Raw genomic sequence first — 54,328 nt, forward strand, 5'->3', positions numbered from 1 at the left:
CAGCCTCACCTACCCCGTCTTAACTACACAGCTCACCTTCTGTTCCCCAAACACGCTGTGCTTTTTACCCACCGGGTTCCTGGGGATCCCGTGGTTGGAAGGCCTTCCCGCTCTTCCTGGCCAGTTCTGAATCCTGGGACCACGTGGGATGTGCCGTGGGCTCCATGGGCACCTCCCAGATGAGCGAAGACCCCCACCCTTGCCTCCGGCTTCCGTGAACTGTTTGAATAGGTGCATCTGAGATGACTTCTGGGAGCCCAGTGAGTCTATGAAATCAACCTCAAATCATCCCATTTCATCCCCCATATTATTATTATTTTTTTTAATTTTATTTATTTATTTTTGGCTGTGTTGGGTCTTCGTTTCTGTGCGAGGGCTTTCTCTAGTTGCGGCGAGTGGGGGCCATTCTTCATCGCGGTGCGCGGGCCTCTCACTGTCGCGGGCTCTCTTGTTGTGGAGCACAGGCTCCAGACGCGCAGGCTCAGTAATTGTGGCGCACGGGCCTAGTTGCTCCGCGGCATGTGGGATCCTCCCAGACCAGGGCTCGAACCCGTGTCCCCTGCACTGGCAGGCAGACTCTCAACCACTGCGCCACCAGGGAAGCCCCTATTATTATTATTATTATTATTATTATTGGGGTTTTTTAGGAATAGAAAAGAGTTTTATTTGAGCCAAAGTGAGGACTTTGGCCCAGAAGACAGTCTCTCGGATAACGCTGAGGAACTGCTCTGGAGAAGCAGGGTTTCCTCTCAGAATAAAGAACATCAAACGAGTCAGGGATACATTCCTTGAAGGTTTCAAAAAAAAGCAGGCCAGCACATACACAGCGAGTCATTGTGGCCTTGGCACCTGGGAAGGGAATCTTATCATGGAAGGAGTACCAGCTTTGGCTTTCCAGGAAGGAAGGCATTTAATCTTTATTTTTAATATGGATATTCTTTAATTCTGGTCAGTGTGCCCTTTTCTTTAATAATTAAAGCAGATGTACAATATATGTTTTAGGCCACAAATAGGCTATTCTAGTTAGCATAAACTTCAAGTTTACTCATGTATAAGGCTGAATGATTTCCCATACATCAATGTGTGAAAATTTCTTCTATCATTTCCCCCCTTTGGTCATAAATCTTTTGATAGAAAGCATTGATAATTAAAATATTTGTCCCTTGATGCTAGGGTGGTTGCAGCCTGCCCTGCTCCGTCATGTCCCTTGGTGCTATGACTACTTCTATCTTCTTCCTTTCTCTCTCTCTCTTTCTTTCTTCCTTTCTTTTTTTTTTTTTTTTTAATAGGAATAGATTTGCCTAGTTATCCTTGTTTGGGGTAATTAATTGAGGTAGTTGACAAACACAATGGTATACGCTGTCAGGGAAGCATTTTATAGGTGATACACATCAATCATATCCAGTTATCACACAAACATTGTACGTGTGATTTTAGCAGTAGACTGAAAGCAAGCTGTGATACATGTCATGAATAGCTTTCATCCCCCATATTATTAAACCCATGTTATGCATTAAATTGTGTCCCCCAAATAATGCTGAAGTCCTAACCCCCAGCACCTGTGTTTGTGACCTTATGTGGAGATAGGGTCTTTGCAGATGATCAAGGTAAGATGAGCTCGTTAGGGAGGGCCCTAATCCATTATGACTGTGTCCTTATACAAAGGGAACATTTGGACACAGACAAGGCACACAGGGAGAACGCCATGTAAAAACGAAGGCAGAGGGGCTTCCCAGGTGGCACAGTGGTTAAGAATCCGCCTGCCAATGCAGGGGACACGGGCTCGATCCTTGGTCTGGGAGGATCCCACATGCCGCAGAGCAACTAAGCCCGTGCACCACAACTACTGAGCCTGCGTGCTGCAACTACTGAAGCCCACGAGCCTAGAGCCCGTGCTCTGCAACAAGAGAAGCCACCACAATGACAAGCCCACGCACCGCAATGAAGAGTAGCCCCCGCTCGCCTCAACTAGAGAAAGCCTGCACGCAGCAACAAAGACCCAATGCAGCCAAAAATCAAAAATTAAATTAAAAAAAAAAGGCAGAGATCAGAGTGATGCTTCTACAAGCCAAAAAACCCCGAAGATTGCCAGCACACCACCAGAAGCTGGGGGAGAAGCCTGCAACAAATTCTCCCTCAGAGGCCTCAGAAGGAACCAGCCCTGCCCACACCTCGATCTTGGACTTCCAGCCTCCAGAACTGAGAGAGAACATATCTCTGTTGTTTCAGCCACCCAGTTTGTTATAGCAGCCCTCAAAACTATAGACCCCAGGGGCTTCCCTGGTGGTGCAGTGGTTGAGAATCTGCCTGCCAATGCGGGGGACACGGGTTCGAGCCCTGGTCTGGGAGGATCCCACATGCCGTGGAGCAACTGGGCCCGTGAGCCACAATTACTGAGCCTGCGCGTCTGGAGAGGCCGCGATAATGAGAGGCCTCACGCACCGCGATGAAGAGTGGCCCCCACTTGCCACAACTGGAGAAGGCCCTCGCACAGAAACGAAGACCCAACACAGCCATAAATAAATAAAATAGTGTTTAAATAAATAAAAATAAAAAATAAAAAGCCAGCTTGTATATCACCTGCTCTTTAAAAAAAAAAAAAAAAAAAAACTATAGACCCCATTTTAACAACTGAGGAGACTGTGGCAGAGAAAGGTCGTGTAAGTTAGTGAGTGGTGAGGCTGGTTTTGAATGCAGGCCGTGGCATAACTGCCTGTCTGCATTCCCTCTTAACGAGGATTTGCTGAAATGCATCAAAACAAATTGGCCTGCATTTGGGATGGAGCCAAATTTGGGAGGTGAGCTTCTTAGGATCCTGTGTCTGATGGGGAGGAGGTTATTCCTGAATAAAATATTTCCTCCTGTCAGACCCAAGTCCCCCTTTACAACAAAAACTGAACACCTCCATCCTGAAATGAACCCACTACATTCATATACTTTAAAAATTAATATTATGCCCTGACTATAATATAAAGGAGAAATACATTTATATCTACATCAACTGATTTCGACATGTACATGCATGGGTGAGGGCCATGCTTGCGCTGACACACAGACCCATCAAAACGAACAATTACAAAAGCCACAGACGCGGATACAGACGCACGGAATGGACCACTCAGGTCCCATCTGACGTTGCCATTGGAAACATGATTTTATGAAACGGTGAGCAACTCTAGGTAAAGGTCAAACCAAAACAAAATGTAATCTGTCAATTTGCATGGCATTTGTACTCCTGGAAAATTATGTTAAAGCCATGCAAAAATGTCTTTGTGTTTATATTTGTCAGCTCAGGCAGCCAGAACAGAACACCACACACGGGGCAGTTTAAACCACAGACATTCATTTCTCACGGTTTTGGAGGCTGGACGTCCAGGACCTGGGTGCCAGCACAGAAGGGATTCTTTGTAAGCCCCTCTTCCTGGCTTATGGATGGCCATCTTCTCACTGTGACCTTACATGGTGGAGGGAGGGGGGAGAGCTCTCCAGTGTTATAAGGACACTAATCCCATAGGATCAGGGCCCCCACCCTTATGACCTCATTTAACCTTAATTATTTCCCTGGTCCAAATACAGCACACTGGAGTTTCAGGACCTCAACATATGGCTCTGGGGGGACACAGTTCAGCCCATACAGTGTTTAGATGTAAAACACACTTAGGATCTAGATTAGGCTCATAATTTTAAAAATTTTGCACACTTGAAAATGTGCCAGGATCTTTTGTGTCTGTGAGACCACCCTGCACTTTGCTGGGTAGAAAGCACCCCAAGCTGGGTTCGCCCAGCCGAGCACCACTGTCCACAGGAAGTCACAGAAGACCCTAATGTTGGGAGGTCGTGGGGTGGGGAGGATTATTCTAGGGTGGACCTGGGGATGGTTTTCTTTTTATTTGTCCTGCTTGGGGATCACTGTGTTTCTTCAGTCAATGGGTTGGTGTCTTTTGGAAGCTTCTCAGCTACTGTTGCTTCAAATATTGTTCCCACCCCATTCTCTCTCCTGTCCATGTAGGGCTCTTTACTCATGTACTGGGCCTTCTCACTACCTTCCATGTGTTGTTTAAGCTCCTCCTATGGTTTTTTTTTTTTTTTTAAAGAAATTCACGTTCTTTTATTTATTTATCTATTTATTTATTTATTAATTTATGACTGTGTTGAGTCTTCGTTTCTGTGCGAGGGCTTTCTCCAGTTGCGGCAAGTGGGGGCCACTCCTCATCACGGTGCGCAGGCCTCTCACCATCGCGGCCTCTCTTGTTGCGGAGCACAGGCTCCAGACGCGCAGGCTCAGCAATTGTGGCTCACGGGCCCAGCCGCTCCGTGGCATGTGGGATCTTCCCAGACCAGGGCCCGAACCCGTGTCCCCTGCATTGGCAGGCAGATTCTCAACCACTGCGCCACCAGGGAAGCCCCCCTCCTATGGTTTTTATTTATTTATTTATAATTAAATATTATTGGAGTATAGTTGCTTTACAATGTTGTGTTAGTTTCTACTGTACAGCAAAGTGAATCAGCTATACGTATACACATATCCCCTCTTTTTTGGATTTCCTTCCCACTTAGGTCACCACAGAGCACTGAGTAGAGTTCCCTGTGCTATACAGTAGGTTCTCATTAGCTCCCATGGTTTTTTGTTCTTTCGTTTTTGTTTTTTAATAGTTATTTATTTATTTATTTATTTATTTAAGCTGCGCTGGGTCTTAGTTGTGGCATGCAGGATCTAGTTCCCTCACCAGGGATTGAACCCAGGCCCCTTGCATTGGGAGCACAGAGTCTTGCCCAATGGACTACCAGGGAAGTCCCCTTATGGTTTTTTTGTTTGTTTGTTTTTTTGGTTTTTATAAGTATATTTCATTTATTTATTTTTGGCTGCTTTGGGTCTTCACTGCTGCGTGCGGGCTTTCTCTAGTTGCAGTGAGCGGGGGCTACTCTTCGTTGCGGTGTGCGGGCTTCTCACTGTGGTGGCTTCTCTTGTTGCAGAGCACGGGCTCCAGGCATGCGGGCTTCAGTAGTTGTGGCTCAAGGGCTCTAGAGCGCAGGCTCAGTAGTTGTGGCACACGGGCTTAGTTGCTCTGTGGCATGTGGGATCTTCCCGGAGCTGGGCTCGAACCCGTGTCCCCTGCATTGGCAGGCGGATTCCTAACCACCACGCCACCAGGGAAGTCCCCCCCTGTGGTTTTTAAAAGCTCCATTTTCTCTGTGTGCTTGGCTTGGACATTTCCTGTTAATGTCTTCCCGTTCATTCATCATGCCCATGTCCAATCTCCCAACAAATCCCCCACTGACTTCATTTCAGATGTTGCCTTTTTCCACATGGTTCTCATACACAGCTGGTAGTCATTTCCTTGGCACACATTTATACAAGTATGGTTTGGCAATATGCATCCAGATTCTCACACATGTGCACACCTCTTACCCCCAAAATTCCACTGCTTGGAATTTGACATTAGGCAATACTTAGGAGGGTGTGCAAAGGCTGTGCAAGTTTGCACTCCCAGAGCTGTTCATAACTCAGGGGCTGAGTCTATAGTTACATCACTGGTGAAACTTGGGTGGAACCAAAATTGGCCTGGGAGTTCCACGAAGGCTGTCCCTCTAATGTTGGGACAGGGCACTGTCACTCTGGTCGATGGCCAGAAGAAATGTCTGACTTGTGTTTCCAGGCCACATTGCTCAGAAAGTCTGTCTTTGGACACGAGAGACTGGCTCAGCTGGCCTGCGCTCCCCCTGGGCAATCAGGGGAAGGGAGAGGAGCTTGGGGGTGGGGTGGGGGGAGGCGGCCCCCTTCTCACAGGGACACCAGCCCTGGCCCAGACTACCAGCCACACCCACACCCACTGCCTTTACTTTTTTTTTTTTAACTGAAGTATAGTTGATTTACAATGTTGTGATAATTTATGCTGTACAGCAAAATGATTCCATTATACATGTATATACATTCTTTTTATATATATTTTCTTTTCCATTATGGTTTATCCCAGGATATTGATTATAGTTCCCTGTGTTATACAGTAGGACCTTGTTGTTTATCCATCCTATACGTAATAGTTTGCATCTGCTAATCCCAAACTCCCACTCCATTCCTTCCCCACTGCACTCCCCCCTGGCAACCACAATTCTGTTTTCTATGTCTGTTGAGTCTGTTTCTGTTTTGTAAATAAGTTCATTTGTATTTTTTTTTTTTTTAGATTCCACACATAAGAGACATCATATGATATTTATCTTTGTCTGGCTTACTTCACTTAGTATGATAATCTCTAGGTCCTTCCATGATGCTGTAAATGGCATTATTTCATTCTTTTTTATGGCTGAGTAATATTCCATTGCATGCATGTAGCACATCTTCTTTTTATTATTATTATCATTGTTTTAATTTTGGCTATGCTGGGTCTTCGTTGTGGTGCGTGAGCTCTTCGTTGCAGGCTCCTCTCTAGTTGTGGCGAGAGCCCACAGGCTCAGTAGTAGCGGCATGCAAGCTCTCTAGTTGTAGCGTGCGGGTTTAGTTGCCCTGCGGCATGTGGGATCTTAGTTCCTGGACCAAGGATTAAGCACGCGTCCCCTGCATTGGAAGGAGGATTCTTAACCACTGGACCACTAGGGAAGTCCCTGTACCACATCTTTATCCATTCATCTGTTGATGGACATTTAGGTTGTTTCCATATCTTGCCTTTCCTTTCTTTAATAGGTGGTTTCATTCTCTTTTCTTAGGCTGAGCACTTGGAGTTGAATTCACGCAGCTTAAATGAGACTCTTCTCTTGTGAAAAAGTAACAACCTAAACATCCATTAACTGAGACAAGGATGTGCTGAAGAAAAAACTAAATATCCCTCTATTTGAGTAAAATACAGTCATGAAAAATGATGATATAAAATAATTATTGATGTGGAAAGATGCGCACAGTCATACATTAATGAAAATGGTAGGTTATAAAATAGCATGAGAGATCTGACTCTTCAACTCTTTTTTTTTTTTTTTTTTTTTAATTTTTATTTATTTATTTATTTATGGCTGTGTTGGGTCTTCGTTTCTGTGCGAGGGCTTTCTCCAGTTGCGGCAAGCGGGGGCCACTCTTCATCGCGGTGCGTGGGCCTCTCACTATCGCGGCCTCTCTTGTTGTGGAGCACAGGCTCCAGACGCGCAGGCTCAGTAATTGTGGCTCACGGGCCCAGTTGCTCCGTGGCATGTGGGATCTTCCCAGACCAGGGCTCGAACCCGTGTCGCCTGCATTGGCAGGCAGATTCTCAACCACTGCGCCACCAGGGAAGCCCTGACTCTTCAACTCTTAAAAAAAACATAAAAATTCTAGATTTAAATCAAAATGTTACCGATGGGTCATAGAATTACACACGATTTTTATTTATAAACTTGTATCATTTTAATTCATAGATCTTATTTTTTTAGAATAGTTCTAAGTTTGTAGAAAAATTGAGCAGATAGTACAGAGAATTTTGATCCACCACCTCTCACATACACAGTTTCCCCTATTATTAACCTCTGGAATTAGTGTAGTACATTTGTTACAATTAATGAACCAGCGTTATAACATTGTTATTAAGTGAAGTCCATAGTTCACAATAGGGTTCACTCTTGGTGTTGTACATTCTGTGGATTTGGACAAACGTGTGATGACACACGTCCACCATTTACAGTCTCACATAGAGTAGTTTCTCTGCCCTAAAAATCCTCTGCACTCCGCCTATTGATGCCTCTCTCCCCTCCCCGTTGGCAACCACTGATTCTCTTTTACTACCTGTGTAGTCTTACCCTCTCCAGATGTCACACAGTTGGAATCATACAGTCTGTAGACTTCTCAGATTGGCTTTTTCCACTCAGCAATGCATTCAAGTTTCCTGCATGTCTTGTCTTTTTGTGTTTTGATAGCTTATTTATTTAACTTCTAAATAACAGTCCACTCTGTGGACATACCTTGGTTTGTTTATCCATTCGTCTACTGAGGGGTGTCTTGGTTGTTTCCATTCCTGGCAATTGTGAGTAAAGCTGCTATAGGGACTTCCCTGGTGGTCCAGTGATTAAGACTCTACACTTCCAATGCAGAGGGTGTGGGTTTGATCCCTGGTCAGGGAACTAGGATCCCACATGCTGTGTGGCATGGCCAGAAAAAAAAAGGCGCCTATAAAGTCTGTGTACAGGTTTCTGTGTGGACATAAGTTTTCAACTTATTAGGTAAATATCAAGGAATGCTATTGCTAGATTGTATGGTAAAACTATGTGTAGCTTTATTAAGCTTTATTAGCCAAACAGTGTTCCAAAGTGGCTGTACCATTTTGAATTCCCACCAGCAATGAATGAGGGTTCCTGTTGCTCTACACCCTCGTCAGCACTTGGTGTTGTCAGGGTTCTGGACTTCAGCTATTCTAAAAGGTGATATCGTTGTTTTAATTTGCATTTCCCTGATGACATACAATGTTGAGAAATTTTCACATGTGTACCTTCTTGGGTGAGGTTTCTGTTCAGATCTTTGGCCCATTGTATTTTATTTATTTATTTATTGGCCACACCATGATCCTAGTTCCCTGACCAGGAATCGAACCCGCACCCCTTGCAGAGGAAGTGTGGAGTCCTAACCACGGGACCGCCAGAGAATTCCCTTGCTTATTTTTAATTGGAGTGTTTGTTTTCTTATTACTGAGTTTTAAGAATTCTTTGTGTATTTTGGACACTGGTCCTTTATCAGTGTTTTATAAGATTTAAAGATTTTCTTTGATGGTGGGACACAACACACTGACATTCAGGCAGATGAAAGGCAGGACTCTCCATTACTTAGAGGTCCAAACAGGAATAGGCTGCCACACAGGGCCACACAGAGGTTGCACCTGGGGACATCAGTAGACTGACGTGATCAAGGAAAGACTCAATGAGCTTGAAGTTATATCAGTAGAAACCAACTCAAATGCAGAGAGAAAAAGGAATGAAAAACATTGAACAGAAGATCCAAGAACCGTGGGACAATTGCAAAAGGTGTAGCACACACACAGTGGAAATACCAGGAAACAAAAGAAAGGAACAAATGAAATAACTGAAGTAACAATGGCTGGTACTTTTCCAAAATCAATAACAGACAGCAAATCACAGATCCAGGAAGCTGAGAGAACACCAAACAGGATAAATGCCAGAAAAAACTACACCCAGGCATATCATATTCAAACTGCAGGAAATCAAAGACAGAGAAAACGTTAAAATAGGTCAGAGAGAAAAACCACCTTACCTATAGAAGCACAAGGATAGGGATTACATCTGACGTGTCCTCAGAAACCACGCAAGCAGGAGGGTGGAGTGAAACATCCAATGTGCTCAAAGGAAAAACCACCAACGAGATTCCGTATCCAGTGAACTCTTCCTTCAAAAGTGAAGGAGCAATAAAGACTTTCTCTGACAAACAAATCCTGAGGGCATTTGTTGCTGGTAGATCTGCCTTGCAAGAAATGTTAAGAGAAGTTCACTGGGTATCCACTCAGAAGCATTTCTGGGTCTTTTCTTCCTCCCCTCACTTGGGACAGCAAGCTGGGGGCTTCCCTCCCCCTTGGTCAGGCAGGCTCAGGGAAGGAAGGAAGGAAGGAAGGAAGGAGAGAGAGAGAGAGAGAGAGGAAGGAAGGAAGGAAGGAAGGAAGGAAGGAAGGAAGGAAGAAAGAAAGAAAGAAAGAGAGAGAGAAAGAAAAAGAGGAAGAAAGGGACAAAGAAAGGAAGGAAGAAAGAAAGAAAGAGGAAGGAAGGGGGGAGGGAAGGAAGGAGGGAGGAAAGAAAAAAAGAAAGGGAGGGAGGGAGGAAGGAAGGAAGGAAGGAAAAAGAAAGAAAACAGTTTTGAAAGAATGACCTCCCTGTGCATCTCTTTTCTAAGTGTGGATTTTTCCTTGAAGAATTCAGTTTTCTTTTTTCTTTTTGTTTTGCTTTGAATGTCCTTTTCTTAAAAAATTTAAAAACAGCTTTATTGAAATATAATTCATATGACAGAGTTCAACCATTGAAAATGTACATTTTGGGACTGCCCTGGTGGCGCAGTGGTTAAGAATCCTCCTGCCAATGCAAGGTACACGGGTTCGAGCCCTGGTCCGGGAAGATCCCACGTGCCACGGAGCAACTAAGCCCTTGCACCACAACTACTGAGCCTGTGCTCTAGAGCCCACGAGCTTCAACTACTGAGCCCACGTGCCACAACTACTGAAGCCCGCAGACCTAGAGCCCGTACTCCTCAATAAGAGAAATCACCGCAATGAAAAGCCCGCGCACCGCAGCGAAGAGTAGCCCGCGCTCGCCGCAACTGGAGTAAGTCCACGTGTAGCAACGAAGACCCAACGCAGCCAAAAATAAATAAATGTTTGTAAATTTAAAAAAAAAGAAAATGTACATTTTGATGATTTTTAGTATATTGACAGAATTGTGCATCCATAGAATAATCTAATTTTAGAACATTTTCAGCATAACCCTTCAAAATCATGTCCGTATTTAGCCATCACTCCCATTCTCTGCCCAAACCTCAGCCGTGAGCAACCACTGATCTGTTTTCTGTCTCTATGGGTCTGTAGAGGTGCCTATTCTGGACGTTTCGTAGAAATGCAGCCTACAGTCTGTGACCTTGTGACGGGCACCAGTGTTGTCTGGGGAAAAAACTCCTCTGCCGCCTCCCCTCCAGTCTGCTCCGAAGGGCAGGGCCTGGCTGGCCCCGCACTTTCTTGGCCTGGTCCTCACCCAGTGGCAAGGCAGCTCCCGCGCTACAGCCAAGCTCCTGGCTCGCCCTGGGCAGCGTCCAGCGGAGCCTGAGAGCCCCGGTCACAGACGCATGGGCCACGGGGGTGCCGCCGGGTGCTGTTCCCGCGTCGAGGAGCCTGCGGGCCAGTGCGAACGCCCCGCCCGGGAGGCCGCGCCTGCCTCTTGTCCGACGGGCGCCCTGTGTTGGTGCCCCGGGAGCTGGACAGCAGGAGAGTCAGCACGGGTCAGAGGAGGAAGGAGGCCAGGCTGGAGCTTCCGAGAAAGGAGGGAAGTCACTGGGAAGAGGATGGGGAAGACGAAGGGGAGGGAAGCTGAGGGTGCAGCACCAGAGACGGCACCCTGGGTCCCCCTCCGTCGGGGGGCCTCACAGCTGGGGACACCCTCTGGAGACTGGTTGCCAAGAGGAGCAGGAACAGGCCTCAGCACCAGGCGCCCCAGCCGCTCGGGGGGCCCTCTGGTTGGGGTGAGGTGTCCAGGCCCCGCCTCAGCTGCCCAGCATCTGGAATGAATCAGAACCCCCGGCCACACCTCTAGCTTTGTGTTTTGTTCTAAATGAACGTTGTTTTACCACCCTTGGCTCGTCACTCGGTTTGTTCTGCTTAAATTTGATGTGTCAGCTCCTAGAATGGAGAATTTGCTTTCATGACATTTGATAACGCAGTGAGCTCGCTTGCCTTTTTCTCTTTTTTTGCAGTAAAGTATACAGAATGTAGATTTACCACTTTAACCATTTTTAAGTGTACAGTTCAGCGATATTAAATATAGTCATAATGTCGTGCAACCATCGCCACTGTTCCTCTCCATAACTCTTTCCACCTCGTAAACCTGAAACTCTGCCCCCATTACACACTCACTCCCCATTCCCACCCACCCCTGGCACCCACCACTCTACTTTCTGCCTCTACGATTTTGACTAATCTAAGTACCTCACGTACGAGGAATCATACAGTATTTGTCGTTTTGTGACTGGTTTATGTCACTGAGCATAACGTCCTCAAGGTTCATCCATGCTGCGTACGTCAGGATTTCCTTCTTTTTTAAGGCTGAATAGTATTCCATTCTATGTATACACCACATTTAATCTATCCATTCATGCCTTGAGGGATATCTGAGTTGTTTCCACTGTTTGGCTTTGTAAATAATGCTGTTATGGAACATGGGTGTGCAAATATCCATTTGAGTCTCTGCTTTCAATTCTTTGGGGCATATACCCAGACATGGGATTGCTGGTCGTATGGTAATTTTGTATTTAATTTTTTGAGACTTGCCTTTTTTATTACCAGTTGGTTGATTTATCCATCCACCCCTCCACTCCTCCCTCCTTCCCTCCCTGCATCCAAAGTTTATTGACTACCACCGGCCAGGCACAGTGTGGATGTTGTGGTGTAAGACAGACGGCACTGGTCCCTGCCTTGATGGAGTTAACAGTCAAGTGGCGGAAGCTGATTTTATTAACCACCAGCATTTATCGTGTGCCCCCATGTGATTCCCCCAGGAAATATGTGGGAGGGATGCTGTTATTACCCCTGTTTTCCAGATGAGGTGCTACTGAGCTGAGGGCGCACCTTGGCCAGCGCAGACCTTAATAAAGGACTGCAGCTGTGTGAGCCAGTGACTCTCGTAGGCTCTGATGCTGCATGACCAGGTCTGGGTCAGCCCTGGGCTGAGGAGGACTGGCCTGTTTGGCACAACCTCAGAAGCAAACAGAAGACCCTGTACCTTTTGATGACACATTTAAGATCATTTAAAAATCTAAACGGAGTAACTGGACTTCTCTGGTGGCGCAGTGGTTAAGAATCTGCCTGCCAATGCAGGGGACACAGGTTCGAGCCCTGGTCCAGGAAGATCTCACATGCCGCGGAGCAACTAAGCCCGTGCTCCACAACTACTGAGCCTGTGCACCACAACAAGAGAAGCCACTGCAATGAGAAGCCCGAGCACTGCAACGAAGAGTAGCCCCTGCTCGCCACAACTAGAGAAAGCCTATGCGCAGCAATGAAGACCCAACGCAGCCAATAAATAAATAAAATAAAATAAAATTTAAATGGAGTAACTATGGTTCAGGCAACCAAAATGGAGCCGGGTGGCCATTGTGGATGTGGCTTCAGAAACATTCCTGCATCACTGAGAACCTGAATTTTTGAACTGTATCAAACTCAAGCACACGACAAACCATTTCCAAAACGAAAGCTGCTGGCAGCTGCCAGCAGCAACCTTGTAGTTTCAAAGTCCCCCCATTTCTCAACTGTGCAGTCGTTTGGAACCCCAGCCAATTATTTTTTTTAAGATGATTTGATTTTTTTACCTAGTGATCTATTGTTTATTTATTTATTTACTTTTGGCTGCGTTGGGTCTTCATTGCTGCGCGTGGGCTTTCTCTAGTTGTGGCGCGTGGGGGCTACTCTTCGTTGTGGTGCATGGGCTCTAGACGCATGGGCTTCAGTAGTTGTGGCACACGGGCTCAGTAGTTGTAGCTCGTGGGCTCTAGAGCGCAGGCTCAGTAGTTGTGGTGCACGGGCTTAGTTGCTCTGTGGCATGTGGGATCTTCCTGGACCAGGGCTCGAACCCGTGTCCCCAGCCTTGGTTGGTGGATTCTTAACCACTGTGCCACCAGGGATGCCCCCCAACCAATTACTGTTTAACAAGCACCCTTACTTCTAGCCAGATCCAGTCCTAGTTCTTGGCAAACAAGTTTTGTAACCTTGCGGTTTTGGGCCCTTATAAGCCTCCCCCATTTTGTAGTCCTGCAGAACACAATTCAAGTGCTTCTTGAATCTGTGTCTCCCAGGCTGCAGTCCTAACAAACCCCAAATAAACTCCTCTTTATTTCAACCGTGTCTCCATTCTTGGAATTCTTGGTTAGCACTCTAAAAATCCAGCTTCTACAATTAGATCAATCCCTTTTATTTGCACATATAACTTCTATAAAACTATAGGGAGACGTTACACAAGTTCTTATCTAAAAATGTCTCATGTGTTTTTTATTTTCCAATTTTCAAGGATTCTTTAAAAATACAGATACCTAGTCCTGATGAGTCTGTGCTAATTATCATCAGCTGCTGACAGGAGTGTCAATTACACACCTTCCTAGAGTATAATTTGGCAATATATATTAGTAATTTAAGATAAACTACCCTTTTACCTGTCATTCCACTTCAAGGAATCTATGCTAAGAAAGTAACCAGACAACAAGGTTCTATTGCATAGGACAGGGAACTATATTCAATATCTTGTGATAAACCATAATGGAAAAGAATATGGAAAAGAATATGAAAAAGGCTATGTATAACTGAGTAACTTTACTGTACAGCAGAAATTAACACAACATTATAAATCAACTATACTTCAATAAAATTTAAAAAATAATAAATTGATAAATCTTTTTAAAAAAAGTAACCAGAAATTCACACAAAGATTTACTTACAAGTAAGTCCAATGAAATATTTATAACACTGAAAAGCTGGAGACAGCCTGACTATCAAATAATAGAGGATTAAAGAAATTCTTGTAACTCCATATGATGGAAATAATGTAGCCATGAAAGACTATGGAGAAATATTGGAGGACACCATCGATAGTATGAAAATATGGCTGATTCGATTTGTTGTGCAACAGAAACTAACACAGTAATGTGAAGCAATTATACTCCAATAAAGATCTATTAAAATAAAAAAAAGAAAAAGAAAATATAATATTACATATACACATAGTACATTACAATCCCAATGTTTAAAATATCTAACATCAATATGTTTCTTGAGCAGTTACCATGTATCAGATACTTACCAGGTATCATGTAAAACCAGGCAAATATGCATAGAAATAAGGCCAGAAAGCTACACACCCTCAAGATAATGGGACGCTGAGGAGTTTTGGTTTTCTTCTTTGTAGTGTTTGTAATCTTCCCCAGCTTTCTACAACACGAGTTTCTCTTATAACTAGAGACACAGTGAATGATGTTTAAGAAACTCTGTGGGGCACAGTGCATAGAAAGAAAAGCTGCCGTTGCAGCAAAGTTAATCCCAAACCATCTAGGACAGCAAGCTGTGCTTCCAGTTAGATGGCAGGAGAATCCAAACGCCCATGGAAGATGAATTCACAGTAAAAGAGAGAATTCCCTTGCTCTCTCTCTTTTCTTTCTTGGTGAATCATTTGCCCCAAGAGGCCCCTTGAGGGTCTAAAATTCTTGTGTTTTGGCCCAGATTTTGAATCTTTTCTTAATTAGAGTATCACTAGGGAGAGAGAGGAAACACTTCCAATGAAGGTTGGCTGGGAAGAGGGTAAGGCTTGAAGTTACTTCTGTGGGTAGGGATTCTGAGCAGTGATAAGCCCTCACAGACTAGCCCTGAAACTCAGCACACACTTCCATGGCCTCCTGGGGGAGGACTGTCCAGGTGGCCTGGAGCTGTTTCAGGTGGAGCCTGAGAGGCTGTCAGATGGGTCAGCTCAGTGACCCGAAGACAGCGAGGTGAGCTTCAAACCAGACAAGGATTGAGGATTAAAAAGTCAGATGACACCTGGACAGCCCAGGAAAGAATCTAGGGGATCTTCTAGTGTTTTGAAGACACTAGCCCGAAGTGTTTTAAAGATTCAGAAAATCTTGGCTATTCCCAAGATTAAGCAAAAAATAAGTAAATAACCTCCTCTAATTAAAAGTAAACAAAAAAAATGAAACTTGTAATCTAGGCTTCAAGTTCAGCTGTTGTCTCTTAAGACATTCTGAAACTGGGAAACATCCCAAAGCCTGTTCCCAAAAGGATGGAGCAACTTTGTAAATACAGAAGGATTTCAAACTAGATTCTTCATCCCATAAAAATGGCTCCCGGAGTCCATTAGTCATGAGAGCAAGCAGACTTTCCCACCAGCTTCTGTTCCAGCAGGGCCAGGGGAATCCTGGGTAAGTATCAAAGAGGAAACTCTTATTGAACACTCACGCACGCCGGGCCCTGTTCTCAGCTCCGTGTGGGCCAATCTGCTGACTCCCCTTAACATCACTTGGACATGGTTACTATGATCACGTCTCTGCTTGAGGAAATGGGGAAACTGAGTCCAAGGGTTGATCTAACTTGTCACTCCGAGGTGATACGGCCATCAGAGGTGCTGGGATCCAACCTGGGATGTGTGGCTCTGAAACCCACAACCCAGATTGGAACTCGAACCCACTGTCTTTTAATTGAGATCACACACCTGGTCTCAGGACTTAATGAAGCTCAGGTCCTTTATGTCTGGTCACAGAAAGAATTCAGTGAGAGACAAAGTGATAAGTAAGAAGTGGTTTTATTTAGAGAGATACACAATGCATAGACAGAATGCAGTCTGTCTCAAAAGGCAAGAGCGATGCCAGGGTGTGGGGTCATCTGGCAAGTGAGAGCGGCCCTGGGAGAAACACCCTCCACAGACAGAGGGTGGGCCATCTCAGAAGTCGAGAGACCCTGAAATATGGGGTGGTTAGTTTTTATGGGTTGGATAATTTCATAGGCTAATGAGTGGGAGGATTATTCCAACTATTTGGGGGAAGGGGAAGAGATTTCCAGTAATTGGGCCATTGCCCAATTTTTGACCTTTTATGGTCGGCCTCGGACCTATCATGGTGCTTGTAGGTGTGTCATTTAGCATATGCTAACGCATTACAATCAGTTTAAAATGAGGCTCAAGGTCTACTGGAAGTCAAATCTTCCACCGTCTTGGACCTAGTTGGTTCTAGGCAGGTTATGCCTAACCTCAAGGGCTATGTCATTCTTTTAGAGGTTGTGCCCTGCCCCCTTCCCTCCTGTTTCAGCTCCAGAGTCCAGAGCTCACCCTAGTGTATTAACTACATTTTCTTAGGTTCTGTATTCTTTTTTTTTTTTTTTTTTTTGGCTGCGTTGGGTCTTCATTGCTGCGCGCAGGCTTTCTCTAGTTGCGGAGAGTGGGGGCTGCTCTTCTGTGCGTGTGTGGGCTTCTCATCGTGGTGGCTTCTCTCCTTGTGGAGCACGGGCTCTAGGCACGCAGGCTTCAGTAGTTGTGGTGTGTGGGCTCAGCAGATGTGGCTCGCGGGCTCTAGAGCCCAGGCTCAGTAGTTGTGGTGAACGGGCTTCGTTGCTCCGCGGCATGTGGGATCTTCCTGGACCAGGGCTCGAACCTGTGTCCCCTGCATTGGCAGGCGGATTCTTAACCACTGTGCCATCAGGGAAGCCCAGGTTCTGTATTCTTGATGTTGCGGCATCTGGGCCTCGCTGACTGGGGGAGAGACCCTCCTCCCAGTGCCAGCCCATTCTTAGAGATGGCAAACATGCCTTCCACCTGCAAACTCACCAGTCCAGGGCCCAGGCTCCAAACCACTCCTCTGCCTGGCTTACATGGTGGGAGGCACCGTCTCTCGGCTGTGATTGTCCCAGGGCCAGGAACCGCACAACCAAAGACAGCCCCGATGCCCCAGAGCTGGCCACAGTTATTCAAATGAGTCAATATTCAGCCTGCTTACCTGCCTTGCCTTGGCTTTCTCATAGAAACAGCAATAAAGATTCCTGCATGGGGTTTCCCCCTGTGCCCTTCTGCTTCCTGACCCAACCCGGTGCTTCCCCACATGGCCCTGCCTGGAGTGGCATTGTCACCAGAAAAACTGGGTTCGCCTCTTGGAGCGTGTGGAGACAAAAGACACAACCAAGGCAAAGATAGAGAGAAGGAAGGATTTATTATTACTTGCAGCAAGTAAGGAGAACACAGGGGATTTTTCCCAAAGCACTGTATCCCTGAACAGCAAAATTGGGGAAGTTTTAAGCTAAGGGTACATGCATATTCATGAAGGGGCTTGGGCAGAGGAGAATTCTGCATAGAATTGGGGTCAAGGCTGACAGAGTCCAAGCTTTAGTTGATTAAAGTCACAGGGGTCAGAAAAGGTACAACTGATTTATTATCTTTGCTATTGTTACTTCTCTTGCTTAATAATGGTTTGTTCCTGCATTCTTTTGTTCCTTTAAGATCATTAATTGCTGAGACCTGTTCAAGGGCAAGCACTGTGACCAGGCTTTGGTTATGAAATGGTTTAGACCAAAAATGGCTTCTCTTGTGTCAAGAAAGCTGTGCCTGATTCTCTTTCTCTGGGGACCGCCCCCCCCCCCCCCCGCCTGCTTACAGTATGCCCCCACCTCTTAGGAACCGTGAGTGACAAACTGTCTTTAGTGGCAAGTGTCTCCTGTTCTGTTGACCTCACCCTATCTGAATAATAATACAGCCTACTTTTTTTTATTTTTTATTTTTGGCTGCTTTGGGTCTTTGTTGCAGCTCACAGGCTTTCTCTAGTTGCGGTGAGCAGGGGCTACTCTTCGTTGCGGTGTGCAGGCTTCTCATTGTGGTGGCTTCTCTTGTTGCGGAGCATGGGCTCTAGGCACGCGGGCTCGGTAGTTGTGGCTCGCGGGCTCTAGAGCATAGGCTCAGTAGTTGTGGTGCACGGGCTTAGTTGCTCCACGGCATGTGGGGATCTTCCCGGACCAGGGATCGAACCTGTGTCCCCTGCATTGGCAGGCGGATTCTTAACCACTGTGCCACCAGGGAAGTCCCTTGATCTTTTTTAAAATTATTTTTATTTTTTGACCACGCTGCACGGCATGTGGGATCTTAGTTTCCCAACCAGGGATCGAACCCGGGCCCTTGGCAGTGAAAGTGCCGTGTCCTAACCACTGGACCGCCAGGGAATTCCCTTAGCTATTATTAATCAACAATTAACTATTATTAACTATGATGTGCTTCCTATTTAAAATCTGGATGGCTAAGACCCTGCCCCTTTCCTCACTGTCCCAGGCAGAAGCCGGGTCACTGCATCCAGTGTTCTCACCAGGCTAGAGAGGTTTAAACTTGCTGACTTGGGTCACCAGAGGGACAGAAATAACTGTGTCTGCAAGGGTGAAACCCCAGAGGCAGCAGGTTGGGAGTGAGAGATAAAGGGCAGGGTCATGACCATGGCACTTGAAACCCAGCAGGACGCTGTGGGGTCCTCCCAGGTACAAATCTTTTCTGTGTCCCCCATTTCTGGTTTGTAGGAAATAGGCTTCATTCAGCCTCCTAGACCTTCCTGAATATCAAAGAGCAGATTCAAACAGTTGCTAATCAGGGAAGTAAGGAATGCAGAAACAAAGGAGGAAAATCAAGAAACTACAGTGCAGCGAATAAAGCAGGATCCTGGTTTCTCCTCAGGGGACAATATCTTTGAGTTCTTCTGCAGGAACTAAGGCCCCAACCCAGGTGGAGGATGGTAACTTCAGGCTGAGCACAAGATCCCTGGATCACCCCCCACCCCCGCCTTACCTCACCACCAACCAATCAGAAGGAAGTCACACACCCTGCAGCCCTCACCCCAAACTTTTCCTATAAAGCTTCTCCTTGAAAACCATGGAGGAGTTCAGAGTTTTGAGCACCAGCCACCCTGTTCTCCTTGTTGGGCTCTGCAATAAACCTTTCTCGCGCCAAACTCCAACTTTTCCGTTTGTTTGGCCTTACTGTGCATGGGGCACAGGAACTTGCCTTCGGTAACAGGCTGGGCTCCCACCACGTGGGTTTGCCCTTGCCTGCAGGTTCTGAAAGAGGACATTGCACAGGGGTGGTGCGGTGCACACTGGCCAGGTGGCCAGGCCCAGAACACCCTGAGGCTGAGGGCCAGCCACGTGTCAGGGGTTGGGGAACTGGGCCCCTGGGGGTCCCCAAGGGTCTCATGGCACCGTGGAGGTGTCCGCCCCCCAGGCCTCTGCGGGGTAGTTTGGGTCCCCGCTAGCCGGGTAACACCGCGTGGATCAGGTCTGCGTGCCCTAGGCGGGGGCGCCCCCGTGGACAAGGTGGGCCTGGATCCTTGGTCCTGCGGGGCGGTCGCGGGGCTCGTGCGTCCTAGCGCTGGTCCGCGCGGTGGCCGCAGGGGCCATGGACCGCGCGGGGGTTCCAGGACCTGCAGGCCCTGGAGTGGGGACCAGGCACTGCGCGCCACAGGGCCCTAGGGAGGGCTCTCCCGGTAACTCCCAGCCCGGCCGCCCCTCTGCTGGCACCCCTGCTCGCGCCCACTCTCGGGGCGCCGCACCAGTGCGTTTCCTCCGTGGGAGTCCTTGTCGGACCGCCTCGTAGTCCAGCGGCGCCGGGAAGTGTGGGTTAGAGGCGTGGCGCAGGGCCGGGGGGCGGACCTCAGTGGAGTGAATGAATGGCCCGAGGAACCGAAGAATGAAGGCCGGCCGGCGCTGCAGTGCCCTACGGGGTAAAATTGAAAGTGCACGCCTGGTTTTGGAGGGTGGCCGCCCACATGCCAGGAGCGCTGAGTGACGTGCCTGGGTCGCCCGGGCCGGGAGTGCGGTCTGCATTTTCCCTGTCCCCCGGGAGGGGCGGGGGGGGCGGGCCCGGCACGGATGCCCCACCCCGGCCCCGCCCCCGGCCCGCCCCGGCGCAGCGCCGGACCCGCGGGTTTCCAGCCGCGCTGAGGTCAGAGGGAGGCGGCCTGTCGCCCGAGCGGAGCGCCTGCGCCGAGCGGGGCGGTAGCGGAGCAGAGCCGGAGCGTGGCCGGAGCCGAGCGGAGCGCAGCCCCAGCGCGCGGCGGAGACGCTGACCCCGCCCGGCCCCGCGCCGCCGCGGCAGGCCCGGCATGGAGGAGGAGTGCCGGGTGCTCTCCATTCAGAGCCACGTCGTCCGCGGCTACGTGGGCAACCGGGCGGCCACGTTCCCGCTGCAGGTACGCTTACGTAACCCGGCGGTGTCCCCGCGCCCGGCCGTGCGGGCCCGCGAAGGGGTGGCCGCAGCCGGGCCGCGTGACCTTGGCCGGGCAGCCCCAAGGGTCTGGAGCGCGGGGTGCCCGACGCGGGCGGGGGAGGCAGGCGCTTTGCGGGGGCGGGGCTCGGGGCAGCGCTTGGACCCTTGCGGGTGGGATGGGGCGGGGAAGCGGGCCCTTGGTTTGAATGAAGCCCCCGGCGCGAGTGGTGCGCACCCACCGGCCCGACCCTGGGGACGAGAAAATGCGGCGTCGCGGCCGGAGACCCTGCGAAGGAGGGCGCTGGGTAGGCAGGTGTAGGCACTGCTCACCTGGTGGGCTCCCCATTCCGTCCCCGCCCCCTGTGGGTCAGGATGCTGGGAGGGAGGAGGAGGAGGAACCCCGCAGTGAGGCCCCGGGCGGCAAGGGTGGGCTCCATCCTGCGAGTGACCGTTCCGGGGAGGTGGTCGCCGGGCAGGGGATGGGGCGGAGAAGGCCTACCTGCCGGAGTTGGATCTGGAGAAGAAAAGCCCAGCGGCCAGTTCGGGCCCGTGCAGGGTCGGGCTTTAGAAGCCGCTTGTTACATGTGTCAGCCTTTCCTTACTGGGGTGCCTACGGGCTTCCTCCCGCCTCCCGCGCCTGTCCTCGGTCAGGGGCTCACCGTCTTTCTGGCTCATCAGCCGGCACCTGCTGCTTCCTGTCGCAGCCCCGAGGTTACGGTTGGGCGGCCCTTGGAGGGGCAGGGGGAGGCCCGGGTGCAGTGGGGTGTCATGCTGGGGTGTCAGCATTGGGGTCGCTGGCACTTCCTTGCCCTGTGGGCTCAGGAGGAGGCTGGGCGTCCGGGCAAGGTGGTGGCTCTCTTGGACCACTCACCTTTGGTCCATGTCCCTGGGCCCCATCCCTGAGTAAGGAGCCGGTGTCGGGCCCCTGCTGTGTGTGCTAGGTCCCTGTTCTGGGCCCTCAAGGACGTGAAGGGCCCCCCACTCACAATGGCCTGTGGGGTGCCGGCTGGCTGGAGGGACCCTGGGGAGGGTTGGAACCACCTCAGTAGAGATTGAGGGCCGATCTGAGGCTAGCATGCCCGTCGCCCAAGGAGGAAGCAGTGGAATGAAGACTGAGGGTGGAAAGGTACAGGGGTTCAAGTCCAAGGGACCTGCCTGGCCGCCACTGATCTGTGAGCACCTGTGAGGATCATGTGAGGTCCTTGGCCCTCCTGTTCTGACCAGTGGGGCTGCAGACCGCGGGGGCAGTCAGGGTGCGCGCTTGCACCTGTCCGGAGGCCCCAGCTCTTCTTGGTCACTGATTGCTTGGGCAGGGCCAGTGCGGTGGGACGGTGCTGGGGGGAAGCGCAGGGTCCCTGAAGCAGGGGCAGACGGGAAGGTGGAAACAGGCAGTTCCCCGGCAGATACCGGTGGCCGCCGCCCCCCACTGGGAGGGAGCATGGGGAGCCCCCCTTCCCAGAGGTGTGCAGAGGTGCGCAGGCCTCTGCTGGCTTCCCTGAGCCTCTGCCTCTCCCTCCTCCCCCTCTCCCTCCTCCCCCTCTCCCTCCTCCCCCTCTCCCTCCTCCCCAGCCGCCTGCGGCCACTCCCTTCTTTCTCTTTCCCCGGGGCAAACTGTTCCTCTGCTCACCTCGTTCCTGAATTTCCCGGCACTTAGCCTCAACTTCCACACCAAAATGTCCTTTTCCAGTTACTTGACGGGGTGCTTCTCCAGACCCCACCCACTTGGGGAAGTGCCTCTTAAGGACTGAACCTCAGTTCTTACCTGGGGGTCTCCCCAGTGCCCAGCATCCAGCATCTTTACCTGTGGGCTTGAGGGACATAGGTAGGGGGTTGTCATCTCCCTCCTGTCATCCCTGGGGTGGGGGTGACACCTCTGCCTCTGATTTAATCCGTCCCTGCACTTCCTTCTGTCTACTTAAAGAAAAACACACAACTTGAGGCTTGTGAGTTTAAGTTTTTTTTCCCCTTGTGGACTTACTGAGGACTGTAGCCTGGGAGACAGCCTCTCAGGGCGCCGCTCTGAAGAGGTTGGGGAGAAACCAGTTTATATGTGATGTTTTTTTGGCAGGGAAATACATGCAGTCAAGCATACATCTTGGTAGAAGGTTACTGCTAATCAGGAAGAACAGATATCTTAAGTTAATGATTTTAGTGCTTTTCTAATAAGTATAGGAAGTTGCAGGAATTTGGCGTCATTGAAATTCTTTCTGAGATATGCATCGAACTATCTTAGGACCTGTTTACCTAAAGCACGGAGTGCCTCCCAGGTTTTTTTTTTTATCCTGAATTCTTCAGGTGAGCGACTGAAGTGGGTTAGACTTAGGCTTGTATCAGTTGAACCGGAAGTGAGCCAGGCTCTTTGTTTTTCTTTGTTCATACTCCCCTGGAGGCTTATGAGGCCCAGGAAGAGGGGCAGTTCTTTAACCAGTGACCTTGAAGAAGCTACCTTCCGCCTTGAGCCCTCTGGTGCTCAGTTGCCTCATCTGTAGAATGGACACAACGCCTGCCTCACGTCATTTTTGGGCCAGGGAACATGGGGAGGGCGAACGTCTCCGGGAGATGCCTGGGAGGTGCTGGCTGCTGAATGAGTGGCCCCAGTGCCCGGGGGTGCTTTTCGTACCCCTCACTGTGCAGAAAGACCAGACAGGAAGGTGGTAGGGCTGGTGGCAGCGAGCGTGCCTGGCGCATCTCGGGGAGGTCAGGACCCCCATCAGGACTGGATGTGGGTTAGGGTTCCTTACCCATGCCCTTTGCCCTCATTACCTCCTCCTCCTAATTACAGAAGTAAGACGTAGTCTTGGAGGATGGAAAGAGCTGAGGAGAGGGAGAAAGTCAGAGAGGGTGGCCCTCAAAACATGTTCCACCGAACCATGCCCACCTTGATGGTGGACTTCCAGCCTTAGATTTGTGAGACAGTAAACTTTATTTTGCGGCTTGAGCACTAACACGGTCCCTGTTTGAGGTCCAGCTTGGGGCACACAGTTCAGCCCATGACAAGAACAATTGCCAGAGATTCCTTAGCCCGCTAACCACTGAGTGCTTCCTTGTCTGGAGTCCAGATTTCTCATGGGTCTTCCTCTTGCTTGGGCCCAGGCTGCGGAGCTCTTGTAAGCACTGCAGGATGCCCCATGGGGTCCCATGCAGGCATTTTGCTCCCCTCCCCACGTGTGAGCCCTGCTGGATCAGGGAGAGGCAGGGAGATGGGTGGCGCTGGCCCGCAGACCCGGCTTGCACCCACCAGCCTTAGCCCAGGATGGGCTGGGGTGGGTGGAGCCTGGAAGTGGCCTCTCCCTGCACGGTTCCAGCCAGCCATCCCTTAACTCCCAGAGCTGTGCTGAGTGGGGAATATATTCTGAATTCAGCTGGAGACTCCAAAGGCGTGGTTATCCGCAGAGCTGAGTATGGGATGAGAACTTGGAAATGGCAGGAGAAGATGGGGTCTGGCTGGGTCCCACAGACTTGGGGAGATGGGAAGATGCACTTGGGGGAGGAGAGGCCGCCTGGGGGGCTACCCGGTGCCCCTGGTATTGGAGGTCCGACTCGGGGACCGTCAGTGCCTCCTGAGACTTTCTAAGCCTTGTCTGCACAGCGAGAACAGTCCTCTTGGCAATCAGATGGTGCCAGGCTCCCAGGACACTGCCCGGGTGTAGCTCTGCCGTGGTGGGGCGCAGCGGGGGCTGATCCAGGGGGACCCCCACTCCCCACTCCCAGGTGGACGTGGCCCAGAGTTGTCCCGGCTGGATGCCTGCGAGCCTGGGCTTCAGGGCTCTGGTTCCCAAACTGCTTTTTGCCAGGTCCCCGCAGCGCACTGGTGGGCAGCCTGCGAGCAGCTGCCTTCCCTGGGCAGAGGAAAACATACAGAAGAGAAAGGACCAGAACCTTGACCCTGGTTGTGGATTTGTTTCTGGCCTCGAGTCCAGAGTCCACCTTAGGGGCCGAGGGGAGCATGGCGCTGTGACCAGCGACACAGCAGGTAGAGCCCGTGGGCAAGATGATCCCGCGTTTGCAGTGAGCAAGGAAAGCGAGGGCGGGCTCGTGGTCTTCGCGCCCCCGTCCCTGGAGAGGGCGCTGCTGAGTCAAGGGCGTCAGGCCATGCGATGCATCTGGGGCGCCCTCCCTGCGCAGGGCCAGGGACCTCCCGCTGCTCAGGCCTTGATTCTGGGGAAAGAAAAGGGAAGGAGTGATGGACCCAGTGAGGCCTCCTCCCACCCCAAACGCTGGGGAGCTTGTTTCCTCCTGGAAGTAGAAAACCTCACGTACTTCCCTGCTGGGAGTGTGGTTCTTCGGAGCCCCTGCGCGTGCGCGTGCGTGTGTGTGTGTGTGTGTGTGTGTGTGTGTGTGTGTACACAGTCTGCCAGGCCCATTGATCCAGCAGCTCCTCCCTTGTTTTTGCAGCCGCACAGACCCTCTTCTGCCCTGTTGCTTCCCATTTTGGTGAAAATCCAGCAGGTACATGAAGCTTAGGCTTATGTATGCGTTTCCCAGGGTGGCCGCAACAAAGTGCCACGGACTCGGGGCTTAAAACCACAGATTTATTCTCCCGCAGCTCTAGGGGCCAGAAGTCTGAAATCAAGATGTTGGCGGGACTGCATCCCCTCCAGAGGCTGAGGGTCCTTCCTGCCTCCTCCAGCTTCTCGGGGCTCCGGGCACTCCTTAGCTTGTGGCTGCATCACTCCAATCCCTGCCTCCTGTCACATGTCCCCCTCCTGTGTGTCTCTTATAAGGACCTCTGTCATTGGGTGTATCTGGGTCCACCCAGATAATCCAGGATGATCTTATCTCGAGATGTTTAACTTGATTATGTCTTAAAGGACCGTATTTCCAATTTGGTATGTGCGTGAGTCCCCAGTCAACATGTATTTTAAGGGCCACAGTTCAATCCACTGTAGGTTAGAAGGAGCCTGTTCGGAGAACTTTAAAAGTGGCACAAATTGGAGGTTTAATTAAAGGCCCAGAAGTTGACACAACATCCCAAAGCTGTCCTTTTTGGGAAGGATGGCACCAGCGGGCGTCAGGCTGCCTGTTCAGCTGCGGCTCTTGTGTCTTCCTCCCAGCCCGGCCGCCAGGTGCTTCTCCTGCCAGCAGCCGCTCTGCTGGGCGGACAAGCCCGTCTGAAAGTGTCCTGCCGACTAGGTAGCTGGCTTTGGGCCGGCTCTGTGGTGCGCCCTTCCTTCTGAGGCTGTGTCTGGAGTTTGGCACTGCTGCTTTAGGCACATGTGACTTCTGTGGTAGGGGTCACCAGAGGCTCACGGTGCCTCCTTGAAGGGCCATGCTGGGGGCAGGGACATTAAATTTTGGAATTCTGTGGCCTTGAGAATCTGACTTGGGACCTTAACTCAGAACCCATTTAAACACCATGTCGCCAAGATGGGAAGGGAAGACCACAGGCGGCCCCGGAAGATGGTTTAGGGGGACATCTCAGTTTGGGGCCTGCAGAAATCCACTTCATTCTCTGAGTTTCCTGGCCCCTCGGTATAGAAGCAGAACTGAGACATCTAAGAGGGCTGGGTGGAGACTCTGTTTCTTTGTACAGGGACCCCAAAGCCAGTCCTGATTGCCCGCGGACTGGCTCAGACACCCCGCAGGAAGAGGCAGGCTGGTGGCAGTGGGTGTGCTGAGAGGCCCCTGGCCTGGAAACCTGGATACAGGCCCCTCCCTTGCCTAGTGACTTGGCCACAGGAACTGAGCAGAGGTGGACGGTCCTGGGGTGTTAGAAGCACGTGTGCACGTGTGGACGACTCACCCCAGCGTCTCCTAGAGGCTCGTGACTGCGTCCCAAGGAGGCGCTTCAGACCATAAAGCGCTTATTTCCAGCCTCTCACATTTAAGAACCCTCTGAGCCACAGGGTGGTCTTCTTCAGAGGGTGTCTTGATTCGTGGTTAAAATACCTGGTCCTTTGGAAAAATCTTTACATTTTTTCCTTAGAATTCCTGGGATAAAAATGACCTTTGCAGCAGAACTGCATTTGGAAGATACTGGAAGAATGTCACCTGCCCTTTAAAAGACATAGTTCTTGCCTTCGCATCTTTCACGGTGACACACGCATTGGCAAACAGTGCAAGGGAGCCGACGCCCAAAAGCACACCTCCCTCTGGCTCCGCTCAGGCCACCCAGCACTTCCTGGGGGGGACGCACTGGGGCCGGAACCCTGTGACCGCCCTCTGGGACGCTCTGTGCTCTGCAGGCCACATGGACCTGCTTGCTCCCCTCTGGCCTCTGGAAGTCCCCACCTCATCCACAGTGTGTCCCAGTCCTGGAACTTGGGTGTTGCTTCATTATTTCTCCGACCTTTTATTTTCCCAAGAAGGTCCAGAATGGCGTAATATCTTGATTTTCTAACTCTCTTAGTTTGGGACTGAGATTTCTGTTATTCTTCTTTGCCTGTCATGCAGAAAAGCAAGAACTTAATTGTCTGTGGTGTGTGTGGGTGTATGCATGTGCGTGAGCGTATACGTGTGCACGCTCAGGTGTGGGTGTGTACGTGTGTGGACACCCGTGCAGTTGTGTTGTGCGGCATTGCTGTACTCTTCGTGGCACCCTGCCTTGTGCTGCAGTGACCGCCCCTCACAGGGACCTCTCTGGAAGGGGCGGGAGCGTCTGCGAGCAGGTGGCTTCCGGGGCTGCACGCAGCAGGGACCGTTGGCCGTGTGGCTCGTGGGCTTGGATGTCCCCTGGTGCTCAGCCACTCGGAGCTTCTGAAATAAGATCACAGAGTGATCCGGAAGAGTGACGCCGAGGAGTAGAATGAATGGAGTTCCTCAAGAAGAAGGGAAGGAGGTGTGCGGCCATGCGCCTTGGGCTGGCATCGCACGGTCAGCCGAGGAGGGGCAACTCCTCCCTCCCTGCTGACCCAGAGCTGCTCTCCTGTCCCCCATCTGAGCCCATTGCCGCTGGGAACTTGGGGCGAAAGCCCTTCTTTTCTTTACGGCTTTGCAGTGCAGCCCAGCTGAACGTGACCGGCTAGTGTGCGGGGCCTGGGAGCCGGGGCGGGGGCGCTGTGCTGGGAGCAGGGCAGGGGCTGGGGTGATGGGGTCCAGGGCTGTGATGCTGAGGTGAGAGTGCCCATGGGGCGCAGGTGGCCTTGGGACTCAAGGCTTCTTCGGGGGACGCAGGGCTGTTTCCAGGAGGAGCTCCCATTGGAGACTAGAGGTTGGGGGTTGAGCTGAGAGGTAGGGCTGACCAGGGATGGGTGGAGTGAGGGACGCCAGGCACCCAGCCCTGAGGCTAATCAGGCCGATCATAGGCATGGGGCTTTCTTGTGTCCCCTCTTTCCTAAAGCTGATTTCCTAGGAGAGTGACTAAAGGTCTTGCAAAACAAGCCACAGTGAGGGTTTCTGAAGATGGCAAAGTGGCCGCTCTTGCTGCCCAGCACGGACCCTGGAGGAACCAGGGAGGTCTGAGCTCCCCCGCCCCTGCTGTCTGCGTGCTCTGCTGAGTTAAGGACCCGGTCTCACTGTGTCTGCCTGGCTGTCAGCAGTGGGTTGACGACGCAGCAGCAAGGCGGGCAGCCGGGAGCACACATCCCCCCCAGGCTGCGGGATCCGAGCATGGCTCCCCGCCCCGCAGCACGTGTAGCTGCCCTCGGGGAGGGATGCTCTGCCCGCAGAGGTGGACAGGGGTCTGCGTGGGGCGGGAGGCGGGGGCCTGTGTGGATGGCATCTTTGGCGCCCCTGGTCTTTGTGGCCGGACGCCTCTGGCGCATCTCGCCGTGCTCTCCCCCCTGTCCCCGGGTGCGCCTGCGCATCGGTCGTTGGGGTCTCCCCTGCCCCGGGGGAGGGGTGGGAAGCTGGAGCGTGGGGTTGAGGAGCGGCGCCTGACGCCGGGACCTCGCCCAAGTGCCTCGATTTTGCCTGTGCATCTCGGTGGGCCTCCCGGGTCTGAGACCGCGTCCCCGGCGTTAGCTGTGCTCGCGTGGTCGCGTGCGGACTTGCACGAACCCAGTGGGCAGCAGGCCGGCTGGGTGTGGTGCTTCTCGGCTGAGGCTCTAGTTCTTTCTGCTCCGGGAGCCTGAGGCCCGGCTCTGGCCCCCGGCCTGCATCCCGAGGCGCACGGGTCACGGTTGGCGGGGAGCTCAAACTCCTAAAATCCCCGCAAGTCCAGGTGCTCGAGCAGAGGCAGAGAAGGCAAGGTTTCCAGCAGGGGCTTGGGGCCGAGAGACCTTTTTCTACAGTGAGGAGGGGAGCTCACAGAGGCCAGAGGCGACAGAGCTTTTGGGGGCTTCAGAAAGCGGCGTGGAATTCACAGGCGGTGGGGCGTGCAGCCTGGGGTCTGGGCTTCATCCCACGGCAGCCCTCGAAGGTTGGGGGTCACCGAGGTGCATCTGGGGCCCCGGGGCCAGGGGAATATGGCGGCACAGAGGCTCCCGGGATGGGAGTGAGGACTTGAAACAGGCCCTCTTGGGCCATCTCCACAGAGAATTCCAGGAGCATCTGCCCCTGGCTGGCGCCGGGCTGGGGACGGTAGAGGAGGGGGATACACCGGAGGGGGGGAAGGGGGGAGGGGAGAGGCCAGAGAGGGTGTTTCTCCTTATCTCGCGAGGCCTCACTTCCCCTCCCCTCCCCTCCCCGCGCTGAACAAGTCAAGTCTTCCTCTTTTTTCTTAAAATGAGTCTTGTTGCTGGTAAATGGTGAAAATGGCAGGGGTGGGGCAGGGCCAGTTTCCCCGGTGTGAGTAATTCCACCGGCTGACCACCAGCTGCCAAGCTGAGTGGGAAGGCAGGCTTGTTGGTTCCAGAGCCTAGGATGCGGCCACAGCAGCGAGTGAGCCTTGCCGTGAAATGCAGTAACTGATGGAGGAGTGTGAGCTGGGATAGTTACCGGACCTGCTGATGTAAATAGAATTGACATCAGCGTGAGCGTTATGGCTGCACAGTTGCATCCCTCCTCAAGGGGCCTCCGAGTTCAGGGCCAGCAGTGCACGGTGTCTTCTCGTTCAGAGCACGCCGACTTCCTCTTCCGCCCCAGCTGGAGAACTCTGCTTTGCTTTTTTTTAATTGAAGCATAGTTGATTTACGATATTGTGTTAGTTTCAGGTGTACAGCACAGTGACTCGGTTATACATATATGTTCTTTCAGATTATTTTCCATTATAGTCTATTACAAGATATTGAGTATAGTTACCTGTGTTATACAGTAAATCCTTGTGGTTTATCTGTTTTATATGTAGTGACGTGTTCCCATATTCCTAATTTATCCCTTCCCTGCCTTCCTTTCCCCTTCTCTAACCATACATTTGTTTCCTGTGTCCGTGAGTCTATTTCTGGTTTTGTATTATTTTTCAGTATCCATATATATGTGATATTATCTAATATTTGTCTTTCTCTGTCTGACTTCACTTAGTATGATAATCTCTAGAGCCATCCCCATTGCTGCAAATGGCAGTATTTCATTCTTTTTTATGTCTGAGTAATATTCCAGTGTGTGTGTGTGTGTGTGTGTGTGTGTGTGTGTGTGTGTGTGCACGTGCATAAATAAGGTCTAAGAGAACAAAAAACTTACCTTGTTCAACTCTATTTCACAAGACCTAGAAAAGTGCCTAGCACTGTGTAGGCTCCTAATAAATTTGAGTTAAGTAGAAGAATGAATGAATGAATGAATATATATACACACACCACATCTTCCTAAACCAGTCATCTCTTGCTGGGCACTTAGGTTGCTTCTGTTGACGAAAAAGTAATCTGTCAATCTAAGAAAGAATTGGAAAATTTTATTTAAGCCAAATTTGAGGATTATAACCCAGGAAGAGCATCTCAGAAAGCTCTGAGAACTGTTAGGCCTGTTAGAAGTCAAGGCACAGTTACATAAATTTTTGGAGACAGCTGGGCATCAAATGTCATATTATTGACAGTTTACATGATCCATGTGACCCCTTAAAGATCAAGAAGGAATGTTATCTTTTAAGGAATTGTAGATGCTGGGAGAATGTTGCTCTTTATGGTTGAGCAGGTATTTCTGCCGACGGGGAGGTTTGCAGATGCAGATATACAATGCAAAGTACGGGGAGAGAGGAGGCCAAAGGGCAGAGAACATTTTTTTTAGGTTTAAATTTTTCTTGTCTTGCCATAAAATATGAATTTTATTTCACACTTCTGTATCTTGGCTATTGTAAATAGTGCTGCTGTAAACATTGGGGTGCATGTATCCTTTCGGATTAGAGTTTTCGTCTTTTCTGGCTTTATACCCAGGACTGGAATTGCCGGATCACATGGCAACTCTATTTTTCGTTCTTTAAGGACCCTTCATACTGTTCTCCATAGTTACTGCACCAATATACATTCCCACCAACAGTGTAGGAGGGTTCCCTTTTCTCCACACCCTCTCCAGCATTTGTTATTTGTAGACTTTTTAATGATGGCCATTCTTTTTTTTTTTTTTTAATTTATTTATTTTTATTTTTGGCTGCGTTGGGTCTTCACTGCTGCATGCAGGCTTTCTCTAGTTGCGGCGAGCGGAGGCTACTCTTCATTGCGGTGCGTGGGCTTCTCATTGTCGTGGCCTCTCTTGTTGCAGAGCACGGGCTCCAGGCACGCAGGCTTCAGTAGTTGTGGCATGTGGGCTCAGTAGTTGTGGCTTGCGGGCTCTAGAGCTCAGGCTCAGCAGTTGTGGCGCACGGGCTCAGTTGCTCCGCGGCATGTGGGATCTTCCCGGGCCAGGGCTCGAACCCGTGTCCCTTGCATTGGCAGGCGGATTCTTAACCACTACACCACCAGGGAAGCCCTAATGATGGCCATTCTGACCCATGTGAGGTGGTACCTCATTGTACTTTTGATTTGCATTTCTCTAATAATTTGCGATGTTGAGCATCTTTTCATGTGCTTGTTGGCCATTTGTATGTTTTCTTTGGAGAAATGGCTATTTAGGTCTCCTGCTCATTTTCTGTTTGGCTTGTTTGGATTTTTTTTTTTGCTATTGAGCTGTGTGAGCTGTTTGTGTATTTTGGAAGTTAAACCCTTGTTGGTCTCATCGTTTGCAAATGTTTTTCCCATTCTGAGGTTGTGTTTTTGGTTTGTTGATGGTTTCCGTTGCTGTGCAAAAGCATTTAAGTTTGATTAGGTCCCATTTGTTTATTTTTGCGTTTATTTCTTTTGTCTCAGGAGAAGAGAACTCTGCTCCTAAAGGGTGCGTGTAAGTAGACTGGACTCTCCTGGAGGTTCCACCCACACTCGATGGGGTTGTGCAAGGGTGAGCCAGGGGTGAGCTAGGGGAAACAGAACTGGGCGTCTTGACAGCTGATTGATTTCCTTTGATATTGTTACTCCTCTTGCTTAATAACAGTTTGTTCCTACATTCTTTTGTTCCCTTAAGATCATTAATTGCTGAGAACTGTTCAGGGGCAAGCACTGTGACCAGGCTTAGGTCACAACATGGCTTAGACCAGAAGTGGCTTCTCTTGTGTCAAGAAAGCCATGCCTGGTCCTCTTCCTCCTGGGACCCCCCCACCCTATCTGTCTACGGTTGGGACTTAAAGCTGAGGGGGCGGGGGGATGTGTAGGGCTGTGTCGTACGGGTGCTGGGAGCAACGGAAAGACCACAGCTGCTTCTGGGGGCCCCCCTTCTGCAGGTGAAGAGCGGTGCTGGGGTAGAGTGACCAGCAGGGGCAGGACCCTCCCCGTCTCCCAGTCTCTCCCCCTCAGTGCTCAGTCGGGAGCCCCTGGCTGAGCAGGGATGTGATGTCCAGGGTCGCAGCCCCAGATCCCAGAGCTGAGCGCAAAAGGTGTAGGGGTGTTGAGCTGAAGACTAGGTTTTTTTTTTTTTTTTCTAAGTGGGATGAATATCAGGAGTCCCACTTTTTTTTTTTTAATTAATTTATTTATTTATGGCTGTGTTGGGTCTTCGTTTCTGTGCGAGGGCTTTCTCTAGTTGTGGCAAGCGGAGGCCACTCTTAATCGCAGTGCGCGGGCCTCTCACCATCGCGGCCTCTCTTGTTGCGAAGCACAGGCTCCAGATGCGCAGGCTCAGTAGTTGTGGCTCACGGGCCCAGCTGCTCTGCGGCATGTGGGATCTTCCCAGACCAGGGCTCGAACCCGTGTCCCCTGCGTTAGCAGGCAGATTCTCAACCACTGCGCCACCGGGGAAGCCCCTGAAGACTAGGTTTTAACAACAGGCACTTCCTTTTTCTGGGGTCCAGGGGCTCCCATGTTGGAGCCTGGCCCTGCGCCCTGTCTTCCTGCTGCGTCCCCCGGCCCTGCCCTCACGCTAGCCTGTGGTGCCAATTCATAAGCTGCTGGTAGGTGAAATGGAGACGCCAGCCCAGGGGCTTAGCGCCATCATTTAAAAGCAGAGAACAGTGGCTTCGAATGTGCGAGCCTCAAGGATTAATTATCTCTGCATCCAGGATATTTTGACAGGATTTTCAGGATGTGTGTCATCGTTGCTTCAAATCTTGTTTCTTTGAAGTTGGTTAGAATTTAGGGACCTGGAATACTGCAAGCTCTGTCTAGGAGGCCATGAAATGTGGCAAGTAAAGTTGCAAAGTGCCAATTTTTTTTTTTAATTTATTTATTTATGGCTGCGTTGCATCTTCGTCTCTGTGCGAGGGCTTTCTCTAGTTGCAGCGAGTGGGGGCCACTCTTCATCGCGGTGCGCGGGCCTCTCACTATCGCGGCCTCTCTTTTTGCGGAGCACAGGCTCCAGACGCGCAGGCTCAGTAGGTGTGGCTCACGGGCCCAGTTGCTCCGCGGCACGTGGGATCTTCCCAGACCAGGGCTTGAACCCGTGTCGCCTGCATTGGCAGGCAGATTGTCAACCACTGCGCCACCAGGGAAGCCCGCAAAGTGCCAATTTTAAGTTTCTATTTTAAGAAGACTGTTGATTTTTGCTTTATTACTTTACGTCCTCATCATACTGGCTTGAAATTTTTAGAAAGACTTTGAAATACACGTCATAAGCGTGTAGCTCCACGTGTTCACAAAGGGAGCATGCCTGGGTAACCACCACCCCCGTGGAGAGCTGGGGTGTGGTCCTCGTCTGCACCCAGGGCCCCCTCACTGCCCGGAGAGACGCTCTCCTGGTGGCCCGGGAGCTTTACCTGTTTGCGATATTGAGGTGAGACCTGAAGGTTGGTTGGTGTTGTTCAGGTGAAGGAGGGAGGGAGGGTTTGGGAAGTCACTGGTGCACGGGCAGGCGTGGACGGCCAGGGCAAGGTGGCCGACGATGGGGCCCCTGGGGCAGCCACGGCCCTGGGTTTCCATGCTCTCTCCCCGACCTCCGTCTCCCACACTCTGTCTCTCCGAGAGGTTCTGCAGGTGGGGGCCCCGCTCTCACCTGCGTCCCCTCCGCAGGTGCTGCGATTCTCAGTTACCTGGGCTGTGCAGTGTCTGTTTCCAGAGTTGGTGGAATTGCTCACCTGCTACGTCTCCTCCTTTTCTCTGTCCTTGAGAATCAGTTATAAAAGGGTCCCTTGTTCTCATTTTTGTGGTTTCCAGGAGGGAGAGGGCCCGAAGGTCAGGGGCCACGTCTTGCTGGGAGTCCCCGGTGGGCGGCATCTCCTCCTGCATCAGTGAGCTCAGCGGTTGAGCTCAGGGGCCGGCCCCACTTCCCACCCCGCAGGGCACCGTCTCCTGCTTCCCCCGGTGGCTGCCGGCTTCCCGGGCTTGTGTGGCTCCTTTCGTGGGGTCTCTGGTGGCCCGTGTGGAAGTGAACTTCCCAGCTGAGACCCGGCGGGGGGTGGGGAGAGGACGGAGGGGACTGGGCACCAGGGCCGGGGTGTGGAGCGGGGCGCGCATGACACCGATGTGTGTGTCCAATGAGCGAATACCCATCGGGCCCCGCTCTGTGCCGCGCGTCCCAAAGGACAGGGTCACAGCCTCCCTGGGGGGGGGAGGGCAGGAGCGGCGTAGAGGTGGGAGGGGCGAGTCCAGGAGAGGAGGAGGGACCCTTCGGGGCAGGTGCCAGGGTGGCTCAGCGCCAGCCCCTGGGGAGCCGTGTGCGAGGTGGGGAGGGGGCCGGCGGGGGTGCCCTCCCCTCAGGGAGGGTCGCGTGGGAGGTTCCGAGGAGCCGCGCTGGTGGCCTGGGGTGGGGGGCAGGGGCGGGAGCAGACGCACGCGGAGGCAGAGGTGCCAGGGCCGCCGCCCGCGCTTTCCAGGCGCACGTGATCCTGGTGGACGACGTGGGCTTTAGCTCAGCCCCCTCCCCAGAACCCGTGGGTGGGAAGACCCTCCCCCAGCGGTGGGGCCCACGGGAGGCTCGGCTCCCGGCAGGCGGCGAATCCGACATGAATCCCTGTCCTGACGCGGTGTCGGTCGGGGTGGCGGCTCCAGAGTCAGGCTGGCCCTGAGCTTGTTTGGACTGAGTGTGGGAAGGCGGCCGTGGTCAGGAGTCCACGCACGAGCCCCTTGCCTCCCCGGGGTGGGGGGACACGGAAGAAGGCCTGAGTTGGTCACCTGTGCTCTGCCCCTCGGGGGTGGCCGCCTGGTGCCGCAGGACGCGGCCGGGCCCTGGGTGCCACTCACGCTGGGTGGACTCCTGGGTGTCTGGCCTCGCCCGGGTGGGTGGTGCCTCCCGGCTGTACCCTGAGCACCGGGCCCTGCACAGGGGTCTTGGTGCCGTGCTGGCCGCGATCCTTGGGCAGCTGGGGTGGCCGGCCATGTGGAGCGATGCAGTGGGCGCTCTGAGAAGCGGGGAGGGGACCACACCGCGGGGCCCTCGTCCGGGGTCTGCCCATGGCGATGGCGGCGGGGCCATCCTGGAAGAGGCCGGTGGGGCCTGGCGGGGGTCCTGGGCCCTGATGCCCACCACCTCTGAGGGCCGAGGGGCAAGCGGGCCCCAAAGGGAATGTGACTTTGTCCCCCCGAGGGATCTGTGGTGTCCTGTACCTCAGTTCACCCGAAGGAACCAAGACCTATTCAATGCAGAAAAATAGGAAAGTAGAGATAAGCACAAGGAAAAGCCACTGTGGGACTTTCCGTGTCACGAGTGCACAGCTGTCAGCCTCGACTTGTGGAGACGTCCAGCCGTTTTAGACACAACCTTTTGTCCCCTTCATTAAGAAGGGGGGCTTCTACTTCATAAACTTGACTTTAGCTCCTTGCTGGCTTTACCTTTTCTCCAGTCACCTGCTCTGACTGCTGGAAGTGAACTTTCTAGACCTTGTGTTCGGGCTCTCTCGGCACCAGAGTGCCACCCCTCCCCTCCCTTAACCGCTCTGCCCCCGGCGCCTCTGGAGAGGCTGGTGGCCCAGGTGACCTGAGCCGGGACCGCATGAGGCTGGCCCTCTGGGGTGGGGTCCCTCCCTTGTCTGGGAGCAGGTCTGTGGCTGCGATCGTTTAGGACCTTTGGCTCCGGGCTGCGTGCCTTCTTTCTCCCCAGCTGGCACGTGACGATGCAGGGGCTACAAGCCAGGCTCCCAGGGAGGGACCGGGGGCCCTTGGCCTTGCCCCCCCATTGGGCTGGGGGCCGGAACATAGACGGCCTCACTGCCCTCTTTGTGTCCCAACAGATGGATGCCTTGCTGGTCTCTCTGAGCGCTTTCACTTGGTGGCATTTCCAGAAGTGATGCGCTGAGTTCCAGCGGGCGGGCAGTGGCCTCTGAGCCAGCCCCGGCCCTTCAGGGGTGCCTGCTCCCCAACATGTTTCCCGTCATCTCCACGCACATCACTGGAAGTGCGGGTGCTGAGGCTGACCTGGGGAGACCCCCCCCTCCTGTCCTCCGCGTCGGGGACCCTCCAGCCTGCCCCAGGCTGTGTCAGGCACCTGCCGTGGGTCCGTAGAAGCCCACCAGCTCTCTTACACCCGCTCCTTCTCTGTCCGTCTTGCAGGTTTTGGGGTTTGAGGTCGACGCAGTGAACTCTGTCCAGTTTTCAAACCACACAGGTAAGGCGTCGGCCTCAGCGGTCTTCACAGAGCTGAGTGTGGGCATAGGAAGTGGTCCCTTAGAAATCGGGGGCCACCCCTCACCTTACAGACGGGAAATGGAGCCGGGGCTGTGGCCCTGGCCCAGGCTGCGCAGCACGTGCTGACGGGGGTCGGGGGGCCCGGGTTTGCCGGCTGCGTGTTTAAGTCAGCGTGGCTGCTTTGGAGCTGGATGACCTGGCGGGTGACATGACCTCTCGGCCCCCCACTTTCCTCCGTGAACCAAGGGTGGTGATCCTCGTACCTGCTCTGGGCCCCTCCACCTGGGTGACACTGGACTGGGAGGAGAGCAGATCCCAACTTTCTCTTAAAAGCCAGAGCCTCGGGGAGCTCGTGTGTGTGTCTCTTCGTGCACGGGGACCCCAAGGATTTCTGTGCACAGAAAGCTGTGTGATTGCTGCCTCGGGTTCGTGAGGGTCACAGCCCTTGGAAAGCCCCCACGGTGTCAGGCGAGGGCCCTGGGCTCCCCACCCCCATGGCCTCAGAGCCACCCTGACCTGGGATCCCTGAGCTGATGCTGGCAGGGGGACAAAGCCTCTCAGTTCTTGGAAACATCCCCACATCCCTTCTTTGAAATTACTCTGAACCCTGACGGAATCTCAGAGCACAGAAGGTCCCAGAAACTGCTGGCACGGTGCTGACCAGATACGCGGAAGGGTGCTTGCTTCCCCTTAGCCCGATTCTTCCGGATGGGGTTCTTGGAAGGGAGGGGGTGTTACAAGTCATCAGTCGAGGAGGAACTACACTGAATTCAGATGAGAAGGCTACAGTTCCCACTAAGAATCCTTTCCTGCTTTTGCTTTCAGAGTGCTGGGCACAGTGACATTTGGACACGTCCCCAAAAGTTGTCAATCCAGTGAACCTCCTCAGAGCTTATGGGTTTTACTGGCTGTTTTAACTACCCTCTTTTTTTTTTTTTTTTTAAAGTAAAAGAGCCAAGTTGGCTTAGACATTAGATGATGATCCCTCCCCCACACCTCCCCCCCCACCACCGCTCCAGGGCAGCGCTGGGCTCTGAAGCAGCAGCCGGTGTTCTGTGGCTGCTCCTTTTGCAAGAGTTTCCTGTTACCCAAGATCCGAGCCCTTGGGCGGGCGGCTGGAAGAAACTGGACGGGGCTGGAGGTTGGCGGGTGGGGCAGGGCCAGCCTTCCAGGCACATAGGGTTTGGGGTGTGACCTGCTGCCAGGCCTGGTGGTGACCCCCTGGGGGAGCAGGACCAGGTGCCTGCAGCAGACGTGCAGGGAGGAGCTGGGTCCCTCGGCCTCGCCAGCTCGGCGGAGTTTGTTTTTTCATCTGTAAACTGTAAATTGGGTGGGTTGGACAGAGGACCAGAGTGCCCCTGTGTTTCAGAAGGGTCTCCTGAGTTTGGAGAGGAGAGGCTGGGTTGGGGGGGTGGGCAGTAAAAGGAGTGGGCCCGAACCTTCTCATCATGTTAGGAAGCTGGCCTGCCGGGCGGGGGGTGACCCGTGCTTGAGACCTGGCGGGGGCTGACTGCACATCACGGGCTGCACTGTGTCCCCTCAATTCACGTGTCGGAGTCCTACCTCCCAGGACCTCAGATGTGATAGGGTCTTTAAAGAGGCAGTTAAAAGGTACATGAGGTCATTGGTGTGCCCCTGCTCCAACCTGATCGGTGCCCATGGAGGAGATTAGGACACAGACACATGCCCGGAGGGACAACCACGTGAGGACACAGGAGAAGCCGGCTGTGGAGCTCTCAGAGCAACCAGCCCTGCGACACCATGATCCCGGACGCTGGCCTCCAGAACTGTGGGAGCCCCTGTGGTTCTTGGTCACAGCAGCCCTAGGACAAGAGAGCAGTACATGTGCAATGGAGTCAAACCGCACGGTGTTGGGAATTCCCTGGTGGTCCAGTGGTTAGGACTCGGCGCTTTCACCGCTGAGAGCCCCGTTTCGATCCCTGGTCAGGGAACTGAGATCCCGCAAGCCACGCAGCGCAGCCAAAAGAAAAAACCACCATGTCTGGAATGATGTTCGGAAAACCAAGGGGCAGGAAGGGCCGTTGTTCCTCCCACCTGGGCCGGTGGGATTTTGTGGCAGCAACACCTGCGGGACACAGCCAGAGGCTGCCGGCTCTTAGCAGACACCTGAGCCTTGGGGGACAGGCCTGCGAGAGATGGGTCACCTCGCCTCGGTGGACCCTCCTTGCCTCTGCCCCTCCCGACTGGTTAATGGGCGTCCACCAGAGGCCGCGCCGTCCTGGAGAACTGCTGACAGGTGTCGTCGGGTGTTGGCCCCTCTGCGGCAGGAGAGCCCTCGCCCCACGTGCACAGACGGCGCCGCGGCCCCTTCTCCAGGCCCACAGCCCAGCCGGTGCGGGACCTGCAGGACAACACCCGAGACGGCAGGGAGGATCTGGGGCTGTGGCCGGGATCTGCTTCCCGTGGTCTGTACTCGACTTTGCTGTGATAGAAATCAGCCCTCCGGAGGCTTTTACTTACGTGCTTAGGAACCCATCCGTTTGAGTGGTCCCTCTTGGCGTAAGGGCTGCCAGGATGGACTTGCCGTGGGCGGACTGCGGGGTGTCGCTGGTGGGGTGCGCCCGCCCCGAGTGACCTCGAGAGGGCCCCCTGCCTGCCCTGGGGGCGCTTCACCCGGGTGCCTGCCCTGTGTGCGCTTCACCCGGGTGCCTGTTGGGTCAGGAACCCGGGCCGCAGCCTCTTTCTAGTTCACGTTTGGCTCTTGGTCAGGATTTGGCCCGAGACTTGGATCAGTTGCAACTCATCTTGGATGGAGGTGGGGATGCGAGGAGCCCCTACCTGCCAGGGTGCGCAGGTAACAGTCTTCAAGCAACTCAGCCTGGATGGGGGACGTGCACAGGAGAGGCTGGCAAAGCCAGGGACCGTGACACGATGGGGACGCTCCCAGGTGCCCCGCCAAGGACAGGGAGAAGTTTCGCAGCCCTGCGTCCTGTCTGTCGGTGCATGCAGGCTGCGCAGGTGTCCTCAGGCGGCCTGCACAGCTGGGCCCGCGCTGCACTGGGTGGGAGGGTGGACCCCGGACGCAGTAATAACCCCAGAACGTGTCGGAGCCAGATGTGCTTTCGGGGGGATCCTGCCGAGGGCTGTGTCACCCGCGTGCCCCACGCGTCAGGGCCTGCGTGTTCTGCTCTCCCCCCACCAGGCTACTCGCACTGGAAGGGCCAAGTGCTGAACTCGGATGAGCTCCACGAGCTGTACGACGGGCTGAAGCTGAACGACGTGAACAAGTATGACTACGTGCTCACGGGTGAGGCCCAGGGGAGGGGGTGCCGGAACCGGGGCCTGGCGCCCACCTGGGGTGGGCTGGGGAGGCCCAGAGCACCCCTGACCTGGGCTGCTCCCTGGTCCCTGCCTCCCTCGAGGAGGGATGGTCCTGCCATCAGGAACTCAGTGGGGCCCTAGTGACCGCCACGTCCAGGTAGCATGACCTTGGGGGTCCTGGCTGTGCCACGTCTCCATACTGGGGTTTCCATGCCCATGGCGGGGGACAGGTGGGGTGTTGGGAAGGGGTCTGGGACAAAAACACCCAGAGGAGCAACACGCTGCCACCTGGTGTGTTGGTTTCATTTACAAACCCACATGGTTGCATTTATTTATATACGTGGTTAGAAGTGAACATGCTGATTCTGGAAAATGGAAAAGAGGAAGGAGAACATTCCTCGTACACCCACGGCTTCTCCCTTTCATGTAAAAGTTAACGTTTCTTCTGGGAAATGCCCGGTGTCCCCTGTGCCTACAGTTGTGGGGAGCACTTGTCTTGGCCCCGGCCGCAGGGTCTGGGCACTGCCTGCCATTCTCTGGGCAGATGGGCTTGATGGCGCTGTTTCCGCGGTTGGGTGACGAGAGTTCTCTGTCCCTCCCAAAGGTTACACGCGAGACAAGTCCTTCCTGGCCACGGTGGTGGACATCGTGCAGGAGCTGAAGCAGCAGAACCCCAGGCTTGTGTACGGTAGGTGCCGGGAGCCCCACGAATGGGCGGCTCAGCCTCCTCCCTTCTGCGCGCCCCGTCTGCACGTTCTCCTCTTCCCGGCACGTGGAGGCCTCTGGGGACGAGAGCCTCACAGGCGTTCTCACGGTGAACCTGGCGTCTGTCTGGGGCGGGTGAGAGAAGCCGGTGACACAGGGCTGTGATCGGTGTCAGGGTGGGGTGAGGGACTCCCCAGGTGGGGCCCGGACAGCAAAATGCAAAATGCCAGGTAAGGAGGTAAATGAGGACGGGAGGCCGTGCTTTTCCCATTTTAGTTGCGCGTGTGAAACTTAACAACAAGTCAGACGTGGGGCGCTCCTCTCAGCGCCGCCGCTTTGGCTGATAAGATGCCCTTTGTCCCGCAGTGTGCGACCCCGTGATGGGAGACAAGTGGAACGGAGACGGCTCCATGGTTAGTGCCTCCCCGCGTTGGGGTGCGGGCCGTGGGGCTGTTGGCGGCAGCACTCTGAAAGTGTCTGCCTGGGCGACACACCGCTCTCGGGCCAGAGGCACGTCCTCGTCCCTTGTCGGGAAGGAGGGGCCGGGGCTGGCAGAAGAGGTTTCCGCGAAGGGCCCCAGAGGAGGTATTTCAGGGCCGTGCATCCCTGTTGCAGCTCAAGCAGCCGCAGATGATTTGCAAAGAACGAACGTGGCCGTTTTCTAATCGAATTTCAGGTGTGGACACTGAACTTTGAATTTCCTCTAATTTCCACGTGTCACAAAATACTGTTTTTCTTTTGACTTTCCCCCCAACCATTTAAAAACATAAAAGTCACTCTCAGCCCACCAGCCACACACCAACAGACTGTGGGCCTGGGTTCCCGACGCCGATGTGGGTTGAGCGGGTGGTGTCATCACACGGATACGGTGGAAAGCCACTAGTGGGGACCTGACCCGGATCGTCAGGGTGGAAGGGCTGCCCCAGCCCTGCCTCGGGACCCCTTGGAGCCTTGGGGTCCCCACAGCACGAGCCGCCCTGCCCTCCCTCCCTCACCCCTCATGCGTCAGCCTGTTCCTGTCTTTTTCCCGCAGTACGTCCCCGAGGACCTCCTTCCGGTTTACAGAGAGAAGATCGTGCCGGTTGCAGACATCATCACCCCCAACCAGTTTGAGGCTGAGTAAGTCATTTGAATCGGCTGCAGCAGTCAGACCCACCCCCCATGCCCATGGGGAGAGTGACAGGGACCCTGCTGGAGAGCCCCAGTCTGCGGGGCAGGGAGCTGCCAGCCCATCTGAGTGCCAGGGCGGGCACTGGTTGTCAGCAGCCGTGGGCACTCATTTCCCCCCGACTCCCTGTGGTCACGCCGGTCCCCAAGCAGCAAAAGCCTCTGGGGACAGAAGGGGGCAGAGGCGCTGTGGCAAAGCCAGGGGTGCACGTGGCTGACACGGGCGATGTGACAGGGAGCCCACGCCAGCTGACGCGGGCCACTGCCCCAGAGCTCTGAAACCCACATCCCAAATCTCTGCACGAGGTTACAAGGACCGTGCCTGCCCCGCTGCCCAGTGCCATGTTTCCAGGGGCCTTTCTTGGATGCCCGCCCCCCCCCCCTCGCCGATGGACAGGAGAGCTGGGCACCCAGGGAGTTGAGGCGCGGCTCCTGGGGCCTCGGGGCGTGAGCGCTGCGGTGGGTGTGTCCCCATCGCGTTGGGCTCTGTTAAGCCAGCAGTGATAACCCCTCCGGCCCCAGGGCCGCCCTATAAAGTAGGGATGGGGCCCCTGGACTCTTGGGGGCCTGGGGTTCCCTAACCTGGGCCTATCGATGCTGGGGGATGGCGGCTCACCTGGAGGTCCCTGATGGTTGGTGGCTCAAGAACGTAGTGCACTGAGATTTGCAGCTGTTTGCGAGGACGCTGGCTGCCCTCAGTGGCACCGTGTGCTGTGACCGTGCACGGCCGGCCGTCCTTGTTGTTATGTGTAAACGTTTACCACGATCTGGAACTTCACCCCACTCCCATGATGTGTGAGTCCCTTTTTATTTTTTAAATTTATTTTTATTTATTTTATTATTTATTTGGTTACGCTGGGTCCTAGTTGCGGCCCGCGGGCTCCTTAGTTGTGCCATGCGAAGGCTTAGTTGCGGCACCCACGTGGGATCTGGTTCCCTGACCGGGGATCGAACCCGGGCCCCCTACATTGGCAGTGCGGAGTCTTACCCACTGTGCCACCAGGGAAGTCCTGTGAGTCCCCTTTCTAACTGACTCTTGACTGGTCCCCAGACACGGTGGCTGCCTGGTCCGCGATGGCGGACAGATGCCAGCCAGTTCCCTGTGGGGCAGGGGGGTCACCAGTGCACCGTATGTAGCCCTGGGGCTCTTACAGGTGATGGCTCAGCTGTGCTTGTCTGCCTTCCAGGTTGCTGAGCGGGAGAAAGATCCACAGCCAAGAAGAAGCCTTAGAGGTAAGGAGGCCTTCCCGTACCTGGCGTGGGACAGGCGGCCTTGCTCACGGTGGGAGGGGACAGCCACACGCCCTCCAGCATAGGAGATGGGCACCTATGTGGCCAGCATTTGGCTTCCCATCAGCCGGCCACCCGAGGCCCGGGGAACCTTTGTAAATTCCGTTTCGGCCCCTTGGTTGGTCGCCTGCAGCTTAGTGCCTGCTGGGTCTGGGTTCACCCGCTGCTCGCCACAGCTGTCTCTGAATGAGCGTCCGGGGCCATCGCAAAGTGCCGCAGACGGGGTGGCGCAGAGCAGCAGAGGTTTGCTCTCATAGTTTCAGAGGCCAGAAGTCCAGAATGGCCAGCTGGCCCGTGCTCTGTCAGAAGCCTGTAGGAAGAATCCTCTCCTGCCCCACCCTCTGGAGGCAGCTGGCAGTCCTTGGTGTTCCCGGGCTTGTGGGCGTCACCCCAGGCTCTGTGTGCGTATGCGGGGTGTGTCTGCACGCACGTGTGAGAGTGCGTGTGGGGTGTGTGTGTGTGTGTGTGTGTGTGTGTGAGTGGGAGGATTTCTTGCACGGAATGGACCCGTATCTTTGGGGGCTGGCTGGGCGTTTCTGGAGTCCACAAGTCAGGATTCCGGACGGGAAGGGCGGGCTGGGCCTCTCGGGCAGGAGGTGACACCGCAGCCCTGGGCGAGATTTCTTCAAAGCTCTTTTCAGCCTTCTCTCGGCACTTGCTGAGGGTCCATAGGTCTGCTGGGATTTAGCCTTAGGTGGGGTCTACCACCCCTGCGCTGCATGTCCAGAGCACCAGGGGCTGCCAGGGCCTCACACCTTCCGCGTCTGGGCCTCTTCAGAGGCCGAGCTCCCTTCACGGTCCAGGAAACACACACTTGGAGGAGCCAGGTCCCCGGGTCAGAGCTGGCGGCGGCCAGTCGTGGTCACACCTGGGCCCGTGGGGCTGTGTGTCTGTTTCCCCCAGAGGCGGAGGGCTCACTGGGGCAGGAGAGCAGGCTGGGAGGACCCCCCGCTTCCCTGCTCTGAGGGCCTTGCTCTGAGCTGGCACAGCGGTTGGTGGGTCTCAGAGCCAGGTGACCCTGGGGCGGGAAAGAAGCAGGGCCGCGGGCACAGTGACCCCATCTCTACACACCCGCCCAGCTTGGGAACCAGAGGAAACTCATGGTACCCAGTGCAGGGTGGGTGCTGGGTTGGTGGCACGCCTCGTGTGTGTGTGGGGCGGTGTGCGTGTGATGTGTGTGCGTGCGTGTGGTGGAGGGGGTGTGTATGCTTGCGCTTGTGTGTGCATGTGGCGTGTGGGAGTACACGTACGTGCATGTGTGTGCTGGGGGTATACGTGTGCGTGCAGTGTGTGCGCATGTGTGGGGTCTTTGGGTGTGCGTGTGTGCACACGTGTGTGAGTGTGTGGCCAGGGACAGCCTGTGCTCGCAGGGCGTGTTCACAGGCACTTCTCTGAGGCATTTGCACGAGGAAAACGGGACCACCTACGGCTGCTTTAAAAAAAAAGCCACCCAAAGCGATGTCTGTTCCTCAATACCCCGTGACCCTCTGGCCGGTTACCTCCCCAGCCTGCAGGCCCCGGGCCGATGAGGGGAGGGTTAGTGGTGGCGTCGCCTCCTGCCTGATACGAGGCCCCCCACCTCCCACCCCTCCTGAGCCCCAGTTCACCCCAGTGAGCATTTTGCCCCGGCGTGCTGCTGGGAGGGGGCAGTAGACGTTTGTTGAATGGGTAAAGGAGGGCACAGTTCCCCAGGATGGGCAGCGTGGAAGCGCCCATCGCTTGGCGGTTGCCGGGCACGGCTCCTGCCGCCCCGGAGCCCCGGCGAGAGGAGACGGTGCCCTGGCTGGTTGGCTCCTCCCTCCGGGGTTAGGGCACAGGCGGGGTGCAGGGTGGGACCAATAGACATGCACCCTTGGACTTGAGGCTGGAGGGAACTGGGACGGCTGTGGCCTGGCAGAGCTGTCACTGCCGGGCAGGGGCGGGGCCCAGGGTGTGGCTCCCGTTAGCGGCCGCGGTCCCATCCAGGCAGACTCTGTAAGAAGCTGAGGGGCGGTGGGAGACGGGGCGAGGGCCGCCAGGGCCCCGTCTCGGGTGGCCAAGGAGCGGCTGACGCGCTCCCCGTGCCCGGCAGGTGATGGACGTGCTGCACTCGATGGGCCCCGACACGGTGGTCATCACCAGCTCGGACCTGCCGTCCCCGAGGGGCAGCAACTACTTGATCGCGCTGGGGAGCCAGAGGACACGTAAGTCCCCGCCCGGCGCCGGGCTCCCTCTCGCCTTCCTGCCGCGCGTCCCCTCGAGGCTTCCGAGGTTTGGGTTCAATGGAAAGAAAATCAAGCCTGACTCGGCAGGTGGCCAGTCTCCTCAACTCCCGACACCTCGAAGAAAGATCAGACTGAAAGCAGAACCAGGAGAGGTTTCTGTGAAGCGGGGTGCGGTGAGCGCGGGGTGCAGGCGGCTCCCCGCACGGTCACCACGCAGGTGTCTGGGACCGTGCTGGCAGCACACGGATGACACCCCATCTTTCGGGCTCGGGGCTCACGTGGACCAGCCCAGCTGGAGCCCGGCTCCCGGGGAACCAGGTGTCCCCAGGCCTGCCTCCCCCCATCCCCCCCACCTCAGAGCTGATGCCGACATCGCTGGGAGGACCGTTCACGCTCTGCTGTGTCAGTCGTTTCATTATGCGGACGCCGCAGCGTAAAATGACACAGAAGGCTGGGGTCACACCCGCTGCCCCGGAGAGCCGTCCCAGGTGTACCTGTCACCACCCCCTCTGTGTCTGTGCAAAAGGACACTTACACACCCAGATACACTCACAGATGCACGTGCATCCACACACACTCACGCCCATGCACGCACCCCAACCTCAGTAAGTGAGCACGGCCCCTGCAGCTCTACCTCCACCCCCATGGCTCCCATCACACATCATTGCACGTTCCGGCCCCTCGTCTTCAGGCTGCGTGGTGTCCCCCAGGCCGCCCTGACCCTGTGGCCCTCCGGGGCTCCAGTCTCTCACTTTCTCACTTGGGACGCGGGCAGCCACTGGGGGGCATGGGCGATCCCTGCAGGCTGAGCCCCCTGACGCTGTGCAGGGGAGGGCAAGCCGGTTCCCGGGCCGCGGGGCCTCTGCCGGCTGAGGGTCTGGGGTCCCAGCTGCCGTACGCTTCCCCCCAGGGACCCCCGACGGCTCCGTCGTGACACAGCGCATCCGCATGGAGATGCGCAAGGTGGACGCAGTCTTCGTGGGCACCGGGGACCTCTTTGCCGCCATGCTGTTGGCGTGGACGCACAAGCACCCCAACAATCTCAAGGTCAGTGGGGCGCAAACGGGAGAATGTGTTAAGAGCTGGAGTCCGCCGGGCCCAGGCCCAGGCCCAGGCCCAGGAGGGGTCCTGAGGCAGATGGAAAGGGAGGGCTTTGCTGAGGATGCCAGGGGAGCTGTAGCCCCAGCACCTTGGGGTCTAGAAGCATCACGCAGGAGGGAAATCCAGTGACAACTCGTCCTAAAACACAGCTGCTGCAGTCAGACTTGCTGGAGACCCCTCTCTTCCTGGGGATTGTCCCCCGTCCCCCCGCTTTGTGTGTGAATGTCCACAGTGCTCTAGCGTGCTCAGGCGCAGCTGTGCCCTTTGACCTCCCTCTGGGCGGCCGTCCTTCCCCTGTGGGGCAGGCACACACCCTCCCCAGCAGTCAGCTCCATGTTGTGAAATGCACGGCTGGGATGGGGCCCTTCCCCTCACCTGCGGGCTCAGGGGCGAGCGCTGAAATGCTGCGGTCTCCCCACCCCCCTTCCCTCGAGCGCGGAGGGTGAGCAGGGACCTGCTTCACGGCCAGCTGGTGCCCAGACGAGGCCTCGCTGGGTCGCCCTCAGCCAACCCCGGATTCAGTTCTGCCCTGGGTCCCAGCGTCGGGGAGGGAGTCCACTTGCCTCCCCAGCACCTGAGAAGCCCTGAGTTTTTAACTTGGAGAGGCCAGCAAGCAATGACTTTGGCCAGCTCTGGGGCAGGAGCTCTTTCCCGTGTAGATTCTTTATAACTGATTCCTTCCAGAAATGCTTATTAAGCACCTACTACATGCCAGGCAGTATTGACAGAGTTGCCTGTGGTCCACTTAGTCCCCAGGCCTCTCTGCTCAGCTCTCCTGGGATCTTTGCAGCGACTGCTCCGTGATGGGGGGAGCGTGTGATTGTGGATCCCCAGTGCCTGGTCAGTGGACAGTCCATCCAGGCGGCCTGGGGGCGGGGGGCTCAGCGTCCTCTCCTCCGTGCAGGTGGCCTGTGAGAAGACCGTGTCGGCCATGCACCATGTTCTGCAGCGGACCATCGAGTGTGCAAAAGGTACCACCTCACGGGCTGGCAGGGGTGCAGTGCTGCATTGTGAACAGGGCTGTGGCTCCCGCCATCTCCCTGGCGTTGGCCTTTAGGGCTGGGGCAGGGGGCAGCGTTGTGGAGCTCCCTGCTGAGATGGGAACTCAGTGGTGATCCAGAGCATTGGGGGCTCTCACGAAGGCGAGGGAAGGAGGAGACAGATTCGGGATAACTTCCGCTGGCTCTGTTCCCATCATTAATGCTCTGCCTGTTCTGCAGCCAGGGCTGGGGAAGGACTGAAGCCCAGCCCGGCCCAGCTGGAGCTGAGGATGGTCCAGAGCAAGAAGGACATCGAGAACCCGGAGATCGTCGTCCAAGCCACGGTGCTGTGAGGGCCGCGCGAACCCGCCCCCTTAACGCCCAGCGTTAGGTGTCTCCGTTTCCGTCCTTGTGAAAAATGTAATGTCTGCCTTAGAGCTGTGACCGAAACTTGATATTCTTTTCTTCTTTCATGAGTGTCCAGCATCCACTGGTCTTCATTGTGAAAATGTGCTGGTCATGCTTTTTAAAAATAACAAAGCGATCACAGAAATTTGTAATTCGGGACCCCAGCTCCCCTCCCACAGGGCTCCTGGAAAACCAGCTCCGTGTTTACGTCTCGAGGGCGTCCTCCCCAGGCTGGCTTGGGATACATGGTGTACCCCCGTCCTTTGTGCAAGGCCCAGGGAGGCCCCTGTGTCTGCATCTCTGAGAGCGAGTCGGGGGTTAGTGTTCATGTCCAGAAAGATGATGCCAAATGTCTTTATTCTGGGTCCGACCTCACCTTCTGTGTTCCTGCTTCAGAACTTTTGCCTTGTACTTTGCTGCAGGGTAGGCCCCTGGGGGTTTCAGATTCTCCCCTTCTGTTCACGGTGTGGATGGGCTCATGCAGCTCAGATGCACAGACGCTGCACAGTCACTTTGGCGGGGACCTTCCCAGGACCCCGAAAATCTGCACGTCTCACGCGTGTCGGGGGACTGCCTTGTAACTCGGAGCGTCTCTAGGGACCGCCTGGGTGACAGGACAGAAGCTGGCACGCGGCCGAGCGCGCCTGTGGGGAGATCACTGTGTCGGGCTCCTTTTGGAAAAGTCACCCAGTTTAGGGCAGAACAGGTCAGGTGCTGTGTGTTTGCCACCTACAGCTGGTGACAACCGTGTCGTGTCACCGTGTCAGTGTGCAGGTACAGAGGGCAGGGGTGGGCTCCTGCCCCCCCCCGTTGGTGTGCTTAACCCCACCGGCCAGTTATCTGACCCCCCTGCCCCCGTTCCCCCCGCAGTCCCGCAGTCCCGCGTCCTGTGCCAGCCAGGTGCCCGGAAGCGAGACTTCCCGAAGCCGCCGCAGCTCCGCCCCTCCCCACAGCAGGCGGGGGCAGAGCTTCACAGCAGCGGCTGTCAGACACCTTGGGCTGGGGCAGCGCCGGCCGTGGCGCAGGCCCTGTCACCAGTCCAGCTATCTGCTGCGGGGGTGACCTCCCTGGCCCCACTTTACCCAGAACTTTGAGGACCCCTAGGCGTGGATACAGGCAGGGTTGCCCATCTTCAGCACCCACCCCCGACTCTGGGGGCTGCAGAGGTTTGCATCTCTCAGGAGCCCACAGTCTGGAGGAGAGCGGGGAGGCTGCAGGAGGCTGGGGCCCGGATGTGGTCCCTGGGGAAGCTCCCAGGGCAGCCCTTGTCCCCGACCCCCAGCCTCGCCCCACAGGCAGGCCCTCTCCTGGAGCCACCACCCTTGTCTGGCTGTGCCCACGTCTCTAGGACTCTCACCTCCTTGGTACTGCCTTCTGCCTTTTGTTGGAAATGCCCCCGGACGAAGGCAGGCCAGTCTCCACTGGACTCTCTGCACCCTCTTCTTTTCTTTCTTCCCCGCTCTGCTCACATTCCAAATGTCGTCAGCCTCAGGCGTTAGTGCCCGCGCGCAGGGTCAGGGGACCTCAGCTCCCCTCAGCGGCCGGCGGGTCAGGGCATCTGTGTCCCTGTCATGTTTCCTGGTCCCTGCAGGGCCCGCTGGCCCAGGAGGAGGGGGAAGCTTGTAGCCTGGTGGGGGACAGCCCCCCAACAGGGCAGCCCAGGGACCAGCCATCATCCCCCAGGACCCTGGGCCTCCACAGAGCCTTTAATGGAAAATACTGTCACTGCCAAGTAGAGCTGGGGAGACGGCCACACCGCCAGCCAGCGGGAAATCTTCATGTTCTTCTCTTTCCTTGTTCCTTTTTTTAAACCTTGGAGAGCAAGTGTAAGACCAGGGAAAGAGCCAGAGTATCTCTCTGTCTTCAGTGAGACGGTGAAGACCCGCCCTGAAAACATGGTGCTGGGGGTAGTGGCTTGTTCTGTGTGCACCGTGAACTTGAAGGAAAATGCACTCTGGTTCTTTCAGTTTTATGTCAGAGTCCTGGCCCCTGCAGTGGGTTTTACCCTCAATTCTCGATATCATACACAGAACGATGAGAATTGTTCCTCCCGTAAAATCATGAACTCTTCTATCTCCTCCAGCCGTAAAGCCCCAGCCATCTGGAGAGCTGTGGCCTGAACCCCCTGTCCTAAGAGAAGGAGATCGAGGCTCCGGAACCTTAGCTTCTGTGGGAAAGCACGTTCGACCTCCCCACCCGAGCAAAGTGTGCTTTTTGTCGTGATGTTGCTGAACCTGTGTATCTCAGGCTCGTTTCTGCTGGGACCCGGTCCATCTGTCACGATGACAGCAGAGGCCCCCGGTTTTCTCTGTTCAGAATTTCCCGTCTAGAAGTTATCCATGGCCAGTCGCAGTGGGTTTTGATACAGTTTGGGTCCAAGTTAGAATTAACCTTTTTTTTTATATTCACTTTCCACAGTTTAGTAACATGGAAACTAATCATTTATTTTAAGATGAGAGATATTTTGGCCCTGAATTGCTTGCCCATTACCAGAGTATAGATTTCAGACCTTCTCCTGGAGACCTTAAAGATGGATTCCAAAATATGGTCCTTGTTTTTTAACCAGTCTTGAATCATTGCCAAGTGCTGCAGAGGTAACCAGGTTAGTCTGCACTGCTTTTGCCATGCAGGCCAGTGGGGGTGGAACAACGATGCTTTGCTTTTTGTCCTGTCCTTAAACTGTTAGGACCAGTCTTCAGAGCATGTTTCGTTTTGCAATGGCCGAGCCTGGCTTGGCGCTTCTGACCTCATCGCTTGAACCTCACGTTCACTCATCAGTTGAAAGGCAGAGAAGAGGGGGGACGGTGTTCCATCTGGAGGCCGCTGGACCCCCAGTGTGCACACGCCCTCTCAGGACCACCTGCCTGCGGCGGCGGGGCCCGTGTCTGTGAATCAATACCCGTGACCACGGGGCTGGGCTGTGCTCCGCTCCGGCGCCAGAATCACCTGGAATCCCTGCCTCGGCCACCTGCCTGGTCTCAGGCCTCGTTCACACACGTCTCCCCATGGGCAGGGGTTGGCTCGGGAGCCCCCAGCGCCTGCCTGGGCCGGAAGGAGGGTGATTGGGAGTGAGCGGAGCGGGTTATGTGCCAGCAGGGACGTGGTGAATGTGGTCCGTCCTGGCTTTCTGAGCGGGTGGGAGCCACGTGGCCCCCAGACTCACGTCTCAGATCCTGAGCCCACCCATTTCCATTCCATGCCAGGCTTCAGGGGGCTTCCCTTCGCATCACCTCGTGTGGTTCTTTGCATCGGGACCCCCGGGAGAGCTGCTCCCGTGTCTATAGAGGGAGCACGTCAGTTGGTGGGCACTTGGGGCAAGGCGGCTCTGGGAGCCCAGGTCCACGGCCCTAGGCCAGGAAGCCTTGAACTTGGGCCTGTTGGTCAGGATGCATGTCCACCCAGGAGACCCTCCCTTGTTCTCCAGGTCGGCCCATGGGCGTCGGTCAGGCTGGGCCCCCGCAGAGCAGGGACCGAGCATCGCCCGCACAAGGGTGGCCTTGGAGCTGTGTGCAGAGCTGGTGCACCCTTGCGTGTGTTTGCTTCTGCAGCCAACAGTGTCATGAACTCCTGCCTGTTTTTACAGACAGCGCTGTGGTTTCAGAATCCAGTCACGCGCTTCTGGCCTGTGCCAGAAGCGGGCAACGAGGGCAGAGGTCCCTGCCCCCGCCCTGGTAGGTGACACACAGCAGCTGCCCTTCTAGGGGCTTTTTCTTTGGGGCATTAGTATTTCCTGTCCGGTGATTGGAACCAGGCTTTGTAGTCTGTGCTGCACTGCACGGGGCAGAGGCCCGTGAATGTGTCCCGCTGCCACGTGGCCTGGGGCCCTAGTTCCTAAAACTGAGCTCTCCGTAGCGCGTGTCTTCCCGTGGACTCCTGTCGTTCATTCTTGGTGCAGAACGTTTTCTGTTGTTAATGTGCAAAGACACCGATTAAGAAATGATGTCTTACAAACTACATTCCTGCCTTTCGTTAGAGGTTTGCGCTCACGACACGGTGTGTTCGTTTGGTCATTTGATGAGTAATCTTAGGTCTGACTTAGAGACTATTTTACAACTTTATATGATTGGAAAGTTCTTCCTAGAATTTTCTTTTTAACTTCTGGCAGAGTAAACAGGTGTGTTTTAAGCTTTCCACTGTCCGAGCTGAGCAGAGGCCTGTGCTCAGAGCGGGAGACCTTGTGTCCATCTCTGACCCTCAGGGAGGGACCCCAAGCTCCAGGGTTGCAGTGAAGGAAGCTCCCAGCCCCACATCAGCATGGGGCAGGTCCCCGATCTTCTGCAGCAGGAAACCCGTTCTGGGAGGACATACCTTCGTGAGGCCACGGGCCACTCACCCTGGCCTGGGGCATCACTGCCCTGCAAGGGCCAGGACTGGGCAGACAGAGAGGAGGGCACGCCACCCTAGGCCCCTGTGCTCGTGAAGCCCCCAGGCAGGACTTAGTCCTTGTGCATCCGAGGATGCAGAGCTGGGCCCCCTCCCTCATGCTTTTCTGAGCCGGAGCTGGGTCAGCGGGTTTTGGACCACTAGTTGCTTTCTCACCGAGGACCCAACTTCTGGCACAAGGAGGGTGGGTGTAGGGCATGGTGGGGGGTCAGGGGACAGAAAGGGGGAATCAGTAAGCCTGGCAGCAACCCCCCCCCCCCAGTGTGCCCCAAAACTCCAGCCTTGGTGCATTCCTGCAAAATATCTGGGACTGTCATCTTGATGATGGGAGGTGTAGATGTTGATATATGGGGAAATGGAAGTGAAATCTTAACTTACTCCATGCAGCCCCTGAAGGATAAGAAGTATGTGGGTGGCGTTTTGAATGTTTTGAGATTTAAAGCTGCATACTTTCTAATTTAGAATTTTCGTTGGGATTTCCCCCAACAGTTGCAAAACTGGACCCACTGGAGGACTGAGGCACTGACTCGGGCCAGTCGATGCCAACCCAGTCCTTCCCTAATTGAGCTCAGATTTTGGAGGCTTCTCAGGGGAAGTGATGCAGCCTTGGGACACAGCTCGATCCCGGCTGCAAGTTGGCGGGGGGATCTCTGTGTTTCTGGCAGTGGTTTCTCTAGCTCCGTGCTCTACCAACCCCACCTGTGTGCGTGTGGATGTGTTTTAAACGTAAAACTCGTTCCAGTGCTGTAGAGGCCGTGTCTGTACTGGTCTTACTGACTTATGATTATCACAAATAAATATTTTCATGGTGATTGTGTTGAAGTGTGATTTCTTTTTTTCCAGAGGAGCTCCCTTCTGTGAACTAGGACCTAAAGCTGTGTTAAACAGCCAACCAAGCAGTGGTTACTGCTGGGGACGGAGGGCAGCTGATTCCCTCGGGAAAGGACCTGACATCCCTCTTTCGGGAAAGGACCTGCACTGTCCTGCCCGCCATGGCCGGATGCCCTCTCCTGCTCTGTTCTCTGCCCTGGGAGGGCTGGTTTGGATGCTCTGGGCAGTGGGCTCCAGGCGGGCTTCCCGCAGGATTGGGCTCCCTCTCCCAGCCCCTCCCTGCCCGATTCTGAGGACCAGCTTCAGCCACTGACCAAGCCTCACGCTCCTTCCGGCTTCCTTCACACCTGGGTGGTGACAGCGCTGGTCCTGTGAGCCCGGCAGGTACCTGCTCTCCCCAGGATCAGCCCACACCTCTGTAAATAAGTCCTCAGGTCGCCCCCGGGCAGCACCTGGCCCTGCTGGACAGGCAGGGAGCGGTGGGGGAGGACGCGGGATCCTGTCCCAAGTGCCTCTGACTCGACCTCTCAGATCCGCTTCTGCCAACCCTGTGCTGCTCTGCTCGCCAGCAAGGCCCTCCTGGCCCAGACTCCCCCTCCTGGTGACAGTCTCCTGTGGCTGCTGTGACACGTTCCCACTAGTTGAGGAGCTTAAAGCAACACAGATGTATTCTTTCACAGTCTGGAGGTCAGATGTCTGAAAATGGGTGGGCAGAGCTGGCTCCTTCCGCAGGCTCCGGAGAGACTCTTCCCTGCCTGCCTTTTCCAGCTTCTGGAGGCACCTGTATTGCTTGGCTCGTGGCCCCTCCTCCACCTTCAGTCTCTCTGACACTGACCCTCCTGCCTCCCTCTCATGGGGACCCTGTGATGACGCTGGGCCCACCCGGCTACGCCAAGACCATCTCCCCATCTTAAGACCCTTAGCTTAACCACATCTGCCAAGTCCCTTTTGCTGTATAAAGTAACATCCACAGGTTTCGGGCACTGGGACACGTGTTGCATGGAACTTTCCAGGGGCCTCTGGGATCTCAGCCACACAGCCTCGTCCTATCTGTAATTCTGCCTAAATTAGGACACTGAAGAAATTCCCCGTGAGGTGCAGACTCAGGCTGGCCCCTGCAGCAGTCTTAGCCTGCACGAGGCTGTCCCAGGCCCCTTCCATCGTGTTGTTCTGCTTTCCCTGGAATGTGGCTGTCATCCACGACCTTGGGGTACGGGGTAGAGGGGATAGGGGAAAGGAAGGGAGAGGAGAGTAGGCACTTTCCTCTCTCTCCCATCCATCCCTTTCCCCACTGCTAAAGATTTATTCAGATATGATTCACATTACACAGTTTGCCCACTTTGAGTGTAGAATTCAGGGTCTCGTTATAAAGGTAGCACCCTTGAAAAGGATGCTAAATTTAGCTTTGACTGGTGTCTCCCCCAAAATCAATGGTGTCCTCCAGTAAGTCAGGGCCACCAGAACCTCAGAATGTGACCTTATTTGGAAATAGGATCTTTGCAGATGTACTAGTTGAGGTCACACTGCATTAGGGTGGACCTAAATCTGGTAACTGGGGTCCCGATGGGATGAGGAGGCACAAAGACACACAGAGGCAGACGCGTGATGCAGCCACAAGCCCAGGGACGCCTGGGGCCTGGCAGCCCTGGGAAACCAAGAAAATGGGTTGCATTGAAAGTAGGGTCCTTAAAGGGGAGGAGTGGGCCCCGAGGCCTGGGATAGGGACATT

The 54,328-nt window shown here is 54.5% G+C and overlaps 1 protein-coding gene across 1 annotated transcript; it reads left to right on the forward strand.

Moving 5' to 3' along the window:
- Positions 1 to 20,166: 20,166 nt before the first annotated feature.
- PDXK (pyridoxal kinase) lies at positions 20,167 to 52,580 on the forward strand. Its single transcript, XM_059921678.1, has 11 exons — positions 20,167 to 20,401; positions 36,174 to 36,228; positions 39,412 to 39,516; positions 40,135 to 40,218; positions 40,602 to 40,648; positions 41,269 to 41,354; positions 42,590 to 42,635; positions 44,764 to 44,875; positions 45,807 to 45,943; positions 46,902 to 46,968; positions 47,218 to 52,580. The coding sequence occupies exons 1-11, from the start codon at positions 20,315 to 20,317 to the stop codon at positions 47,328 to 47,330; spliced, it is 939 nt and encodes a 312-aa protein (XP_059777661.1). The 5' UTR covers positions 20,167 to 20,314; the 3' UTR covers positions 47,331 to 52,580.
- The last annotated feature ends 1,748 nt before the right edge of the window (positions 52,581 to 54,328 follow it).

This window comes from Balaenoptera ricei, chromosome 4, assembly GCF_028023285.1.
Source record: "Balaenoptera ricei isolate mBalRic1 chromosome 4, mBalRic1.hap2, whole genome shotgun sequence".
NCBI lineage: Eukaryota > Metazoa > Chordata > Mammalia > Artiodactyla > Balaenopteridae > Balaenoptera > Balaenoptera ricei.

Excerpts from the sequence above, each read along its gene's own strand:
- PDXK (XM_059921678.1), top strand. The coding sequence starts at position 20,315 with ATGGAGGAGGAGTGCCGGGTGCTCTCCATTCAGAGCCACGTCGTCCGC. Across the intron at positions 40,219-40,601 it reads GAACCCCAGGCTTGTGTACG|TGTGCGACCCCGTGATGGGA; the intron begins GTAGGTGCCGGG and ends TTTGTCCCGCAG. Across the intron at positions 42,636-44,763 it reads GCCAAGAAGAAGCCTTAGAG|GTGATGGACGTGCTGCACTC; the intron begins GTAAGGAGGCCT and ends CGTGCCCGGCAG.